The sequence below is a fragment of the Akebia trifoliata genome, chromosome 6, assembly GCF_017979445.1.
Source record: "Akebia trifoliata isolate Shusen 1 chromosome 6, ASM1797944v1, whole genome shotgun sequence".
Taxonomy (NCBI): Eukaryota; Viridiplantae; Streptophyta; class Magnoliopsida; order Ranunculales; family Lardizabalaceae; genus Akebia; species Akebia trifoliata.
This window is the reverse complement of record NC_141380.1, coordinates 2814099-2885408: the sequence shown is the minus strand read 5'-3', so window position 1 is coordinate 2885408 and position 71310 is coordinate 2814099. Positions and strand designations below refer to the sequence as shown.

The window sequence follows — 71310 nt, the reverse complement described above, 5'->3', positions numbered from 1 at the left end:
TCGAGGTCCTTTTAAAAACTTTTATTCTGGCAAAAGAAAAGATCTGTGAGAATCTCTCTCTCATCAAAGTAGAGTTCTCATGTTATAGCTTTACCCTAATTTTAAAAATAAATTAAAAAATTAAAAAATAATAACAAAGTCTAGGACTCACCTAGTAAAGTATGCCTTGGAAGTTGAAATCCCTATCCAACCAAAATTTACATGGTTATTGTAGATGTAAAAAATTTGCACTACCTCGTGATTCTCGTTAATAGAGTTATTCTAGTTTTTCTGTACTCCTAGGTGAGCCTACAACAACACCACTTCGACGCTCAAGTCAGAATTTTTAGTATAAGAAATAGTATAGGGTATTTTTAGAGAAAATTGCATATCTTTAGTATCTCGCACTTACGTATTTATAGGAATTTCCTCCCTTAGATCTTCCCAGATTTTTTCCTTAATTTCTGTTTGAATGGTTACATCCTTTTAGGGATTCGTTTTGATTTCCGTAAATACAATTATACTCCTAATTTTATGGGATTTGTGACTCCCGAACTTCAATTACACACCTTTAGAGATCGATTAAAGACAAAACTGGCCTTTCTCCTTCTTTGTTATTTTGGGCGTTCGGCTAAATCGTCTTGTAATTTGGAATTTCCTCGAGATTGCCATGTGTCACCTTGTCCAGAAAAATATCCTCCACAGCTATCTAACATTTATGACTCCAAAAATTCTATCTCTCGCAATACAAAATTAATTTTTATATAATTTTAAAATAATATTTAACATATTTTCTTCTGTGGACTTTAGATAAAAGCCCAAATCTTTTTTCTTTTTTTTTGGATATAAAAAGGGCTAGTTAGCAGGCCAACCAACCCAATTGACAGACCCAAACATAATTTCCTCTCCCTTCCCCTCCCTCTCTCCAACCACCAAAGAGGTTTTCCAAAATTAAATTATTCAGGAAATTAAGTTTTTATATAACGAAAAACGTTACATAAACCAAGGTCCTCATTTGGGCCACATGATACCTAAACTCTACTGGATTCATGATTTAGATTATGTTTTAAAATATATTTTAAAAAAAGATATTGTTTAGCTTTGATCGAAGGATTCGAAAATGGACAGCTACACAACTCTCAAAATTTAAAATGTGTTTAACAAAGACAAAAACGTATCCTTTTTTAATTTTTCTTTTAGAATTCTTAAATTTTATAGTGGTCGTCTTTTTTGGTGCCACGGGTACGTGCAATCCATAGGACGGCTTGTTTTAGATTTTTCTTCTATTTTAATATCATCTATCATCATCGACAAACCCTTAACCCAACGATTCAGATCACATTAACTAATCATGTTCTCACATTTCACTTTGTCGCGATTCATTTTCTTTATATAAATACTACATATATGATAATAAATTCTTACACTAATATAAACAAATAAAAATCACAACGATTTCGGGTGTAAACGGTTCAGTTTTTATCCACCCATAGGGCCATCAAGGAATAATTGGATCAAGTCCAATCCAAGAACAGTACATCTCATTGATCTGTAATTTGGGCCACATGATATGGGCCCCGACTGGCGCATTTTATATCAACAAAGAGCCTTCAATGAAAGTAATCTTAGACCCACACTAAATTCAATGGCCTTGCCCATAAAATATATCATTTATTTGGGCTTTAGTTAAAAACATTTAGCTTACAGGTTGAACACGATGAATTTTTGAAAAAAAAAAAATTAATAATCAAGGGTTTTTGTCATGAAATTGAAGAGGAGTTCTTTTTATCTATATAAATTAATTTTTTGTACAAAATTGAAGTCAAATTATCCAAGTGGGACAAGTAACTCCTGTAATTACACTTTGACGATCAAATTAGTGTCAATTGTTGCAGTATAATGGAATAGTTCTTGAAAAAGTTGTCAATCTTTTTTTCATTGCACCTTTTATTTATCAAGTTTTGGATCTCTTAGTTGTATCTATGATTATAAAGTTGAGAGGTTTACCCGACACATCTAACTGTTGCATTTTTATTACAAAAACTCCCTTTGGAGTTCTTACAACTCTACGAAAACCGTACTTAATGATGTTTGTTACCCACCAAACCTTATTTTACCAAGTTTGTTACCCAACAAACTTTGCAATGGGATCAACGTCATAAAATTCAAATTTATGAGGTTAATTTGTTACTTAACATATCTTGGAGTAGATCATAACCACATTAATTTGAAGCATCCAAAAACATGATTTGAATCCACGTGATTATAAATTACATGAACTTTGAACAAAAAAAATTAATTAATTTTCATCTTTAAATTTTAATTTTAAATGTGGGAGTTTGGTAATCATTCATTTCAACATTTTCGATCAAGCTCAAAAAAGATTATTTTTTAATTTTGTTCTTTTGGATATGAGTTTTTCCATGAAATCTAAAAGACTATGGTGTTAGATTTGTCAATTTGATAATCTATGTCGGCCCAACGATCCTTATTAAGTTAGTCATGCAAGTCTAATTCATAAAGTAAGATTTTTTTTCAAGATATAAACTTTTAACTCGATAAAATAAAGAAGTTTTTGTAATAAAATTATAACAAATAAGTCGTCTGCATTGTAAATCTCTCTATAAAGTTCTTTGAAATTTTTTTAAAATTTTGTCAAATTTTTTAAAATTTTTTATTTTAATTGATATTTGTCAATTAATCCTTGAATTTTTATATTTTTTTACGAAATTTATTCATTATCTATTTGAATTGAACAAATTGAACCCAGCCTACAAATTACTAATTTATCGAATCCGAATTTTATTATAAGGTTGTAGCTTCCCTTTTCTTGCGATAAACCTCCTTACTTGTCTAGTCAAATTTGTCTTCTTCACTCCCTCCAAACCAACACTGTTCAAAGCATGTCCTAGCACGTGTTAACTGCATATGATGGGATTCCTCCAAGATAAGACAAGACAAGACAAAGAATCCTTGACACGTGTTGCTCTGAACTTGGATCATCTCATAATTGTCCAATCAAACGATGTTGAACATTTGCGTGCAATATTGAAGTGGTGTTGGAGAATTTCGTTCGTACCATCAATGCACTGGATCATATTCATCAATGAATAAAACGAAACTCAATAAATCCAAACAGAGAGAGTTACTCTTCTCTTGTTAAAATAACGACATATCATACTGTACTTACGTGGCTTCACCCCACTACAGTTGCCAGTTGTTTGTTTCTCATGCATGTGGATTGTCTGGGAATTCATAGTGTCCTCCCTAAGAGATTATTACATAATGTCTGATATGCGTTTTAGACCGATAGATGATCCTCGAAGTTTAAATTACTCAAAAGGAATTGACTCTCTAGTTATAGGGACGACGTGCGACACTGTTACCCTAAGGAGGACGCTAAGCTTTCGGTAAAAGATCGTCATCGGGATGCTTTTTTAGCTTTAACGACTTACATTTATTAAGTTTTGTACTGGGGACCGTTAAGTACCTATTCAAACAAATTACAGTGAGTAAAAAAATAAAAACTAAAAAACAAAACAAAAAGATTAAAAAAATTACATTGTTTAACCATGCGCCAGTCCTGAGCTGTAAATATATCAAATTAGACTCGAAATCTCATCTAGTGGATCAAGGATTCGGGTTCCATAAAAATTCAATTTGAATAGGCCTCTCAAAAGATAACGGAGGCGTGCAAAGATTTCTTTGGGCCGAACAAAAAGTTTTTTTACTACGAGACCCACTCATCGAATAGGGACAAAAATCAGCATTAGTGATCTGACGGTGTCGAGTGAAAGAAACATCGTTCAACGGATAAAAGTTATTTTCGGAATAACAAGCTAATCTTCCCCAAGAGTTCACATCCACGAGAAAATTTTAACTTACAAACTCGATTCGGATCAATAGTATCCTGAACCAATTGAATAATGCATATGAAAACATATATACAATTTGGGTTCGGAGAAGAATCCAACGTAATAATTTTTTCAATAATACCTTTGTTCTTCCATCGCGTGTTAGGTGACATTCGTTTATGAAAAGTAGTCGTTGCATGATTTAATATTAGTTATGTTCAATCCGTGAAAGTGATAGTTTACTTTAGAAATATGATTACAATGCCTGGGGAACTTTTAGTTGAGAATAGTTGGCCACGTAACGGTGAATTTTGACGAACAGAATATGTTATTTTTATAATAAATAAAATATATTCCTTGATCCACAAAAAGAGAAAAAAAAAAAATTAAGAAAGAAAGATATCATTGATCATCTTATTCTTTTCACATTTGAACAAATAAGAAAAAGTGACTTTTTTTTTTGGGTTCAAAATTGAGCACCAAATCCTTGTATATTTCATCCGAACCCTCACGAGTCACAATCTTTTATCCCTAAAATACTAGGCCTGGGGAATCATTTTATTAAGCAAATTTCATGAAATTGATTCCTCTATCAAAGTGATTGTGTCTGATTTTTTTTTATATTTATTATCGAATAAAAGTTCACAAATGTGCTTTTCAAATATTTTTATATTCGCTGATCAAGTGTTACAGCACATGTTGCCACAATTTAAGCCGGATTCTAAGGTGAATCAGAGATTCAAAAGTGAACATAGCTCACTGGTTTGGACTTTGGACTTTGGACTTTGGACATTGGGCTTTGGACTATCCAATATAATGTGGTCCATCCACCTAGACCAAAAATCATCAACCTCTCCATGACATTCCATAAATGGTCAAAATGTAACAAAAGTCAATTTTATTGGGAAGATAATATCATCCAATGAAAATTATTATTTATTTTGAATTAATTAAAATTTTACCACATGGCCCTCCGTTGACTGGGTCCTATTTGACCAGCATGTGCTGCACCACTTGCATGAAAGAGACTTCTTGGTTCAGTGGTTCATATTTATTATGTTAAGCGTAGAAGCATTGGAGAACGTGTGAGCACGAATTGCCTTCTTCGAATTGTTAGTTGTCAAGGTCAAATTTGTAATTTAATGTTCAATGTACGGACCTTCCATAGGACCAACAAGTGGACATCATCGACTCCTCGTCACGTTCAGAAGCCGCCTTGACCGTTCCTTGTCTAGAGTCTCCACAACAAGAAGTCCCACGTGGCATTTTTTTTGAACCACTAACCATGTGGTCTTGATTATGTGGTGCATCTATTGATTAAACATTGTCTCAAGGGGTGATTTCTAATTGTTGGATTTAAACTATTTTTCGAGAACTTATATATAATGGAAACAAGTTATCAAATTTTATGTTGATTCACCAAGGGATGGATCCTGGTGAATCTCAAAAATGTCAGGTGGCATATAATGAGATGCCACTTGACCTTGTTGGGAATAGGACACTGTCCTGGATCCCAACTCTATAATATATAAAAAAGGCATGATGAATGTTCTTGATTTTTGATACATGGTTTGTACACGACTGATGTGACAAGGGTACATAATCTTAGATCTTTTTCTTTAGGATACATAAGAAAAAAATATGTGGTTCTATGCCCTTTTACCATGTCAGCCGTGTACTAAATACTATGTGCATTCATCATTTTTTAAGAAAAATGAGAAAGAAAGAGATTTGTAGATAACCCTTGACCTTTGACTTTATTAACTACCCAAATAAGGACGTACCAACGATCGAGTGATCGAAATATCTTCAATTGTCGACCCTTATTCATTGGAAATTTTTTGTATGATGTACATTATATTTTGTTATAATACATACATCTCAACGTTCCAAGATTAGAATACAAAAAAAAATTAAGTTAGTTGTGTGTGCTAGATCTTTTATCCCCTCCCTTAGATATAAGTTACCAAACTCTTATCCACCTTTACAATCAAATCAATTGGTAATCTAGTGGAGTAATAACATACATAAATCTAAAGAAATCCTTTTGTAGAAAAAAAAAAATGCACAAAATACAAGGATTTATAAGGTTTGACAGTGTGCCTATGATCAAATCAAGAACAATTATTATTTTCTCTCAAGTTTTATAGTCTCCGAGATATTTATTTATAAAAGAGGGAGTTGCTAAAATCCAAATGTTTAACATGAAAATCTAATTTAATTCAATTTAAAATAATAAAAATCACAATTTATTTTACCAACACCAAGTCTCAATAGACTAAATTAAAAAAAAAAAAAATCAAAATGTTTCAATAGGACACTAACTATTATTAAAATTAAAAAACAACACTCATTTTTTTATATAATTAAAAAATAGAAAATAACAACGTATATGCTAACACCAAGTTTTAAAAAATTAAATCCCAATTTTTATTTAATCTAAAGAAATAGAAACAACAACCTATTTACAAACATCAAGTTTTTTAAAAAAAGCCCAATTTTTATTTAATTAAAAAAAAAAAAAACAAAGTATTCACTAACACCGATTTTCAATAGGATTCTCTGATTTTCTTTAATTTAAAAAATTAAAATATCAACTTATTTAACAACACCATATTGCAAGGATTCTCTATTTTTTATTTAAATTAAAAAGAACCCAAAATTTCCAATAGGACTCGATTCATTATTTAAATTAAAAACAACACCCAACTTTTTTTTAATTGTAAAAACAAATAATTATCATATAAGACTCTAAAATTTTTATATTTGAAATCATTTTGAAGAGGCAATGTTTGTAAATAATAACAATGTGGAGGTGATTTACAATAGGAAGAGAAAGTGTGAGAGAGAGAGAAATGAATTGTACGTAACTACGCATGATTGAAGCCATAAAAGTGGGAAGGGTACGATTTGTAAATAAATTCAATTTTAGTGGTTTGTTTGTTCTACGAGGAGAATCTTGCCAATTTGTAATGCCTTTGGAAAGAATCCTAATTGGCAACGTTTGAAGGGTGAGAGGAGGATTTCTAGCCTCACGTAGGTGCATAGGATATTTATTTGGAAAATATGAGATGCTTACACTCTCCATTCCACGTGGCCCACTGTACTTCAATTGATCTAGACTTTCCATTTCGTCGGCAAAGACGGCTTGATCGAGTCAATTGGTCCAATTCTTCGATTATGGCCCACCAATTTAACTTGCATGATCACAATGTCAACAATCCACGCGTGCATGATTCATCATCACAAACGTTTTCTTTTTCAAAATTTACCCTAAAAAAATCTCCTCTTTTGCAACTCTTTAATGAACTCGACAATTCTGGCTGGAGAGAGAGGTCTCCGGTAATTATTTTAAAAAAAAAACCTAAAAAATCTACTTTTCGCAGCTCTTCAATGAACTCGACAATTCTAGTTGGAGGAACTTCATTTGATAGTAGGACTGTCATGGTGGATTGGATTTGGATTGGATCAAAGTCAATTTGGTATCAAATCGGCAATGATTGAATTGGATCTCGAACTTATTCGATGAGCTTTGACTCTTGTCGGATGGGATATTTAACGGATCTATATATTGGAATCCAATAACAATTGGATTTGGCCTAGATTGGGTCAAACCTAAATTGGTATAGAAAATCTAAATAAATTCATATATTTAAATAAAATATATTGGTAATTTATATGCTTTTCCCATTTGATGATCTCTAATAAATCGGGTCATGTGTGATTGATCCAATAAGATATTAGATTGAAATTTTATCGAATCAAATCTTTATCATAATCCAAATTCTCAATCTAGACCCGAAGTTATTAGATCGAAACACATCAAATCTAACATATGATTTAATTCATTAACAATCATACTAGAAAATAAATTTTAAAACATCATGAGCATACTTTGTCACTCAAGTTGTAGAGGTCAACTCCCAGAACCTTGGGCCAAAAATCTAAATGGAAATTCATAGTTTTGATTTTAAAGGTATTGGGTGTCAAATATTTTCTATCTTAAAAAAAATCATTGAACTTTGTAAATTTTAATTAATACTATTAGTTTTGTTGACCCAATGATTATACTTTGACGTTCAAGTTGTAGAGGTATTTATATGAACGTACCTTAAACACTAGTTTTAATAGTGAAATTGTTTGCTTCTATTGAGTAGGGCCACCGGTGTGGTATCTATCAAATACTCTTTGATGCTTAAGTCACTATAAAATTGAAGAAAGTAATGGATATAAAATTGAACCATCAGTCGAAAAATCCTTTCTAATATGGTCTCCACCTTTATTTATAGGCTAATCCATTTCCTTAACTATCTTTCTTGACATGTCACTCATTTCCTTATGTAAGGGGAAGGGGATTCTTGCCTAATCCTATTGGGAACATGGTTGAGTTCGTCCCAACCATTTGTTTTCTTACTCCGAAAAGTAATCAATTGAACTCAACTGAGCTAAGTTGATCTAGATCACAAGTACCACAAGGTTGAATTGTGATGGAGTATAATGCTCATGTCCTTCCAAACCCCCTTGAATCTTGTGATGTGTTGAACTAGATTGTTAGTCCATACAAGTTTTAATATGGTTCGATTCTCAATTCAAGTCTTGTATAAAACGTGCAAAGGAATGAGATAATTAGAATGTATATCAACTTTTTTTTTTAATTTTTTATGACGATGGTTCCGGACCCACAAGCCCAACTAACAGGTAAGGGCGTAACTTAGTTCGGTTCAAACTGAGAACATAGCCAAATCGATAGCTTTGAGTTTGATTATGGGTTAAGAAAATGGAGAATTGGTCAATTTGGTTCGATTCTCAATTCAAGTCTTGTATAGAACCGAACCAAATTGAGAATCGAACCCTTATATAATAAATAAATATATTAATTCATTATGAGTTATTTTCATATTCAGGCATAGATTAAGGACTTTTTTTTTATAGATAAATTAATGATTTCTTATGAATAGATCAATGATTTATTATATGAAATTTTATATTTATTATTTGTTAAAAATATGTTGTTTACAACTAGGTTTATAGGATATTGGCAATCCTTGGAACCAAATCAAACCAAACTAACCTTAGTATGATTTGGGTTGGTTTAGTTTTATTGGTATTGTGGTTCGGTTCTTATTTAGTGGAACTGACCTATGTGGGTTTAATTTTGATTTAGATACAAACTGAACCAAGTTGCACCCCTACTAGTAGGGGCGAGTCAACTAGCATCTCAAAGCACCATTTCGTCCAAATCCCTCCCCCCTCGTACATGCAATACCCCACAAAAAACACATACCAAGTAATAATAAATCTATGTAGGTGGCCTACATAAAATATGATCAACACAAAATTCTTGGATATGAAACTCTCGCATTAACATAAAATATGATTTTAGACAATTAAATAGAATAAAATGATTCGTTCATCTAACTCCAAAATTTGGGATAAGACTTTGATGATGACAACGATTGGGTTGTTCATGTCAACTTATGGGTTTTGAAACTTAGATTCATATCTCGTGTTGTTGTTCCCTATGTGTACTTTCAATCGCATGGATATGACATTCAACATTTAATCAGTTATTATTCCCACGTTATCGTAATCAATAACTCTTTAAAAAAAAAAAAATCTAAAATAATCATTTGATCGATAAATTTTTATTAGAACATAAAATTGAACTTATAGATTTATAGTATTCTTCTCACATTTCTTAATTGTAATAAATACACTTTGGAAAATTGGATTTTATATCGAAAATGTTTGAATGCTTATTCTCGAGGTGTATTTATTGCACTTTTACGTGTGCCATTAGTGCACAAGTTCGTTAACAATACCCACTCGTTAAGAGTTGTATCGTATCCAGTATCCACCACGAATAAAACACATAAGAATTTGCTCACCATTGGAATTCTCGTGAGAAAGAACGTGTTTGATTATATATCCGGATTTGCAGGCGAAGGCCGGAGAACTCGTGAGCGTTAATAGCTTCGCAGATCCACTAATTCAACCAACCCCAAATACAAATTTCTGTCCTTCTTGAATATCAATTTTTGATACACCACTCTTTTAAAAAACCACGTGGCATCTTTTTTTTAATGATCTCATCAGTCCACGTGGCATACAAATCAAACAAATAAAAGTTACCAATAAGGCAAAAAGATATTTTTGAGGTGTATCGAAATTGTTCTTCTGTTTCGTTAGCAAACTTTTGTTCTAGCCCACTCTAGGAGAATATTTGCCCTTTCTTGATTTCTTCTCATTTTCTTAATAATAATAATATTATTTAAATAATAAATAATAAATAATAAATAATAATATATATAATCTTCTTAATTTCTCACTTTTCGACTCTTACTTCCTCTTCGTTTCCTACGGGTCGCGTAGCGGCGATCTATCTCTTTTTAAATTCTTTCGTCTCAAAGTCTCAACTGTCGATCCGTGTTCAACCCGCGTAATAGCAGACAAAGAGAGAGAAGAAAAGATTCTACTTTTATTGAAAGCTACCTTTTGATTTTATAAAAATCAATTTTCTTTGGTTTATAACTAGTGTTCTTGGGGATTTTTGTATTTTGGATTGGAGAAAATCGATCGAAGGATACGATTTTTATTGAGATCTTGAAAATTTTCGAGTTTGAGTTACATTTCGCGGTTTTATTCGTTGAAAATTGTTTGGAGGAGTGGTTTCTTGGTTGATTTATGTGGCTGTTTTGCGATTAGAGGCGATCTGAGGGTTTTGATTTACATAGATTCATTGAAGGAGGAGGAGTCGCCATCTGGAGGTGATTGGGGGATTCGATTTTGTGGAAAAAGTTTTGAAAGAAAGGTTTTTTTTTTCTGGAGATTCTGAGAGTTTGGTATGAGATTCCTTGGAAATGATGTCGATCTTAACCGTTGGATTTTGAAGTAATATGGCACTGGTTGCCAGAATCAGGGATGGCGTTTTACATTGCTCGCGAGGCTTCAAAGGTTTCATTTCTGCAAATCTTTTTCTCCTTTTTTTTCCCTTCTCTTTTGCTTTCTGTTATCTGTTTGTTAACTTTACTTCCATTCATAATTGTTCTTTCGAGCAGTTATGGAAGAGGATTTGCATCGAGACTACGATAGAAATTCTTCTCCTTGTCGAGAAGTGGAAGCTTCTTCTTGCCGGATTGATTTTTCAGGTATTTCTTTAAAATTCTGTTTTTTTTTTTAATGTGTAATATGTCATGTTTTATCCCCCAAATTGAGGAAAACCCACACGCCCACATCGTATAAAAATTCCCAAAATTCAAATAAATTTTGGTTTTTTCTTGGACCAACTTAAACCAGAAGAGATAGCAGAATAACTATGTGGCTGCACATTGATGGTCCTCATTTTGATGCTGTATATAATTTGGAGGTCTACTTTCCATTAATGACATTTTGTTAGTCAAGAACTTTCATGGTGTCTTGTATTTGCTTGTCCATTGGGGCATTATTACATTATATTAGCCTCAATTACAATCAAGACTATAAACAGGGAAATTATGTTTCCATTGATCCATTCGACATAATTTTAACAGCGTGAAACTTTTATTTCGGTAAAAGAATGCTATTCATGGTAAAATGCTTGACATTTCTGCTTCCATGGTTCATTTATATGTCAAATTTGGTTATTTGGGTTCAAAAAATTTAATCATGGTTGCTTTCTTTTAGTTTTAGCTTTTGGGTTTTTTCTAGATGTAAATGGTTGAAATTATTTGGAGGTTTATATTATAAATCTGTTTCTATCTACAGTACATTCATGGATTGGCTGCTCGAGGAGTTCATTATTTTCATAGACCAGGACCAATACTTCAGGATGCTGGGTTCTTTCTTCTTCCGGTATGTGTTATATTGTTTGAATGCAAGTATGATCATTATGTGATATTTATATTCTTTGGGATTTGGCTTCGACGGTGAATGAAAATATGATCATAAAGGGTTTTTTTGTTTTCCCTTTCACTCATTTTAGGAGCTTGGACAAGACAAAGCCTACATCAGTGAGACTGTATTCTCTATCATCTTTTTCTCCTTTGTCATGGTGAGATTCTTCCTAAAATCATTTTTTTAATACTATTATATGGTTAACAAGCAAGCACAACACCTTTTGCTTTAGTTTTAAGTTTTTTATAATGTATGCAACTTTCATCACCACAATGGACCTTTCTATTTTATTCCAGCTGTAATGAACTATCCCAATTTTTGTTATTTCATTTTATTTCTGCATAAGCATTCTTGATGAATAATCAAATTTAGTTTGCTACCGGTGGGATGAAAGACAAAATGGTAGGCAATACTATAATTTTCACCAGTAATATTTGTCCTATTTTCCAATACTTGGAAATTTGATCTTTCCACTTGACTATTTTTTGACAAATTTCCGAGATGTTTAACCTTATTTACCGATCCAGCAGAGTTTGGGTTTGCATCTTTGTCAATTTATTGCTCAAGCTAGTATAGAACACTACTTGCCATTAACCACGATCCATCATTTTCATCATTTCCTCTGCATCCAAACATTGTGATCAACGTCATGAATCTTTTTCACCATTCAACTCTATCTTGAGCCAATCTGCTATTGCATACAAGTACCTATCCAATTAAAGGTGTAGTTAATTTTATTTACAAAAAAAGAAAGCATTTGGGAGAATCTCTATGGAGGATAAAAAATTCCATAATTGTTACTGTTTTGTCCTCTCTTTGGGCAGATTTTGATATGATTTATTTTCATGAATTAGTAATTGCTCTTTTGACCTAGTCAAATTTATATTCATATGTAGAAAACAGAAGGGAAAAGAATATTAATTATCTAGAAATATTTCACAGGTATTCATGCACATGATTTAAAAACATTTAATAACTAAAATTTTCTCAGTTTTCTTGTGGTACCCATTTAGTCATAGTTCAATGATTTTATTTTGATTAACTTTTTTGTTATTTGTGAAATATTTCAGTGGGATATATCATTATTTTTGAGATATTGGTGTTTCTTTTCATGGCATCTTATTTCGGTATACTCTTATTGGTTGTATGTTGCATGTTAAAATGGCAGACATTTAATAACTAAAATTTTCTCAATTTGTGGTACTCATTTTGTTATAGTTCAATGATTTTATTTTTATTAACTTTTTTGGTTATTTGTCAAATATTCTAGTGGGATATATCATTATTTATGAGATATTGGTGTTTCTTTTCATGGCTTCTTATTCCGGTATACTCTTAATTGGTTGTCTAGCACATGTTAAAATGGCATCATCATGGGTCAAGTACTTGAACTGCAGCATTAGTTAACTACAATGCTTTGAACTTTTTTCATAAAAAACTGTTCTTGTAAAAGACGGGAGGTTGTGAGACAAGCTAAGTAAATAGTCCCTCTTGACTAAAGAGAGAAAAGTTAGATAGCAAGATTTGAACGGGAGAGGGAATACAATTTAAAGTAAAGTTGAATTCTGCTTTCCAAAAAAGTTAAATATAAAAGCTTTTCCTTTGTTGTGACCCAAGAAACAATATTTTATTTTATTTTTATTTTCTTATTGGTAGACCAAACAAACTATTCATATGTATAATATAGAAAAGAATGCAAGGACTATCTGATTCAAGGTTCATAGGAGACTAGGTGAACTGTTACGTTTGTGTGACTTGTCAATGTGAAAACTATGAAGAATTTTATCCCTATGTTACCAGCACAAACATCCGTGAGATATTTGTAGTTTATATGCTATGAGTATATTCTTTCCCAATCCTTCTGCTTAATAAATTTTTTTCAAAGAAAGACAATAATATGTAATGAGGAAAGGGAAAGAAAATGTAAAACAACACAAAAACAAGGGATTAAGTAACTATTTTATTCTGACCAGATGAGGAGAGTAGCAAGTTTGGACTAAACATAGTTTTTTTCCATTATTATGTCATCCCAGTACTTTCGTTGTGGTGGTTATGGAAAGCAGACAAGAGTTGTTGGATATGAGTTATGGATTTAAGTCATTAACTCATTTTGAAGTCACCTAACTTGGAAGTCTTATTTATTTATTTTAATGACTTGTTTTTGGAAGTTTTTGATTCAATCAGCATTCTCCCTTAATTTTCCTTGGAGTGAAAATAACCTCGTGTCATTTCCCATAAGTATGATCCACTCTACTCAGTCCAATGATTTGCTATGCATATTAACATCATAACATGGATTGGAACACCGTTATTTTATTATCTAGAAACTGTGCTTGAGCCAAGTGGTGTCGATTTTTTTTTTTCTTTTTAACTCTATGAGGTTGTTATGTGTAGCCATTTAATGTAAGTGATATTCTTGTTTGAAAGACTGGGAGGTTGTTATGTTAAGCTATGGCAATGTGTCTACATGATTCATTTATTTAAGCTGAGAATAACGGAAGTATATTTTAAGTTTGCCCTGTAGTCACATGTAGAATGTTGTTCCCACATACTAGGTTCAAATCCTCCCTTGCCCCCTTGAACCAACTTCACCTTTACCTATCCAAAAAAGTAAAATAAAAAATGCTCATCTTCTTTAGAATATGTACTTATTCTAATATGGTTTATGTTATGTTACAGTGGACCTTTCACCCATTTATTCTTCAAAGCAAAAAAATCTACACAGTTCTAGTGTGGCGCAGGACCCTGGCATTTCTAGTAGTAAGTGCGGTTTATGGTATTACTGCTGCTCTTTGTTTGTGGAGTTGGTTATAATCTGAGTTACATTTTAGACATTTCAGTGCATTCTTAACTTGCACAAGAGGAACAATAAACACGTGAAGAATCACTTGCCTGTTCTTTCTTGAACTCATGTTTCTATCCAACCTGTTAAGTTTTTGTGATAATCAGAAATATAGTGGGACAAATGCCTATATTTGAAGGTTGCTTTTGCAGCCTAAATTCTTGGGTGCAATCCACCAAATAGTTGGTCAAGGGGCTCCCAAGCCTGCTAGGGAAAGGTGGATTTGTTCAATCTAGACATCATTATTCCTCTGGGAAGTGCTATGGTCGAGGACATGAAAGGCATGCAGACCATTTCAGCCAAATATAATCATTGAAATGAATTTAATGTCTTTGGCCCTCATCCATAGTGATCAATCTATCTGGTTGTGTTATTTGTAGGATAGATTTTGAGAATGGTATTGTAAATATATGCTCCCACCTTTTTCTTCAACGTCAGTCTAACAGGCCCTTTTATGCTAATTGTGTTTCCTGCAGGCTTCTCAAATTCTCCGAATTATCACATTTTATTCTACTCAGCTTCCTGGCCCAAACTATCACTGCCGTGAGGTAAAACTTGTTTAATGTTCATGGTTTTGCTGTGTAATCCATGACTTGTAGTTAAGGTTATCATTTTTTTGTCATCTAGATTTCCCAGATGCTGTCCTGTTTAGCTATTTGTTTATTCTGTTTTCCATGTAAATCTTTGTTCAAAGCGAATTTTAACAATCGAGTACTTGTTGCTCCTTGCAGGGTTCGAAACTTGCCACACTGCCTCCTCCAGAGACGGTACTGGAAGTGTTTATAATTAATTGTAAGTGACTATTTTTATTTGTTTGGCTTTGGCGCAGTATTCAAAAAATTACTTTTTTTTTTTTTTGACATTCATTGTTTTGTTTTTTACGTGCAGTACCCAAGGGTGTGAATTATGGTTGTGGTGATTTGATTTTCTCATCACATATGATCTTTACTCTAGTATTTGTGCGCACATATCAGAAATATGGCACACGAAGGTAAGAGTTGTCTATGCAATTACTTCTATCTACAGTTATAAATCTGATTTATTCTATATGCTTGTAAGTGTGCATGGGGTTCCTAAGTCCCAGAGCCCAAAACGCTGTAGGTGCAATCTTCTTATGCCGACTAACTGTGTTTTTGAAAATTCATGCATTTAGAAGGTGCCCCTTTTGGCATCTTGTAATCCGTGCCAGCTGCACAAGGATGGATGGAAAACAATTTTTATTCAAATTTAGCAGAGAAGAGTTTCTGTTTTTTCTCCATCAATGTTTTCCGACATTCCAACTCTTCTGCCATTCAGATCTCATGACATTTCAAATTGTATGTAATATTTTTACTAATTATGCTAGTACGGGTCATCTATGTGTTTGAAGGTTTATCAAGATGCTTGGTTGGTTGGTTGCTGTTATTCAGAGCCTCCTGATTCTAGCTTCCCGCAAGCATTACAGCGTTGATGTTGTCGTTGCATGGTAAGATAGGGTTCATCATCCCGTCAGTTTTAGAATACTTGTTTCTATGTTGACACTAATGAATCTATTTGATCCATTTTGCAGGTACACCGTAAACCTGGTTGTATTCTTTGTGGATAAGAAATTGCCAGGTTAGCCTTTGATGCTCTAATATTATTTTGGACTCTTTGTTTTTGGACTGTCCTGGTGACTGAATTATTTTGTAATGCAGAACTCCCTGACCGAACCAGCACAACCCTGCCTCCATTGCTACCATTGAGTTCCAAAGATAAAGATAGCAGAACCAAAGAAGAACATCACAAACTCCTCAATGGAAACTCAGGGGATACAACTGATTGGGTATATAGTGCATTGATGAGTACTCTCTATTTTCTAATCTCCAATGTCATTTGACGTATTCTCCAACGTGCACAACTGAGATGGTTGGAAACACACTGGTTTTCCCTAGGGATCCATTTTTCTCAGGAATCGGTCCTTGGGAATATTTTCTCAACTCAGCCAATGAAATGTAGTTGGAGACTAGAATTTTCCTTTCAGTTTATTTTGGTTTTGTTCTTTTATGTTGGGCATTAACATGTGATGTTGTTCTCCAGAGACCAAGAGCACAGAAGATTCTAGAAAATGGGAGCAACGGCCATGCAGATACAGCGATGAATGGTGGTACTTAGACAATGGTAGATATGTGGGGAATAGCTGCGCTCCGTGGTGCGGCAAGAATTGCTCTTTGAACAAATATCACGTCATTTGCTCCATCACCATGTGGTAAACCTGATTTGTAATTTATTCGAAATGGAAATTTTGGTTTTTTTTCTTTTTTTCTTTTTACCATTTTGTTCCCTCCTTTCATGGTAAAGATACATTCCAACATCATCATCATATATCACGGAGTTCCTAATGCTTCTAATTGCATTTCTTCACCATGGACGCAATGCACCCCATTCGATTTTTAGTAAATTACAGTTACTCTCTTGTACTCATGGGTTGAAATTTCATCCAAGGGTCATTAATGATACTTCATAATGCAGTAGTGGAGTACATGACAAAACTTCAGCTATAATATTTTTTTCAATCCTCATTCCATTGCATTTAGTGTCATGCAAGTGATCTCAATAGGGACCCCAATTTAGACAAACTATATTGAGAGAGTTTAGCCTTGTTTGAATGGGAAAAGAGGGTTGGTTACATGGGAAAGAGGGGGCGAGAGAGCATAAAATGCCTCCTGTCTGATGGCCCTCGTGTCCCCCCACCTTTGTTGTTTATAGATTTTTCAGTGCACATGCGTTTATCATCTTCTCTACTAGTCAAAGTAGAGAGCGTGGAGACAACCTTTCCCTGATCACGATCACATGCCTTTCTCCCCAATCGATGAGACTACAGACGTGACATCCCCACCTATATAAATGGGAACCAGACCTTTATTTAGATTAGTAGCCACGTGTGTTTCACATGCCATCATCAGGTAGAGAATGTGGGGGCCAACAGAGAGACATTTAGGGTAATTTGGTAAAAGGCTTGGATCTCCCTCTCTCTCTCAATTTTTTATTTTTTATTTTTTAAAAAGTTTATTGTAGGCATGGATGGTAGTAATTGGTCGGCTTGAAGGACTGCAATCCTCGCTGTTCCCAGATTGGGCCAATCTTCAAAGATGAGGTGGTTTCAACTCTACTTAGAAAATTTTCTATCTGTCAAGAAACAACAGATTGGAAAAGAGCATTAAAAAATTTATGGGACCGGTGATTCCTGTAAATAATAAAAATGTGCTTTATACAGCTAATCTTAGCTTGCTCATGTGCTATTTTTTGCATCTAATAATGTTGTGGTAAGGTGTGGTCAGGAATATGGAAGAGTGGGTTTATGCATCAAGATGGGAGCATGGTTTCAAAACTAGACCGAGACGTATCGCCTGAGTTGTCTTAGTATCAGGCATGGGCAAGATGGATGGTCAAGTCAATTTTTTGGAGGAGATTTAAAATTTCACATTCATTTTTCAAAATTTTGAACAAGATATATCAAAAAACTTGTCTGAGACAACTCGGTATCTGGCATGGATGAGCGTTCATGCGAACCCGAGTTTTAAAACTAAGGATGGGAGGTCCCTAACTTAAGTGACATATTTGTTGGGGTTAGCACCTAATGGGCCATCTTTTAGACCATATAAAACAAGTGGGGCTGGCGCAAGTTAAGGTGGAAAAGTAAGTCAAACATGGAAAGGGTGAAGCAACTATGTCAGATCTCCCTGATAAGAAGAGTGCTTTATCATCATTGACGCATGGCTAACGTCCTCAGTCCCCTTTCCATGCTATTTTCGTTTTAAAGAGGGATCATACGTTACGTGACCCACGTCTCCATGACATGAGAAGTGGTGGGGTGAGGCTCATTATCACCACATATGCTATCAAAGTGTTTCTTCCCTCACTGATTTTAAAAACTAACACATGGCCACTCAATTTCTTTCCAAACGAAAATAACGAAACAAAATTTAGGGCTTAGAAGAGATAGGGGGGGTTTAACTTTCTACACACATTTATGTGTTTTTGGTGTATTAGTCGAGTTCGTATCATTTATATATTATATTAGATTCTGTACCGTTTCTACACTGGGGTTTACAGTGGGGGCAATGGTAGATTTATCTGCATCCACAACACTTAAGTTGCCCCCACGTAGGTAAAATCCTGGCTCCGTCCCTGTCTATACCACAAAGTGGCTATCGAGGGCATTGGTGGAATACCTACATTTGATAAGGATATATAAATTTTAAAAGAACTTTATTTTACTTCTAAATAAGGTGAAAAAAAATAATTCATGAATAACAATGATATTAAAGTAGAGAAGAACTAAGTTGTATTAATAGAAGAGCTGGATAACTCTTAACACCACATATATGAGATGAAAAAGAGGCACAAAAAGGAAAAGAAAATGCTGGAATGACACAAACGAAGAAACAAAGGTGACAAGCACATAACTGTAGATGCTTTTTACTCGTTTCTCACGGAAAAGCATCTATGTTTATGTGCACGCCACCATGAGTTTTTGTCACCCTTGTGTCTCCCTTTGTGTCACCCCAGCACGACTCAAAAGGAAAATTAAGTCAAACTTAGGAAGAGTGACGTCTATAAGGGAAAAAAAATGTGTCTTAACAAAATTGACATATTGGCTTCACTTGGTCATTGAGATTGTTGTCCCTCCCTTCCAAGTGTCCCAAACATAAAGTATTTTAGGTCCTACCCAAGAAAATGGTTAAATTACGACAACTCTTTCCTGTCAAATGGAAGATGTGGTCTACCTCTCATATAATGTCAAATGTCTTTATTTATTTTTATTTTTTGATGATGAAGGGCTCTGGACCCATAGGCCCGACTAGTAGGGGTGAGGTAACTAACCTCTTTAGACCACCATATCTAGTCCAAATCCCCTGGTACATACAGTACCCCACAAATCACACATATTAGGTAAGTGGGGATAATGTCACTCTTTGTTGCTTTAATTTTTTTTTTCGGAAGTAATATTTTCTTTGTTTTATTACAAAAGATCATTATTACATATTTTTTTTTAAACATCTTTGAAAATGAATATATGTATCTTATATATATATCTTATCCCATCAAGATCAACGTGGCACAATATACTGTATACAGAACGAATTCCTATAGATAGAAATAGTGTCTACATGATCGTGACTCCAATTTAATCTTCATTCCATCAAATGTTTATATTTTTCTCGACTTTTTTCTTTCCTTCTTAAAGATGCATCTCATTCATTCGTTCCTTCCATCAGGGCCCCACCAAGTCAAACGAACTCTTTTTTTTTTGCTTTATAATTAATAAAGATAGTGTAAATAAAAGGGTGAAAAGGGCATTTATGCAGAGAACAAAATCCAAAACATCATCAAGGATGTTGACCTCTCATCTCATTTCCACAACAATTGTGCATAAATGGAAACGCAGATACATGAGAGTTGATCCGTTCACACGCAACACTATCTAATTGTGGAGGCAAAATCGCTCTTACCATCTCTCTCTTTCATCAAAATAATCAAGACCAACTAAATATCGCACATTTTCATTATTAATTAAAAAGTATAATTTTCGGATCATTTATACCTACCCCTCCTTTTTTGCGTAAATATTTGGGTATCCTTTATTTTCAAAATGATCATGTACTCCTTTGACTATGGTCTTCTAGACTTAATACAAAATGATTGAACGCCCTCAATTTAAAACCTCTTATCAAAGACCCTTATTTATTTATTTGCAAAATTTTTTGTCATCAACAACTCATTTGTTCTCTACACATTTTTTTTCTATTGCCCCATCTTCTCGATAATAAGAATAAAATTAAAAAAAAAAAAAAACCTTGAACGGATGGCTTAATGGAAATTCCAAATCCAATAAGTGGTGAGAGCCTATAAATTGTGTTTGATAAAGTTATTTCCTCGAGGTCACTCGCAAGGGCATTCTCTCACTTACTTGGTGTGTGTGATGTGCGGGCGTTGCATGTTCCTGGGGGAGAGTCCCATATACCTTAGTTTTGGCCCTGACTTATCCAACCTCACTAATCATACGTGAGTCTGGACACCCACGTTATAAAAAAAATTATCTTAGAAGCTTTGTCAAATAAATCAAAGGTTAAAGATGGTAGTTTGTTAGAAAAAAAATCTAAGATTTTTCAATAAATGAAATATACATATGTACATATATATATATTCTTAAGATTTGGCGACGATGGAAGACTGGGGGGTGGTAAGGGTTTCAAACAAACTGTTGAATATGAGGGTATTTTGATAATTTTGTTAGAGTTTCAAAGACGGTCAAGACACTATACCATCAACTTGAAAATATAGGGGTATCCCACATATTCACCTAAACCTATATAGTCTATTTATCATAAAATTTTATATAAATAAAATGGTTTTCGTGTCATTTATCCACACTGAGAAATTATCAACCATCAATGATTTTAAATCTCGTCGAACACTGAGACAACTGTCATTGTATCATCCACCAATTAGATGAGTTGACAAATCGGCTCAAAGACATGATTTGTTCTATTTTAAGGATTTTTTTTTTTGTTAAATCTTGTTCGAGATGACTTACATAAATCAAATATCTCGTCTGAAACGACTTTGTCTCATTCATCGACGACGAGACTAGACGTGGAAATGAGTTTGAAAACCATGCTACCATCAACTTTTCATATGGATGGATAATAGCCTAATGGCCCTATGATCATACTTGTCTGATGAGTTAGTCATTTTAAGACAGCAAAAAGACAAAAAAAATATAAAAATTGTTGACCTTCCAAGGTCTGGTTCTATCCATTGGTGGGACTGACCATTGTAATGAAGTGGCAAAAACATTTTACCTGATTTATACAAAAAGATAAATTACAAAAATGTACACTTATGATTCTAAGTTTATTGGTCAAACACATTTAAAAAAATATTTATTAAAATTGATATATACCATTATTTTTTAATGATCTTTTATTTGAGATTCATAATAATATATAAAAGTAAAATCATGAGTACCCATTTCAGTAAAAATAAATAAATGTCAACATAGATAATACCCTTTTTAATAAATATTTTAAAAATGTATCTAAATCAGTAATTCCAGAAAAATACTCATCCTTTTTGGTAGAACACCCATGCATGGATTTGAGGGGAACCATATGGATGGTCTCACATTAACATGACAAGATTATCACAACCCATGTTTCAATCTTTTTGGTTGGTTTTTAAAGAATCTAATTGAAAAATCACACGTTGAAAAAGTCCACAAACCTGATGGATGTAATCATCCCATCATGTTTTTCATCATCAGAAAAAAATAAAAGAAAAGATCTTCATCATCAGAAAAAAATAAAAAAAAAAGATCTTGATGAGGATGATGACCCCCCAACAGACCAACATTATCCTTTTTTTTTCAGAGTTGGTATTTCCACATCAACTTTTACTAATGCCACACCAATTCCCATGTAAATCACCAAAGAAGTAAAAGTTAGTGTGGCAATAGTAACTCTCTTTCTCTATACAGACGAGATAATATATATTATTGGTTTGGTACACAAAGATAACAGAGAAAACTCACATTTCGTTGTAAATAAATTGAAAAAAAATAAAAATAAAAAAATACAATCACAATGGCCCCTCTAAAGTTGAAGTATAAGCAACTTTACTACCCGATTTTAAGGAAATAAAGCTAAACAACTTTCTTTAGTCAAACCTACACATTCTTTAATTCATTCAAAAGATAGATAGTGCTCTATTATGCTGACCCATTCCATCATGTTTGATCCACCCTTGGAGGATATATTAAAATCAAAATACATTCTGATTGGTGATCTTGAGTCATTAATTTGAATATTTATCGTCACGGGTCAAATCCAACGGCTAGACGTCACAATAGAACTGATTTTTAAAGTAGAATAGACTAAAATGTTATCGGCACCCCAACTTTTATTTATTACATCCTAATTTCTTAAATTATTTATCATATCCCAATTGAAACTTAAAACACTCTTCAAACATTACAAAAGCTTGGTACAAATCATAATCTCAACATTACAAAATATTACTACACTCAGTTAAAATAATTTTAACTTCAGAAGTTGTTTACAATTGTCATTAGACTTATATAAAATCCTAAATCCCAAAAATAGAAATCTAACCAAAAAGTAAAAAAAATGGGAGTTTCTATGGGCACCTTAATTTTTACTTATTCTTCACAAATCTTTTATTTTCTTTATTTTTATTGGGGTGTTATAAGTAAAAGTTGGGATGCTAATAACAACTCTTTTTTTTTTTTTTTTTGGGAGGGGGGGTTAAATCTTCATTCCATGCCTTGAATATGATGAAATCCTGTGTTTGGTATATTGTTGATTTTAATTCTGAAAACATGCATTCGTCATTTTTATAAAAAACTCAAGAGTTCGCCACTTTTAATATCTATGAATGTGAATTTGTAGATATGCTAGTGAATCTATTGATTATAAAAGTGATGAATTCACTCGAAATGCATGTTTTGAAAATTAAAATGAATAATGTACCGAAATCAAAATTTGGACATAAGTTGCGCACGATTTGAAAATAATCCCTTATTTTTTATCATTTGGATTTGGATCATCTTTAGTTGGTCTCTTTCATGGAAGACATATATCTTCAATTTGAAAATCCAATGGCATCTATAATTTTCATGAAAAGCAGGGGTATACTCCAAAACGACCTTTTGAAAATGAGAAAAACAAAAAAGAGAGCTTCTATTGCCACACCAACTTTTACTAATGACAGACCAATTCCTATGTAAAAGAAATGTATAGAGTTGGTGTGGCAATAATAACTCTAAAAAAAAATATCGTCATTTTCATAGGTATATTAGTAGAAAAAGACTTCCAACTTTAAGATACACTTTACTTAAAATACAACCATGATATGTAATCACACTATCACCATGTTGACCCATGACCATCCCATCCTTTCTTACAAGACGGCAAATATACAGAGTGGTCCAACTAATAATACAAGAAAAAATTAAAAATTAAAAATAAATTTGTGTGAGAGAGGAGAGAGAGAGAGAGTGATGATGATGTAAGGAACTCTGCAGTCAAGGAGAAAGAAATAGAGAGAGAGAGAGGACCCTTGGATCCACAAACTCTCTCCCTCTCTCTCTCTCTCTCTAGTACAAATCCTCTCTCGCTGTCATTCCTTTTCCCTTCAACCCATAGTCGCATAGTTTCTTTCTACATATATCTTCTGATCTCCACTACCCATCTCTCTCTCTCTCTCTCTGTAGATCTCCATCAATGGGAGCTCGGTGTTCCAAATTCTCACTCTGTTGGTGGCAATCTCATCTCAAACCTACAGACCTCGCTTCATCTGATCTAGGTAAGTTCCACAAACCTAATTCAAGCTCTGTTTGATAATTCTTACCAACCCAATCCATTATTTATTGCAGAAAATGGAGATAAAAACGATCCCGATTCGTTGCCTATGTTCAGCGAGTACAACTTCGAACAGCTTAGGGTTGCAACTTCTGGCTTTTCTGTCGATAACATTGTTTCTGAACATGGAGAAAAAGCTCCAAATGTTGTTTATAAAGGAAAGCTTGATAACGACCGTTTAATCGCTGTTAAGCGGTTTAATAAGTCTGCTTGGCCTGATCCTCGCCAATTTCTTGTTCGTTTTCTCTCTTTGATTTGCCTGTTTTTGTGTTTCTAAATCTCCCAATTTTTTTTTTTTTTTTTTAATTAAAGGGTTTCGTAATTTCGTTTCTGTTGTAGGAAGAAGCAAGATCAGTAGGTCAACTTCGGAACGAACGATTGGCGAATTTAATCGGGTGTTGCTACCAAGGGGATGAGAGATTGCTTGTGGCCGAGTTCATGCCGAATGAAACCCTCGCGAAACATCTCTTCCATTGTAAGTTCTTTAGTGATTATGAAAGTTTAGGTTTTTTTTATCCAATGTAGTTTATTATGTACATTATAATGTGAATTATCTGGGTACACAGATTCGATTAGGGATCTCTTTAATTCAATTAATATAAAAGGAGAATTGTTTGAGCTTCTTTGGTTGAAATGGTTTAGGGGAATCTCAACCGATGAAATGGGCGATGAGGTTGAGAGTAGCATTGTATTTGGCACAAGCTTTAGAGCATTGCAGCAATAAAGGGCGAGCATTATATCACGATCTTAATGCCTATAGAGTCTTGTTTGATCAGGTAAAAATTATGTTTTTTTTTCCCCTTAAAAACCCTTTGTTTTGATGCCTTTATGGGAGAGACAAATTAATTTTCGTAATCCAGCACTTACTTGAGTCATCGATTGACAGGATGGTAATCCTAGGCTCTCATGCTTTGGCCTTATGAAGAATAGTAGAGATGGGAAGAGTTACAGTACAAACTTGGCTTTCACTCCTCCAGAGTACATGAGGACTGGTAAATACTTCTTTACAAATTGAATCTTAGGTTTTATAATGCTTATTAATAAAATTAGGATCTGATATCCATTATGATCGTTTCGTGACTTCAAAGTTTCAACTGTGATGGTTGGTTGAATTGATGGCTTATGTTGAAGATCTGAATAAAAGTTTGATTTTGGTTGTTCTCACAGCTGCAGTAATACCTTTCAACGTAGTGCCACCTTAAACTAGTAAAAAAGGCCATATATAATTCCTAGGATATTGAATTTTTCCTTAAATTACTCATTGGGTTCTCTTCACTTCTTTGTGTGGACTTCTAGTACTTGAGAAAGTTTTACCTCCCATATCAGCTGTATTAGGTCTCAACTCTTCTATCTTGGAGAGCTAATAGACTGTACTGTAGGATTTTTTGAATACCTGTCAATGCACATGCTATTTTCCATTCAAGCTAACCTAATTGTTCATTGCTTTTGCTTGACAGGAAGAGTAACACCAGAAAGTGTTGTTTACAGCTTTGGTACCCTATTGCTTGATCTTCTTAGTGGAAAACATATTCCCCCAAGCCATGTAAGTTTTCTTTTCTTTTTAAGTTCTGTTGGACATGGACACTTGTACAACTTCTTCGCCTGATGTTTTGTGGAAGTTTCTCAGTTGTGAGAGTAATACCTGTAAGCATCTGACCATTGATCCGATCCCACCAAAACTGTTAGTGTATAGTTATCACCTTGAAAGACAAATCTTCTTAGTTTTGTACATGTTAGTGGGAGAGAATATTCATACTAGGCATTTTTTCCATTGAGCTTCTACCCACTTTAGGACTCCCTCCAATCCCCACCGTGGCAAAGAATATTCTGTAATTATTTTTTATTTAATATGTCCTCTTTTATATAATCCTATTTCTTTACAATTCCCCCCTTTAGGGTGGTTAATGGCAGACCCCCTAGATGGGTTCATTATCGAGTGTGGATGATATCCCTAGTTGCTTATTGCAGGTAATAATTCATCTTGTTATCTGGTTCTGTGGTTCTGCCTAATTTGCAGCCATGAGTGTGGGGGTTCACTTTTAATGTTAAGTGTCAGAAACTAGCTTGATTACAAAGTTCTGATGCGAACTATTGATCTCATTATGGTTGATATATTATTTTTGAGATTGACACTGCCAGTAAATCTTTTTGCAGGCACTTGACTTGATACGTGGCAAGAATTTTTTGATGCTGATGGATTCTTGTTTGGAGGGTAATTTCTCAAATGATGATGGACCTGAGTTGGTGCGATTAGCTTCTCGTTGTTTACAATATGAAGCTCGTGAGAGGCCAAATGCAAAGTCACTCGTGACTGCTCTTACTTCTCTTCAGAAAGAAACAGAGGTGAATTCGATTGTTCCTAGAAATGATCGTTTTCTTTTGTTTGCATAAAAAGTAATCTTGTTAGATTGATAATCTTATAATCTTTATACACTCATAAATCCATACATAATTATTGTAAAATTCAAAAATGCATGGGACGACGCCATGCTTTAGAATATATACTATTTCATTAAGGAATCAAAATTGTGGTTATTATACAAGGCTCTTATTAATATCACTTTTTTGTTTAATTGAAATAATAATCTTCCAATATATGTGGTGGATGATTGTTGGATGCTATGTTTTACATTTTTTTGATGTTAGATGTGAAATGCTGAGGTTGATTTTCTGGATATTTATTCTTGTTAAATTATAACACTATATTCAGTGCATTCATTTGGCTAAACATTGGTCCAAATGACGGTGTTCTACTTGTTAAAAGCTAGGTTTGCATTCCACAAAATGCATATGTTCTAATTTTTTGTTCTTTGTTGTAGGTTCCATCATATGTTTTGATGGGTATTTCACATGGAACTGCATCCTCAACACAGCCATTGTCGTTAACACCACTAGGTGAAGCTTGCTCTAGAATGGATCTCACTGCCATACATGAAATGTTGGAAAAGGTTGGATACAAGGATGATGAGGGTATTGCCAATGAGGTTTGTAGCTTCTTTTAGCCTAGAGTCTATTTTAATCTCTGCTAGACCTAAGCTCTATATTTATCACATTGCACAATCAGACAGGTATAACTCTTTCATGTCTCCATGTCTGTGCGTGGAGACATGTCCGCATTTGCAAGGTATACAGCTCCAAGAAACAGAAAAGGGGAAATAAGGAAATGAGTGAAATAGTATCAGCTTTACTAAGAAATACCAGTACTGTTTGGCTTAGCTTAGTTCCTAATTTCCCAAAATAAAAGAACCCAAATTCATGGCGATCTTACTTTTGACCGGGGAAAAAAGGTGCTTTCCTAAGCCAAATCAAAAAAATAAATAAAATAAGTACTAAAAAACAACTCATCCAGAAGTTCTAAACATGAGCATTTGCAAGTGGTATGAAGTACCAGAAAAGGAAGGAGAGATTAATCAATGACACAGAATGAGGACAGTTATAAATGGATAATATCAGACGAACTAGCTGATCCTGAGCCAAGATAAATCTTCTTCCATTGTGGCTCTGGCTCATTGAACTTAACCTAAGGTGAGGCTCAGGCTTGGGTCATGATGTCCTGAGATGAAACTTTATGACTGGATCGGTTAGTGTAGACCCCCTAATTGAAAGTTACAACTGTATGGACATGAGCCTCACATTTGTTCACAATGTACCACATAAGGACCATCTGAATCTTCTGTTTCACTTACTGAATTTTTGTTTTTTTTCCTCCCACTTATTAATTGTCATGCATGAGTGCATGTGATTGATTGCATTGATTTTGTCCTCAGTAATGCATTGATTGCATCATGTTAGAATCAACAAATCTTGCTGTCCGTGAAGTCTCTTTGGTAAGGCCATAGTTATCTGTAACTGCAAATGCAATTGGTTCCACTTCCGCCTTCTTGGACTAGAATAATTTTTTATAAGCACGTCATGAAGTAGTGTTTCTTCTCGATGTTTTCGCTAATAAGACTCTGCCTTCCAACTAAAATACTGTATGTTTGAATGCATTAGAGTCAGGCTGGAAAATGTCAAGGATGACAAACTAAACCGCAATTTTTTTTTCTTGTTCAAGAGGTCCATTTGTGTGCATGTATCAAGTGTTATTTTCAATCCTATCTGAAAATGGCATCTTTTATAATAAAAAATCATAAAATGTCTACTACCAAAGAATTTTGGCTTTCCACAAGTCATCGTATATGTCTATTCCTAAGGTTCAATTTCCCTTGAATACCAAGTCAAATATTGTTCCATTCCTAATATTGTTAATTATTGCTTGCCTGCAGCTTTCTTTTCAAATGTGGACAAACCAAATGCAGGAGACCTTGAATTCTAAGAAACATGGAGACACCGCTTTTCGAGCCAAGGATTTTGCAACCGCTGTTGATTGCTACACACAGGTGAGTGACTCAGCATTAAACCTGGTATAACTGATCATTATTTAGATTTTTTTTTTGCCTAGGATAGTGACATTAGTGGTTAGTAATTAGTAGATGAAAGTGAGTTTTTAACCTGATATGCACATTCACAGACTTTAACCAACTAGCAAGCTGGCTCAACTTATTATTATTTATATATACAACCGAGAAATGGATGCCTATGTTGGTGTCAATAGACATGGTCGATCTTGGAAAACATGACACCTAACATTTATACAGTTGTATGGTAATGTAGAAAGTTGCATCTTGTGTGGATATTACTCACGAAGAACTACTTAGGAAATATGCATCTAGAGCCTAAATCTAATAGTAATACATTCTCAACAATATAACATCCATCACATGCCAAATGACAAGAAAAAAAATGTGTTTTTTGTCAAGTGGGCAGGTGAGTTATGGTATATTTGGCCATAGTGACAGTCAGGGTTTGGGAAAAATTCAGCTAGGGAAAATTTTGAAAAAAATAAAATAAATGGCAAAAGTTGGGGAAATCAGGAAAAAAATTATATATTTCACGTATTAAACAAAATTACAATTTCTATATTATCAAAAATTTCTTTTTCAAAACTTTGTGAACAAGTCAAAATTAAATCATGGATTGAAAAGAGTCGTGGATTAACTAACCGCGACTTTTTAAAAAATCATCGATTTTTATCGGTTAGTATCTGACTTGAAAAGCCTAAACAATTTTCTAGTTGCTAGGAAGTAAGCACAACCTTGAATCTATTTGGTTTTGGTAATGCTAGTTAGTTTTATAAGACATGCTTGTTATTCACTAGTAATGCTAGGTTTGCTTTCGGTGCTCATTATGTAGTTCATTGATGGTGGGACGATGGTATCACCAACTGTGTTTGCCCGGCGCTGTTTGTCATACATGATGAATGACATGCCACAGGAGGCCCTTGGGGATGCTATGCAAGCCCAAGTGGTGTCTCCTGAGTGGCCCACTGCGTTCTATCTTCAAGCTGCTGCCCTCTTCAGCCTTGGGATGGATACTGATGCCCAAGAGACACTCAAAGATGGGACAACCTTGGAGGCCAAAAAGAGCAGGAGAAGCTAATTATTGTGTATAGGTTTTTTACCTTTTCCCTTACTTTCTTGTATCTATTTTCTTCCATTTTTATAGCCTTAAAACCATTTGGATTCTCGTCCACACTGAGGATTCTTTTGAAAATCTTTTGTTGATTTTTTATGTTTCTGTTGTCACTCTATCTAGGAAGGAGCTGTGTTTGTATTTCTATGTCTGACAATGTCAAAAAAAAAAAAAAGTCACATTTCTGAGCTCTATCTGCTCTCTGAGAGAGAACAAAAAAGAAAAGAAACAGAGAAGTTTGTGAGTTTGCCAATGAAGAAATTATTCTTACAAATTACATTATTTTCTACTGATGTCTTCTTGTGCTTTTGTATGATGTGGGATAAGAACTTTGTGAGTATCATGATTTAGGCATTTAATCTAATGGACTCTTTTACTAAGGTGGAGACATATCCAGAAAACCTTAGAAACTTTCATTTTTAATCGATCAACTTCCCAAGTTTTAAACTCTGGAATCTAGGTCCATTTGGATTAATGAGTTGGTGAGCTGTTTAGTGAGCATCTCTAGTGGCACATAGCAATATCAGAATGGAATTCTCGTCAGCCTGACCGGCAGTAACAGTGAACTAACACTGTTCTAATAGAAAGGGAATGGGCTGTGGGTGAATGTTAACCCATTAGCACCACTATCCAATTCCAATATGTCCCACTTGAGATCTCCCATTCAGTCAACATATGTCTTTTGAACCATTGGATGGTCCATGAAAAGCTCTCAAGCTTTCCATTCCAATGGACTACCAAGCATTGTAACCACTCATCATCTTTCCCTTCTTATTCCAAATTGTTGACATGTTATACACATTTGCCCTTCAATCCCCTATTCAAAGCTACAAATTTTGCTCTTCAACCTCTCAAAGAATTCATTGCAACTCAACTCAGAGGGTCATTTTGAATATGTGAAGAGAGAACTAAGTAACATCAAAATAAAACAAGGTTATAACTAAGACACAGTAGTACGAGGCCATGTATTTGATGACAGCTGTGCATGTTACAGCAAGATGCCTACTACAGCAGTAGCAACATAATGGAGATAACGGTCAATTGGCAAACATGGCTCAAGCAGCAACGCCTCCTCCATAAGAAGAATTGAACAAGTAACCAGATATAGAACTTCAGTGTGAACTACATCACACCTAGAACAGCTCTGGGCTGTGGTGCTACAGACAGCTCTACCCCTTGAGTATCTTGTGTCATGTATTTATTTCGCGCATATAAGATGAAGCAATTGCACAGTTTGTGTCCCTTATATCATGTGACGAAGCACCTTCATTACCATCTTATCAAAATTGGCAGTAAGTATGTGGAGACCATAAATGAGAAACGCTCCAAATAGCTTTAAAAAATCAATATTTTGTATTTTGTATTTTTTGACAAGTAAACTAGACTTGAACCCACGATCTCAAAGCTATATAAGACTACAACCTTTTATTTTCTTTAATTAAATCTTCATTGAAGATTTACCACTAATTGTGTTTCTCGTAAGTCACTGACAAAATAGAGAATGCAAGCAATCATCAGTTTCAGTTTCACCTTTATCCTCCTTGCAGCCCCAACTGGCTAACAAATTGAAAACATGAAAATAATTCCAACAACTTTAAAATAAAAGCAAGCCAAAACATCACATCGGAGGCCGATTGGAACCAAGAAGCTGCCCAACTAGATTAGTCACCTGCAAAATAGTAACCTGATCAAATATACATACAACAATAATTTTCCATATCTATACTCATTTGAACATATAGTAGCAACGTAGCCAATCTTCTAGACCATCACAAGAAGGAAACCAACCAACAAAAAAGCTCTTGTACTTGAAGATAATGGCAACTTGGTGATAAAGGTAATTTTTTTTTTATGCAAAATGAAATGACTAGTGACTCAGAATAATCTTTGAAGGAGGGAGATTATAGATTCGATAAGGCATGATTCCAATAGAAGGGAATAATGATAGGAGAAGAAGGTTTGTACGGGAAATGAACTAAGATTTAAAACACCGTCTTCTTTTCCATTTTCTGCTTTAAATTTTTTGAAGTGTAAAAGTGCAAATAATATCTTAGGCTGACATTGGATGACAAGTGTGATGCATACAAGTGAACCCAATTATCGCTTAAACTAAGTCAATGATTGTTTGGTCACTGTTGCAAAGGAGGAGAACGCTTAGAGATGGTGTTAGAACACAAGGAGCTCGGTGGCAGAGTGATTTCCGGAAGCTCAATAGAAACTAAATTTATTGTAAATGGTGAAGCAGGATCTCATGGTCCTCATCAATCTTTTTTTTGATAAGTTAAAAACTATATAGTAAGGAAAAAAGTGGGGATGAAATGAACCCTAATTACGGAAGAAGATGTTTCACCAGAGAAGTTCTCCACAAGGGGAAGATTTGACTTAGAAGACAAATTGGTGAAGGGAGGTATCGAACCAAGGTTTTCAATATTACCCCCACTCACTGGCTTCACAGACTTACAAAGCTAGCACACTCTTAACTTATAAAATATCTAATCATGTTAACTCCATCAAGCTCCTTTTAAACTACCTATGCATAAACACTTTTGTAATAAAATACTTCAGCTTAGAAAACAAACAAGGCATGATCCATTTTCCAAAAAATTTGTAAAGGAACATATAAGAGACATGTTTCCGTAAGAATATAAAAGTTGGGATTCCAAAATTTGATATTGCTAGAAATTCTAGCTTAAGGTTCATGCAATACCCAGATTAAATGTAATCAATCAAACAATTTACCTGCCAATATTTAGAAACACAGCGATCAATGCAACTATTTTCACCCATATTTAGCTCAGATTCCTTGTACCTGAAGATAAAATAGGAACACTTTAAAAAAAAAAAAAAAAGCTCTCTTAAATTACTTCCCATGAAAGAAATCAAAATGAGATCTGCTTTGGAAAAAATGAACAATTTTTAAACTTTGCATGCTTCAACCATACCTTCATGTTCATTCATACTAAGGGCATTAGAGAATAGAAGCATACCTTTTCTCGATACATTTGTTAAAGCATGTTTGTGTAAGCCTGGATCAAATAATAAAGAATGAATAAAGTCAAAAAGCTCTGTATAACCATGAAACCTAGCATATAATTCACAATCTTTCCTATCCCCACTACACCCAGCACACACGCCACCTATAGAGATGCGTTGAAGGTGTTTTTTTGGTGAGGATGATCTCCACACCATGAAGACCATCCTCACAAAATCAGCTCATTCTGAAAGTACCAATCCAACCAACTAATGGTTCAAGATTTCTTGGGAAATGGACACTCTAGATTGTTCAACTTCTAATCCACTTTTGATAAGGTTAGAAATTTTGGATTTAGTGATTATGGTGAAGAAGATATCCATGATGAAGACATCATATTGACCAAAAGTAAGCCCAAGACTCATCCCCAAGCAAGTCCCACCTACCCATGTAAAAGTTGTGTAAAAATAACCCACCCTGTACGTGGGGAGTGACTTTGCAAAAACATATGAATTGTGATTCTAAACTGAAGCTCACAAGTCACAAATTGGAACGTATTTTGGAAAAGGAACATGTTGAATACATGAAATTCCACAAAATACTTATAGAAATCATAGTTTTAGCCCCAAAGTTCGAAAGACAAGGAGTGTGCAGCAAGTATGTCAAGCACACAGAAATTTGATAGAGGTATTGGTAAGTTCTAATGAAAGGCCAACTTGAGAATCTGTGATGGACTGAAAATGGGTACCATATCCATCCATAATTATTGGTGTATGATGTTCCCCAATCCCAATCCTTACCCCATCATTTGAGTCAACGTGTTCCGCATCCCATAGGAATACCCATTTTTTTTAGGAAACATTGAAACATTAACTGCTTGAGAGAGCAATAGTGAAAGAATTCTCCGATTTTTTGAAAAAGTCACGATTCTTTCAATCAGCGACTTAGTCCAGACTTATTCACAAAGCTTTGAAAAATACCTTTTTTTAATATTTAATTTGAAAATTTATAAATTTGTTTAATATATGAAATATACATTTTTTATATGATCCATAAGTAATAGTATATTTTTATTTTTCCTAATTTTCCCCTACCATTGCTGAATTTTCTTGAATCCTGACTTTGTCACTATGGTTAGGGCACGTCATAGATAACATATAGATGAGAAAGAGATTAAAAAATAATAATAATAATAATAATAATTGAGAAAAAAAACTATGACACAAAACAACAATACAACAATTTCATTGCAGATAGCAAGATTCGCAGTTCAGACACCTACTTGTTGAACAGATCTACCCTATATTCCATTTCTTTTTCCGCCATCCCAAAAATCTGCACGATTTGTAAAACAAATTTAAGAATTAAGAGTATCCCGATGACAAGAAGACAAAAATGCAGAAAAACAAATCAGAATTATAGGAAGACAATGAAAACAAATACATCATCACCAATTCACCATATACCAAATATAAACAATTACTCAAAACACATGTTACAAATCAAATATGAGAACCACTCCAAAAACCTAGAAAACAAATGCAAGATCAGGCTTTTGGGAGATCTGTCAATTTAGTTTTTATCCATAATTTCATGGTGAAAAAGCTCAATTCCTATACTTTGTAATTAAACTTTTCCACAATTTAAGTATTTTGGAGATTAAGCAAAAACAACAATACCTGTTCCTTGTCCAATGCGGTAGGATTTCCAGCAGCCATTGATCCTAAAGGAATTAAAAAATAAATAGGTTAGAACACTAACAAATATGAATCTCAAATACAGTGTTAAATTCTAAGGTCAGTGAGAAAAATCAAATCGAAAAGCTACAAAACCTCAGTTTGTTTGTTGCATTAGTGAAGTGGAGTAAAAATTAAAATCGATAAATCGTTAGAATTTTCCAATAGAATAGTAATCTTACTCTTTGGTTAGAAAACGATTTGGAGAGAAACAGATTGATCGAAATTCCTAAAATGGTGGTTCTTCTTAAGGGCTTGGAGATTCGACAACAAGCGAAGAAGAATGTAAGAGGAACCCTAATAAGGGTTTTAGGGAAATTGCTGTGTGCGTTGATAGACCAGAATGCGATCTATAAACAAGCCAATCAAATAGGTCCCACCAAAATATCAAATAAGGGATTTAGTTACGCGTGTTACGCTTGACTCGAGACTTAAGAGCTGCATATTGAGGTGTAATAAGTAAAAAAAATTGGGGTGCCAATAAAAGCTCTGTTTCTATTTTTTAGGGTTTTAGATACTAGAGAGAGAATCAAGACGAAGCAAATTGAGGTTTCTTGTTGTCTTTCTTTCTCAGTTATATGTTTGCAGAAGAATCCTTCGATTGTTTGTTTTGATTTGTTTGAGATTTAATGTATAATAAGAAAGTGTGGGATATTTTTAAATTTTTAGGGTTTTCGTTTGCGCTTCTGAAATATTTTGATTTATCTGGAAAATTAAAACTCTTCTAACCTCGTTAATTTGATCCCATCAAACAATAACTCAACAAAACCCTTATATTTTACAAAAAAACCACTGAATTTGTGTTGAAGTTTTGTAGTACATTCTTGAAGCTATTTGTGATCTTTTTGTTTGGGAAAAAATTCACTTGGTTTGATTAATCTTTTTTTTATTTGCAGGAGAAATGGAACACGGATCTGTTAAGGATTTGAAAGCGTCGACATTTTCTTTGTCGGACGAAGATCACACCCTTGCGAATTCCGTCAGATACGTGCTAAATCAAGAGTCAGTGCTTTAGTCCTATTAAATCTATGTTTAGTTTGATTGTTTACTTAATTTAATCTCTTTAATATCAGTGTTGGTTTGCGTAAATTTCTTGAATTTGTGGCTTTTCTTCTATTTTGAGTGATAACCCAAGAAACCATTTTGTTCAGATTGTTGGGTTTGTTAAAATTGTGGAATTCTAATTGCCAGTCTTACTAGTATGGCAAGAATAAACGTAAATTGTTGGATTCTTATTTAAAGGGATTCATCGTACATTTAAGATTCAAACAATTTGGTAATTCGTATAATATTTGAATTGAAATGTGGGATTTTAATAACAGATATGTGTTTAATTCGTATAGTATTTGTCTTTTTTTTTTTTTTTGGTGTCTATAAATAATCATTTTGTGATGTTATTTTGCAGTCCGAGGGTAACATTCTGTGGGTGCAGCATACCTCATCCTTCAGATGCCCGAGTTAACATAAGAGTTCAAACAACTGGTATTGCATGATGCACTTCGCTTTTTATAGGAATTTCAATAAATTATATTTAATGGTTGCTCTAGCACCCAGTTCTGGGGAATTTACTATATTTTTCTCAAGTCCGCTTTAAAGTAGACCAACTTCAAGGATGTTTTATTTTAGGTTGAGTGTTGAAGTTAAGTTAGTGGTCCATAATACCAGTGATCTGTATTGTGCTTCCAATTTATTTTCCTATTATTTGGGCTCACTTTCTTTCCCTCTTTCATGTGGATTGGGTGTTTCCTAATATTGTTTTGGTGCTTGTTGTCGAGTGGACCCACCATGTTTTCTCTAGTACAAAAAAATATCTTTGGGTCATCCTTCCATTTTGGGGGATTTGGAAGGAGAGGAACATGAGATATTGGGGTTGGTTCCAAGTTTCTTAGTTTTTGTTTCTATTTTTCCTTTGTGGGGGTGTCATCTTGTCCTCCTGTTCCTTTTTTGGTTTTAATAAATTATACTTATAAAAAAAAATTGTTTGCATGGTACATTGGTACTAGTTTTCACCATGTTGCAAAATTGGGATGGTGATGTGAATGGAAATAGAATCAAGTATGCATGATTGTATAGAAGGAATGGTACACGAGGGGTATTTGACAACAAGAACAAAAGTGTGGAGGATCTGATTCTCCGTATAAAAGCTCACCTGTTATATTGGATTTTGGTCTGGTTGGAGTTTAGGAGAATTCAATTCGAAGTCTTTGTTTTCTTACGGATGGAACTGTTGATTAGATTTAGTGTTCTATATATATATATTGTTGTGCCCTTATTTGATCTAGTAAATACATCTCTCACTAGTTCCTCAGCTTTCTTTTATTATCTCTCTTCTTTGTATAAAATTTGTTCTACCGATAACAAATAAGTATCGTTTATCAGTATTCTGATGATGACAGAGTAATAGCTCTGGCAACCCGTTTTAGTGACCACCACCCCCGTCATACCTTTGAACAAATATGAAAAACTTGTGTGTTGAACACATTGTTATCTCTTTATTAATGATCTCTATTCACACATTCCCATTAACAAACTCATAAGTTCTCTCTAATTCTCACCCTGTACAACACACACTATCCTCACTATCATCGAATTAGCAATGTCAATTTATTTGATATTTAGTATTATTATTCACAGGTGATCCAGCAAATGAGGTATTGAAAGATGCACTCCAAGATCTGATGGTGGTTTCCCAGCATGTGAGGAGCACCTTTGACAAGGCTGTTGCTGATTTTAGAATGAGTGAGCCTGTTAAAGCCATGGATATCAACCAATAGTAGGAAAAATGTAATTCCCATCCTATTTCTATTTTCTTCATGTGTAAGTTGATACTAAAAGCAGGTGGTGACAACATTATAAATCTCTTTTTGATACATATCCGATTTTGTGCTTCACTTTTTTTTTCTTTTTTGGCTTATCGTGGGTATCCCCACCCTTCGTGTGAGACTAGTCGTTCTGTCACATGCACTGCTCCCAAGGAAAGTCCTACCTGCAAGTGGTTGAGTTGAGGGTGGCCCCAAGCTTTGTGGGGTTTCGAACTCTTGACCTACTCTTCCTGAGGAACTTATTAAGGCCCAGCTTTCTACTTGGCCAACCCCTTTGAGGAGCTTATCAAGGCCCGGCTTGCCACTAGGCCAACCCCTTGGGATTGTGCTACACTAATATCAACTGTTATTTATGTAATTTACAGTATGCAAAGCACAGTTTAAGGAAACTTCAGACCTAATTTGTTGGTGGCTCTCATTAAGAAAACCTTCAGGATAAGTTTGTAGGCCAGACTTCACGCAACGTTTCACCACGTATTTCAATTTGATATAGGTGTAATAATACATTCTAGAAAAACACCCAAGTGGCGTTGGAAAACATGATAGGATGCCACATGGATGTAGATCACAATTTTGAGAATTTTGAAGGAAAAAAAATTCTGTTTGCTAGCCGGCCCTTTTCAAAAGGTTTGATCATGTAAAAAAATGTTTTCCTTTATTATATTTGTGAATTTGATGCATGCCATAAAATCTTGAGGAACAGCTGTTATGTTGTTCAGCTGACATAGCTATCCATGCGGGCACGATGACCCTTAGTAAGATTTCAAATCTTACTGATATGGGTTCATTTGAATTAATTTCTAGCCAATCCATTTCATTTTGTGCCAAGCATCACCGTCACCTATACAAGGTGCAAGATTATTTGATCAAACCTTCTTATGTTTTGAGAATTGAGGATTGATATTGGTTCTCTTCATGCACACTTTCGCATTATGTTTAATAATGCCTTGCGTCTGAGGCACCCCCTCGACGCTTACACCTATACTTTTATGAACACTAATGAGAACCATTAAAATGGTAAAGTACAACGAAAATAGAAAGAACCAGTGTCGTCTCCAGCAAGAGACCATCCCCCAAATAACTAACTTCTCATTGAAATTGTGAATCTTGCAGCTTCAATGATCTAGGAAAATTCATTACATTGAAGGAGCTCACAACTCCCGTGGGAGTTGGACACCTAAAATTCTTTCCTATTCAAATTGGCCAATCCTGCTATATCTCACTCCAAGGAAAGAGAAATCAAAACAAGCAAAGACCCAACAAAGTTGCTCTACTTGCTCAAAAACTGAAATGGATCGGGTTGACCCTTGGTTTTCCGTAAACATTCGTGGCTTCTATGGAAGGCCATTCCTCGACTGAAGGGACCAATTAGTGAGTTGGTAAAATCTGTGGGGTAATACCACAGTCCTGGGATCAAAACCCTGTCTTCATCCGGTTATCTATATAAAACAAAATGAAGGAAGAAGAAGAAAAACAGCCTTCTTAGGCAAATTCATTAAACATCCATTCTAAAGCACATTCTGAACACTGCATACAAATACAAATGGAGCAATAGTAGTAAAAGTAACAATATTGTAGATCCGTCCTGGTAAAGAAAACTCAACAATAAATATACCGCAAATACAACCTCCTACCCCACACTCCTACAGAACTGAAGACTACATACAAGTATGACCAACTCTTATGAAAGGAAGGGGTGAGGGTTTAAGGAACCCATATAAACACACAAGGGACTATAGGTTTGCATGGTACTTGTCATATCCATCTAAATCAGATGAATCTTGGAACCCCTTTTACAGGATTTTACGATGGTACATTGAAGTGAAAGAGCCAAGAGATGACAAAGGCGAAGACCATACATGCAAGCAAGAAATTCAGGAAGCGATGGCCATGCCAGAAGCTTCGGGTCTCTGCAACGGGTGCAGTTGCTGCTGCTGCCGCCGCTGCTACTTCTGATGTTACTACTGAGGCATTGCTAGTCTCATTCCATTGCTCGATCAACTCAGTCTCATTTGGGCCAACAACATTGCGGGCAACCGCACTACAAATCTCACACGTCCTGCAATCAAAAATATGTAGATAAATAGAAGACCCTATGAAGGATTAGTTCCTAAGGAGCTCATATATAGTAATATCCTTATAGAGAGGAATGATATCTCTACTAAGAGAGCTCAAAATTAATATAGAAGAATGAATCTCAACCCAAGGCAAAAAATAAATAAAAAAATGAAATCCCTAAATTAAGTGATTCAATATGTTTCATTCTAACTATAACACGTTGCACATTATCTTCAGAACCAAAGTTTTGGGTGAGAGTGAGGACTCAGGAAGAGGTGTATCTACTTTGGGACAGGGAAAAAAAAAAGGAAACTCGAGCAGATCTAGGACTCTAGGGTTTGTTTGAATTTCGTGTAAGAATTTTTGTTGGAATTCAATGTATATATCTTGCAAGTGTGAGTACATTTTCAATCTCAGTGGCGGTTCTTCGAGCTACTTCAGATAGCTATAGGATCCTTAGTTCCTTGTAGATGAGCAAGTTCCACATACAACTTTCTTTCCCCAACCTAGATAAAATTGATCAACTTACCTAAAACATATTATCTTCCCATCTCTTGTTCTTCATCATATTAGAAATCGATGACACTTAATAATAAAGATCAAATGTGATGAAGATGACAATGATGCACAAACAACACGTGGAGAACCATACAAGGTGCCTAGTTTTGAGTTGTGGGTTATAGTAATGACATGATGCACTAGTGATGTGCACAAGTATTGTTATCTCAGATTGTACAATGTTACAAGGGGTGCAAAGAGATATGTGTCCCATGTTCATCTAGAATTATTGCAGTCTTTCTTTTTTTTATAGCAAAGACACCTCATTAAAGGTGCAAGAAACTCGATTGTTTAAAAGATAAACTTGGATCCAAGAGGTGGCCCATCAAATGCACTGATTTGAATTAATTATAAGTCATATAGGGGATGGTGGATGTGAGGAAACTAAGGAGTCTCCAGTGATGAAATACTGCCTCACACTCACTGTTTCAAAGCTCATCCGAACTGAGATGTATTGTCCGAGTCGTCTCGGTATCAGGCATGGACGGGAAGAGATTATGTATCGGACAAGATTTAAAACCCCACATTCATTTTTCTCATTGTTAAATGAGATGTCTCAAAAATATTGGAAAACTCAGCCGAGACAACTCGGTCTCGTTCACAGACGAAACGAGACAACAAAACGAGTTTCAACACCATGCCCACAATAGTTTTACTAACATAGCATTTCGAATCAGCACTAAGTGATGATCAAAATAGCACTTCGCAAGTATCTATTATTAGTCAATCTTTCATCTGGATTGTTACGGGCCAATGGCCACTAAAAAAGAAAAGCAGAAACATGAAAAAAAGAGGCAGAGGTGCTTATGTTACTTTAATCGAATCTAAGAACAAAGACACTAGAGAAGAATCAACATTACAATTATACACACAACAAGGAATTCCTAATGCTTGTTTCCTTGACATATTCATTGATGCTCTTTATTTAGTATATTATCTGCTTTTGCTTTTACTTTTACTTTCTCTAACATAGTAGAAATTTGTTTCCTATTTTTAGTTTTTATATTGAGCTTAGATCCTCTCTACTAAAATACAATCTTCTGCATTATGCTTTATAGAGCTAAGAAATTAAACAAAACTTAAAACCCACATAAACCCAAATAAACTTTCTTTGATGATTTCTTCCTCAATGGACATCAAATCGAAAAAAAAAAAATTAAGAACCAACAAAAGGGTATGAAGCATTTTTCATAAAACATCATAGTCGAACAAAAAAATCGATTTTTTATCACTCAGAAAAGAAGAAAAAGTTAGGGTTTTTACTGACTTGTTGCCCCTTATCTTGAACCAAGTCTCTGCACACTGCTTGTGCGCCGCAGCCAAATCACCCTTACAAGAACAACCCAATTCAATAGGAATCCCAGATTCCTGATTACTGCTCTCCAACGTAAGATGGCAAATCCTGCAATCCTTCTCTACTTTCGCCAAATGCACCTTTATCTCTCGAACCCCATTTTCCAAATCCACCTCTACAGAACAATTTGACATTGAAGAGTGTCTGTGTGGATCCGAAACCCTTCCAATCTCGAGATCAGACACACTAGAGAATCTATACTCATCGTAAGACCTACCATTGGAATCAAGTTGAGAATGCCAGGATCGATCTTCCGTGTCAGAGAAACAGAGGCTTACATCACTTACTCCATCGCTTTCTGCTACATCAATATGGGATCTCTCTATGGTTGCCATTCGAATAAACCAGAACTAGAAACTTCATGTAAGGGTGAGAGAGAAAGCATGAAACCTCTCAAGATTCAATCTTTAATGACTAACAGTGCCAAAGCAGAGATTTTTAAAGAGTGGGTATTGGAGTAGGTGATCTCCTGTGTGTGTCAGTCGATAACAGGAGTAAAACAAGAAGAAGAAAAAAAAAAGGATCAAACAATTAGAGTTTCTGCAGAGAAAAAGATTAAGATCAGACAAGGAAAACTACAGTGGTTTTTGCTAAATTTCATGAATAAATGATTCCTCCATTTTAATTCTTAACTATGAAATATTGGTTCCAGAGAACCCATTGAACCAGATGAGATTGAAAGAAGAGAGAGGAGGGATAGAAAAAGTGATTATTATCTAGAAATATATATAGGAAAAGAGAGAGAGAAAAAAAAATATCTCAGAAACATTTCTTGATTTTTGTTTGGGTGAGGGAGAGAGTTTAGAAAAATAAAATTAGAATATTTATCAGATATGAAAAACAAAAAATTTGGTTTGTCGTCTTCTTCCCTGCTATATTCTATTAATAATACATAAGCAGAGAATTATTTAAAGTTTTATTTAATGACTGATTTACCCCTATTTAATAAGTAAAGGTTAGGGAAAACTTGCTTGAAGGGCAAAATATATTATGGTGAAAACAGACAATTGTTTCCTTATTAAAGTCAAACTAATACAGCTCTTTTGTAGATGCGTTTTTTTTTTCTTTTATGAAAATTACCAAGAAAGTTTCAGATTCTTAATTAATTATAAAATTAAAATTAAAAATTACCAAAACAACGTAAATCCTTAGATATACCAAAGTTTTCGTAACTCATTTTACAGTCCAAAGTGTAATGTTATTTTATTGACGAAAACGACCACTAAAAACTGTAATAGTGAGGGATATTTTTCATATTTAATGTAAAAAATAAAATAAAATAAAACCTTGGATTATCCAAAGAGTTACTAAAACTTTGGACAGCCCAACGTTTTTTTATTATTTTTTAGTAAATTTTAAAAATATTATCTGATAATTAATAAAATATTTGATAATTTTCACTTTTTTTTTTACTTTATATTTGTTTGTTTGAAGGTTGCCTTAAGACAATGGTTCAGTTTCTCCAAATATTACATAACCCAATTATAAAGTTTTAATATTTATAAAATAAATTCAATATTTAATTAGATAAAAAGATGGAGAACGATTTTTTTTTTATATATTTACAGAAATTTATTTATCTATTTAAAAAAATAAATCATGAATAATTTGATAAAAGTAAAAAACTTGTGACTTTTTCTAAGAAATTGAATTTGATGGAAATTTTGATTATTTTTCCTATAATTCAAATTGTCTGTCAATGTATTATAAATAAGATCAATTATCAAATAATTATTGAAGTTTTTGGCATTTTTGAAATACTAATGCTGATCAAATGTTATCAAATTATCAATATTACGTGATAATTTTGTCAATATTAACAACATTTGTAAATTTACCTTTATAAATATTTATTTTTGTAAAAAAATTATAATTACATGATCTGATATATAATAAATCTCGTAAATATAAATTAAGAAAAAAATTGATTCTGTAATTTTTTGCAAAATTCATGACTACTTGAGTAATTTCCGCTCTGTTAGATTTAAAGTCAGCTTAAAAGAAAGAAAAGAAATGACAGTTAAACTAATACACCACTGAATTGCAGTAATACGTCCATTTCAGTCATTATAATCGAATGTCATGCGAGAGTCACTTTATTGAGGAATCTCACATGTTTTGTTACTGTTTCTTTTCTGACACGGCGTGTTTATCACAGTCGGTGACGAAATATACTGTGTTTGAACATTATGATCCAACTCATCAACATTCAAATATATTAATTTGGTAGTTTAAGAAGTACAGTATCACACCTCAGCCTATTAAAAAGTAAAACCCTAGGAAGTTTTTTATTTCATAGCCATAGGGTTTGACAAAAAGATTTTGATTCAACAAATATATTATGTAATATAAATATTATTTGGTAGAATCCATATCAATAAAATTTCAAGGTTAACTCCAAGAGAAAACTCCATAATGGACCACCATTTTTACATAGAATAATGATTTTCTATTTAAAAAGTCTTCATTCGGTCAATAAAAGATGTGCATTTGTATAACTCGAAGAAATATATCTATGATTTTGTGTCCATAACAAGTCAGCTGAGTATTGATTGAGTGAAAGCTTTCTAGTTAGAATATCAGCACTCTTTTACATATTAAAGGGTTTGCACTCTAATCATGTCTTCCATAATATTTTTTTATAAATATGTTTTTTAGTTCAACTCAAAATGGAGTTGAGATAGTTGAGTGCGTTGAAGACCCTGGAATCCAAAATGATTATTGAACATGGTAGTTAGGGATGAAATTTTTTGGAGCAAAAAAAAAAAAAAAAAAATGGAACAACTCTACCTATCTTCCATTTTGGAGTTTGAAATTTTGAAATTACAAAATGGAAGAGATTTTGGAAGACTGCATTGGAGACCCCTCACTTTTATACCATTGATCCGTTCACTTTTTTTTTCATATTTATCGTAGGCTTGGGAAGAAGACCATAGCATGGATTAAATTAATTAATATTCATGGATCAATAAATTATGACATACAATCATAATAAGTTGAGTGTACTTAGGTTTGATTCCACTTAAGGCAACTTAGGTGATTGCCTAAGGACTCGATTGATTGAGAGAAGTACTCTTTTTCGTCCTACATTTTTTTTTCTTAAGATTATTCAAGTTAAAAATAAAAAATTCTTAAGAGGTTTCCATGTTGGAACTTAGAAGTTCAAAAAAAAGATTCCTTGTTGGACTATTGGAAGTTTTCCAAAAAAACAAAAAATTCAAGGCCTCATTTAAAACTTTTGCCTTAACCTCAACTAGTATCAAGTTGGCGCTAATTATACTTAATTATCTATTTCTAGGTGTATATATATACCCAATCTTTGTAGATGAATAAAGAATTTGATTATGTTCTCTTTTCTTTTTTGTTTGTCAATATTGAAAGACTTAATATACGATGGTTCCAAGACAAGAATATATACGATGTATTTGACATCCAATACAAATCCCTTCGATTTTTTTTTTTTTTCTTTCTAATTTCCAATGTTCTCACCAAATGAAATTTCACACTTTCCTACATTATTTTTTGGGACCCATCTAAGTGTGTGCTCGGTTCAAAATACATGATTCTCCACTCATTTATCCATCAAAGCCTTAGAGTGAATAACACAAAAGATGAGTAATGGGATGTTTATTTATTTATTTTTATTATTTTTAAATTGATATCTCTATGTGATCTTTGGAGATGCTTGGATTTTATTCTAAATTTACAATCAAAGCAACAAATTAAGTAAAGAGTCTTGATAATATGACTCATTAGAGCATACTCAATCGATTACCTGATGTGACAAGTTTGGGAATCGTAGATTGCACTTTCAGATATAAAAAAAGATATCTTGATGCATACAAATCTACGGTTCGCAATCTTATCCACGTCTGGAAGTCAATTGAATATGCCACTTGGCGAGTCATTTTATCAGGACTCTTAAGTAAAGGTTGGTCTCCCATCACTTTATTTCACTTTTGTATTTTCCATTCTTTTGGTATTGGTTTTTTTTTTTTTTTTAGGAATCCAATAACACTCGACAGTAACAACTAACACTTTTTATTAATTTATTATAAGTACGTGGTCTTGCATGATCTAGTGAGGTAGTTCATCAAGAGGAGCAAGTACAGTCTTCTTTCTCAATCATTAATGATGTAAGTTGTTGTAGTGGGACAAGTTTAGAATAGACTCTTCTATTAGTCATAAACAAATATTTTTCTTCGTCAATGAAGTCAGTATATATTGATTTTTAGTCCTCAATTCTGATTATGATATTAAATTTTGATTTTGATGTTTATTATGATCAGTCTGTAAATAAATTTATTTCAATTAGTATGAAAATTAAAATAATTTTTTTGAAATTGTAGGAATTATATAGGCTTACCTATTATATGCAACGAAAAGGTATCGAACTATTGTCATGTTGTTGTCAGATATTAGTGATATTAAATCACTTATTCACGTCGATGCTACTAGAACAATTACGATGACACCCATAAATCCCTAAGATGCAGAGGAGGTGGACCTACTTCATAACACAACCCAATTAGAAAAAGCTCGACGACATGGAGAGAACCTTGGATCGTTAAAACTTATACATCATCATGGATAGGTCTGTCAATCAATGGGTTCAGGCCGGGTTTGGATGAGCTCTAACCTATAGCCTTAATGAGGTGGGTTGTAACTAGATCAGCCCTAACTCTCATTGGGTGTAAGTCAGCAACACCCTAGCTCGACCTTAATAATGGGCTCAAGCCAGTTTCAAATTGATTTTTGTGCTTTTTAAGATATGTAAATTCATACAACTTTTGAAGCCATTTGATACTATTTTTCATCAAAGTAAGGGTACAATCTACACCCTAGTCGTAAAAAACGGGAGGTCGCAAGTGCAAAAGCACATGTATCAATTGGGCTTATTTGTATTTCAAAATATTGGTTTTTGGACATAACATAGTAAAAAAGATACTTTCGGAATTTTGAAATTTAAGCAACGGACGCAGTTGGAGGTTGCAATTTTCTTGGTTTTTTTACCAAAATGTCCCTGAATATATTAAATTTAAATATAAAAGTGGGGGTATTTAAGGCCACTCAAAATTTGAAGTCGAACCACTTCTACACTGCCTTCCCTCATTATAATAGTAAATAAATAACTTAATTATTTTTATTACAAAATTACCATATACACATGCAATATAGTAGCGATATAGTCTAAGCACTGTTAAGCAGTAATATTTTTTGAACCGAACCCTAGTTTTGCGGGTAAAAAAAACAAAGCCCAACACCTTGATTTTTCATCCAGACCAGATAAGTGGGCTAGCAGGGCCAAATTGACAGGGACATGTTCCTTAAATTATGTAGATATGCATCAAGGTTTAAAATCTCGTTTCCATATATTGTATAAAAACCTGATAAAATCTCGACTGAAACATTCTAAAACAATCCGAAACACTCGGTGTTTCAAGATCAATATTCTGTTTCGATCTTGGCCGAAACTCAAACATTCCGAAATGAAGTGATATGCATCTCCTTTTTGGTCAAATCTTACAAGAAAATGGGTACATGTCTTGTGACCATATTAATTGAATCACAAACCTTGTGTACATGTGTATAGTTGTCGTCGCCATCATCAAGACTGGACGAAATGAATGGTCGGCATTCAATGTCAAGTAGTGGCAAAGTATTCAACACCAGCTGCCAACCTGATGTTAACCCTCTACTTTATAAGGGATTGGGACCGATACCATAAAAGTTAACACTTCACAGGCACAGAATTATGAATTTGGGTGTCAGATGAAAATGGAAATTGACATTAATTTTTCCTTATATAACAAATGTCAAGAGAACACCATTCATAAATAAACAAATAAAACATAGAAAAGTTCTTGAAACTACCATTTTTGTTTGTTGCATCCTCCCAGTATGAGTCTCAGCCATTGCATCAACCAAAGCTTGATCCTTTCTTTGTATGTAAGTGAATTCCATTCCCCTGAAACTACCCATGTTTATATAAATTATTTAAAATGATTTTCAAACACCCATGCCGATTGAAATTCATATTCACGAGTCTCTTATGATTTGATCCATCCATGGCGAATGCTGGCCTACCTTGTCATGAAATCAATTTAAACTTGAAAGCATCCAAACACAATTTCTAGTATAGTTTTTGTGAGACTTTCACATTTTCCTAGCATGTATTTCCTCTTCGCAGGACCCACTGAAACATGGAAATCCTGGATTTTTTTCTTTTCTTTCTCAAGTCCTCATTTTTTAGCTGGTTGTGCAAAAGGTTGTTTAGCCATCTAAGTCAATAATGCTTCTGACATCATGCCCATTAACTTGCTCCTTCCCTCTTCAAACCGTAATTGGTCATGCTTTCTACCCTCTTCACGATGCCGCATTTGGCCTTGAGGCCCTTGAGACATTACATGGCCAGCAGAACCATCCGAAATTATGGTGCCAGTATTCTCCAAACCACTCCTAAGCCAAGCAATAGTACTCAAATCAGTAGCTATTGATGCCAATTCATGACTTGAGATGGGTGGAAGCTCCACAAATTCAACGAACTCGGGTCCCAACAGAGAACTTAGAGGATTTCCCCCTATTTGAGTGCCACAACAACCATAACCACATCGGGAAGGTATCGGGGGGTCACCACGAACACCTTCAAGCAATTTGTAGATCCCACCATCTGGATTTGGGGTATGAATCAAAGGCCCAGTCAGTGGGACTACCTTTGAAAGCTGAGAGCCAGCCTTAGGACCATAAGGATTATAACTGCTAAATGTACCAACCCGTGCTTCTGGACGGAAAAGGGTAGGTGGGTCTTCGGTTTCAGTATAATAGTGGTCCTCCTTTCTTTGAGCCACCTCTTCGTACTGGTTAGATATGTGATTCTCCATAGAATTGACATCTTTTCCATCCAAGGACTTGAAGGAATTGACGTCCCCACATGACAGTGTTTCTTCAGAGGATGCCTTGGTTTTGTCCTGGCTAACATCTTCCAACATCTCCCCCGAGGTCACCTTATACCTATCATGCTCCACGCACCTGCGCCTCAGAGTAGAATTCCAGTGGTTCTTTATGGCATTGTCAGTTCTCCCTTGTAGCAGCCTTGCAATTGACGCCCATTTATTTCCATGGATAGCATGTGCAGCAACTATAATCCGGTCCTCTTCCTCTGCAACAATTTCTATACTGTTAGCCTTTCTTGTGAAGAAGCATGATATAAGCAACATTTTGAATTGAAGCACTAGACACTCGCAGACATAAGTGTATAAATATATGTGTGTGTGTGTGTGCATATGTCCATGTTGTAAACCTTGTCCTACTATTGAGGGGAACTAATGCATCCTATCATAAACAAGTTAGATCTCATTTTCCTATCACATGCAAATCTCATGGAAAACCACGAGTAGACCCATAAAGGACAGCTCCACTAGATTCAAGGAACCTAAATTGAATCTCCATTAAGAACAAATGTTTCATTCTTCATTTTCTTTTAATATAACCTGTATCTTCCTAATTATGGGGAGATATAACCTCTCTCTTTTATGAGCCGGCATTCCCCGAAATTTCATTCTCATTCTTCATTAAAAAAATGTCAAACACATTAAATGCCTCTCACTTCATATTAATACCTAAAATACCACTCTCCTAATACAAATTTATAAAACCATAAGTTATCTCTTAACATAAGAAGAATAAAAAAAGTAAGAGAAAAGACACATAACAGTGCCCATAAATCTTTCTCAGTGAAAATATCATCATAAGCATGAAAATATGTCAGAAATGTGTCAATGAAGGAATATAACATATCATCCTGATGCACATCAGTTGACTTTGCTATAAATTTTGTAGTCCTCCAGAAAGATCTATAATTTTGGAATACTTGTCCGAGACATAGAGGCTAAGGGAGTATGTGGTGAATGATTTAATTTGAAACCATGGGAAAATGTATCCTTAGTGATCACTGTGAAAGGATCCTACTTTGGCAGAAAATTCCCCTGACAACAATGAAGCTAATGAAAGGTTTGATGGAGTCACATTATCGAAAAGTCACCCCTCAAGTAGCAAAATCCAATAACACAAAGCAAACAAACAGCAATGCTACCAATTACGAAAATTACTCAAACACCTCCATTACACAGGTTACCTGGGATTTTTCAGAAATACTAAACATCCAAAATTTTCCACAAAAACTCACTCAAAATGGAATGTCTAGCCACATTCTACACAAGAAAACAAAAGTAAAAATAAATGTATGCCCCACTCCAAATTTATGAGTACAAATAACTAAGAAACAGCGGGAGAATTTATGATCTAAGGTAATAATCATAATAAAGTAATAAACATTTGCAAAAGGATACAATAATAAATCATAATAAATGTTGTCCAATGAGTAAGTGAGGAATTTTGTGAGAAACTGATTTCTATCCTCCCTATAATATTTTCTCTTGTTTATAAATCCACAGTTCTTCACTTTTTCTTAAAATTGTTCCTCACTTCATTCTTTGTGAGAGTAATAGCAGCTAGAAAGGTAACCCTGAATGGAGTAACTTTAAAACACACATAACAGAATCAGGAAAAAAAAAAAACTAAACTACATATTGTGGTTTTTCCTAATACGATGGCATATGTTAGACATGATGTATCATGACAATCTTTTCTGAATCAATGTCTTTGTTGCACCAGTGTTTGCTGGATGACAAGACCCCGAGATATTCAATCTTCTGATTGATGGCAGACATAATTGCTTAAGCGTATCTAGAGTCAAAGGACCTGACTCAAAATGAACAACAAAAGAAAGTGCAGTGCAAAAACAGAAAAATGCATGAAGTATGAATTTTAAGTATGCGATTTAGAATTTAGGTGAAGGTTTTTAAAACATTTGAAAACTTAAATTTTAAAATTATATTGATTTCTACCAACCAACTCTTTCTTGAGAGGTTCATTCAATTAATTATGTTACAGGCCATGAGCAAAGTACCATGTGAAAGGTGAATGGTGAATGCCAATCAAACTAAATGGAAAAATTGTATAAGAGACCACATAAGACTGGCTGTGCATTGTAGAATGAATTGTTGAGCAACCGAACATCGAAATAGAATGGGTGTAGCCAATCTGGATTGATGGAAAAAAAATATAGGAAAAAAATTCAAATTTGGGCCGACCTAGCGATAGACAGGTGAGACAATAAAGTCACGTAGATTGATACATTTCATTCAGGTGGAGTAAAGATCATTGATGGCATGATCCAGATTAGGTTCTATCTATTCCACTTACTTAATAGTATCGAAATGCATTCATTTCCTTTGCATTGATTCCGATTTATCATACTATCGGAGTGAAACAAAGGATATAAAGAAGAACACAGGCTAGACTATAGTAGATAAGAATTCACAAAGTTTTTTGTGTCCTATCCTCCTTGTCACAGGCACATGGATTTTAGAAATTATCACAAAATCAAGTTATCAACAGGTATCATGATGAGAAGCAATGTAATTAACAGGTATCACGATGAGAATTTGTGTCGAGTACATATTAAAGGCTCTAAAAGGGAAATAGGAAGGATGGCGAGGATATGATTTGAGGTAGACAAGAAAGGATTTAGAGGGTATTTCATTTGAGGAAATGACCCTGGTAGAACTGAATCATGGAACGGGACTCATGCAGCCAAGCCAAATAGTGGGGATAAATCTCAATTGACGATTATGAATAGGCTATTAGATTATGCTATATTATTTGTCTATATATGTGTCCAACCTACACAATGTACAAGGATTTAGGATTTAGGATTTAGGATTTAGAATTAAGTATAATTTAAATTCTCTGATAATTGAATATAACACGTATGAGAAGAAAGAAATTAAGTAGAATTTAAATGCTTTACTAATTAAATGTAACATTTAGTAAAAAAAGAAACTATGTACAAGCTGAATCTCATTAAGGATCAAAGCCCAAATCAATAATTTCAAGTTACATGCGTAAAACCAAGATCTTGATGAAGCACAACATAAAAAAAATCTTTTTCATTAATTAAAATAAAAAAAATGTTAACGTATTTTTTTTCAAATGATTCATGTTATTTCTCTCTTGCAAAATTGACCATATTAAGAAAGATCAACTATTGTAGATGCAATCTAGCTTAGTTAATAAAGTCAATGGGTGATGATACCATAGAACTAGATTCAATTCTTGTCGACACTGAGTTACTGATCAGTGATCTCATTAAAAACAGGTTTATGGATATATAAAGAAAAAAGACCAACTATTATGTTACTTAGCAAATAAATGGACTTTTTTTTTTTTAAATCAATGTTATCTCCTTGCTAGTGGTTGGCATCTCTGGGTAGTGATACCAAAGTGGTACGGACACATGAGAAACATAAATTATGCTAATACGGAAGTAATGTTGTAAATTCTACATAGGCAATGTTCTTTCTCTAATCCTCTCAAAAGCATCTGAGCTTTCAGAGGAGCTCCCGTATGGTATCTATGTATGCATTGAATTATATTTAATCTAGGCAATACATGTGGCATTGTAGATAATGCATATCTCAAGGTTGGTTCATGGGGCTGGCCCTATACAAATATTGATATCATATTGACACATATCCCAATGTTGACTCACCATGCATCCCGGGATCACGATATGCACAATCTCATTTGGTATACCATGAGACACAATTGATATGGTAAGATTTACATTAGAACCTATTGATCCACAAAAAGAATTGTGTCCTAAAATAGAAAGTGCGCTGAATAAAGATTCATTTACTTTATTAATGGGGGTTTATGATGATTATGAAGAGTTATTATTTCTCAATTGGCGGAAGAAATTACTATTTCAGCCCAGTAGTTTTGTTTATTCCTTGATTCATGGAAGAAATTACTATTTTCAGCCTAGTTGTTTTGTTGGTTTAAATGACCCTTCTAGGGGAGAAAGGGAGAAGAGGAGGCCTAAAAGGCCACTCTTTGTATAGAGAAAGCCTTGTAATGTTCTTAAGAATAGTGAATCAACTCTTCAGACCCCAGGGACATCGTTGCAGAATTTGGTGATGAACCCAGTCAACAAAAACCTGGTCTACTTGTTATCTTCCTTTCCCCTTCGGATTCTTTGACTGTGCATGCATGTGGAATAGTGTGTTCCTAGTTGAGAGTCGTGTTTATTAGAGGGAATCACGAGGAATCATAGATTTCCCCCTACAATATCTGAATGCAAACAAATTAGGTCTGCTTGCACGAGGACAGTGCATGTCCAACCTCAACAGTTGTTCTTATCACCCTTTACTCAACTAAGATATAGCTCCTAGACAAAGAAACCAAGCCATCAACTAATAAACTAGGAACAAAGAGAACAATAGATCCAACTGTGAAATAAAACAGAAAGAAAAATTCCATGCCCCTACCAAAACACTTCCCTCCCCATTATCCAATACACACACACGCACACAAAAAAAAAAAGACAAAGCATCAAATGTTTACTGAAAATAAAGAACTGTTGTGATCAAGAAAACTGATAACTAAAGAAAAAAGAGTAAGCTTAAAGTGTCCAAGAAAAATAGTGTGATGGATGTCAAAGAATTTGACAACTAATTCTTTGACATCCTTTCCTAAATAATGTGAAAACCATCCAAAAAACTTTATATATTTTTCGGATGAATCATGTTATTTCTCTCGTAAAATTGGTCCTGTCTAGAAATTAAAATGTCACTTCGCAAATAAATGAACTTCCAATCCATGTTATCTCCCTGTTGGAGATTGACATAAATAGATAATTGTAACAAAGCGCTGCCCACACATGGGAAACATAAATTAAGCAAATATAAAACTAATAATGTAATTTTTAAATACGCAATGTCTCTTCTTTGTCCCTATCAATAAGAACCCGAGCTTTCCAAGAAGTTCTCATATAGTAGCTCTGTGTGCGTCAAATTACATTTAATCAAGGCTAGACACGTGGCATTGCAAATAATGAGTCTCGAGGCTTTGTCATGAAGTTGGCCCAATACGAATATCGAGATCATATTAACACATATCACAACTAGTGTTGGTCCAACATGCATCCCTAGGTCGGGATATGCACAATCCCGTTCTGTATACCACTTGGCATATTTGATATCATAATATTAAATTAAAAACCATCAATCTGACAAATGAATCATATCTTAAAATTGAAAATGGTTTTGATAAAGATCCAACTCCTTGATTAATGAGGTTTTACTATTTATTGATAAAGCACAATTAGTATTCCTTGAAAGATAGAAGAAACTACAATTTTAATCCAATTTGTTGTTTGCATAAATGACCATTTTCCTACAGGAGAAAGGGGGAAGAAGAGGCCTAAAAGGCCATTGTTTCTACGAAAAGCTCTGTAACGTTCTTAATAGTGGTGAGTCGGCTCTTCAAAACCTAGGGTCACAGTCACCAGATTTGGCGTTGAACCCAGTCAACAAACCCCGTTTCCAATAGTTCGCTTCCTTTCCCATCTAGATTTCTCTGCATACGCATGTATGCGCGAGCTATGTTTGTTAGGGGAATCCTGAGGAATTTACTGTCTAGATTACCCCCTACTGCATCCGAACACAAAGTAGGTCAAGTTCCACGGGGCAATGCAGGCGCAACCAGAATAGCTGTTCTTCTTATCACCCTTTACTCATCCAAGATATAGCTCTCAACCGAGAAACCTAACCATCGACTAGTAAACTAAGAACAAAGAGAATGATAGATCCTACCCCAGATGTCCAATACACATCTACGATATTTCAAAAAACAAAACAGACCAAAAGCACAACAGAGTTCAAATGATCACTAATAAAGAACAGTTAAGATCAAGAAAAGCGATATCCAAAGAAGAAAAAAAAAAAACTAACTTTAAAGTGTCCACAAAACATAGAACACAACCTGCAACAACAAATCAACCTCTCTACAATTATTAACAGGAACGAACTTAAAGAAACCTAATTAAATAAAAAAAATTCACAACTACTAATTAGATTCTTCTCAATCGCAATATGGCAATGCGAAGGCAATCACAAATTCACTGTGATTTAATAATCATAACCTGCAAAACAAATTCTACAAAAAAAATTAACTTCTAAAACCCTAGATTTACGATCAGAATTAGAACCTCAGAAATATCCAAAAAAAAAAAAGTAAAGTAGGGTGATTTGATCAGTAATGGCGGCTACCAGAGAAGGGCTTGCGTTTGACGCCAGGGTCAAGCTGATTACACCAGCGAAGGCGACACGATTTTCCAGACCTCCCTGGAATTCCTCGGGCGATCAGACTCCAATTCCTCGCTCCAAACTTGCTTACGAGTCGATTCAGTACCATGTCTTCTTCAAGAGACCAGGGTCCCTTAACTCGGTCCTCCGATCCACCTCCAACTCGAACGACCCCTCCGCTTCCGCTTCCGCTTCCCACTTCGACCACATTTCCGCCACTACCAGCAACACTGTCTCCGCCACCATCGCCAACTAAAACCATCTCCTCCTCCATCCTTCACTCTCCAGTCTCCGCCAACTGAACCTACCCGCCTAAATACCAATTGTTTTTTACGACAGCGAAATTGATTCAAGAATCGAGAAGTGGGCCCCACCCTCCTTACATTTTTTTTACATACCCCTCCTTATTTCCGTTAGTATTTGAGATACCCACTGAATTTTCAAACTAATGACAAACCCCTTGACCATGGTCTTCTTCATACAATTTAATGAAAATTTACTGAATTAATCTCATCTTCATCCTCTTGTAAGTTGGATATATATATCATCATGTGCAAACTATTCGATATTTATATTTTGATTAAAAATCTTGAATTTTCCTACAAAATTCTGATTTTCTTCCACAAATCAACATCTTCAGTTATCCTTTATTTGTTTTAGGAAAGTCATTTTATGTACTTATCATCAATTGAGAAGGTGAAATAATAATGAAAATTAATTATTTAATTTAAGGGGAATGCTAACGTCCAAGACGTCATGGGATATTAGTATTGTTCAACACTTAATTTTTCTAATAATACCCTTCCTCGTTTTGTCTTTTAGTGAAAAAGACAATGGTATGTTTGTCTTTTACACAATAAATACATTATTATACCATTAATAAATGCATTTCTTATGTTGATATTGATTGTCAAAGCATTTATTACTATATATATATATATATATATATATATATATATATTTCAAAATTCTTAAATGCTCATAACATTTGTTATGTAAACAAGCATTTATTGTGTAAAAAACTAATATACTCTTGTCTTTTCATTAAAAATAAAACAAGGGAGTTATTACTGGAAAAAAAAATGGTTGAAAATGCTAACGTCCCCATGAAGTATTGGACATTAGCATTCCCCTTAATTTAATATATATGAACAAATGTGATAAGCTTGTCATCAAAATCCAAGGTTGAAGACCAATATTTATTGAGAAAAGATTGTGTTTTTTGATAAAAAAAATTATATTCTTTTAATAGAAAGTCAAATGTGAGGGGTTTTTTTTAGTCATTTTAATAGTTTTATATAGAAGACGATAGTCAAGGGATGCATGATTAGTTTGAAAAATATAAGGGGAGATCTCAAAAATTAATCAAAACCTCAAGTTTTGTCTCATACACATGAAAATATTATATTGCATGTGTTTCAAATACTATTTTTGATTTATTTATTTATTTTTATTTGTTTTTTAAATATGTCAAATAGACCAAAGTGTCTCTCCTATTATCTTAACTTCTTATGGCATCGGACTAATCCTCAGGTCACATGTAGTCATCTCCCCCCAAGTACTAAGTAATTTTTGAGATAAATCCCCGAGAGTGACTCTTAACAAGGATTTGAACTCAAGACCCCTGTTTCCTTAGATGTGATCTTAGCCATCTTACCAATCTGTTGAGGTTATCTTTCCCTTTCACCTTGATGAATCCATAATTTCTCATGGTATTTTTGGGTAGATACATAAATCCTCAAAAATGAAAAAGAGAGATTTACCGAGCAGACTTATCTGTTACAATTTTAATACAAAAACTCCCTTACTTTATCAAGTTTGTTACTAAGCAAACCATTATTTTATGAATCAGGCTAGTCTTACTAGCTTAGTAAGACTTAAAATCTTACTAAGGGTCTTTGGGCTCATGTGGATTATAAATTTGACAATCCCACACTATATACCTCTAGATTTCATGGAAATAATCAAATTGAAAAGACAAAAAATAAAAATAAAAAAATATTTTTTGAACTTTATCAAAGATGTAGAAAATGAATAACTACTAAACTCCCAAATTTAAATATAAAATTTAACAGTGATTTTTTTTTTTTTTCAAAATTCTTAGAATTCTGCCCTTTATAACCTTTGTCACATCAGATTGTGTTTTTGGACACTACAAAGTGATGAGGTTAAGAACCACTCCAAGGTATGTTGAGTTACAAATTAACCCATCAATTTGAAATTTATGATGTGAATCCCTACTCTAGGATTTGTTGGATAACAAACTCGACAAAGTTAAGTTTGGTGGATAAAAAAGTTGATAAAGTAAGATTTCCTTAGAGTTGTCACAATAAGGGAGTTTTTATAATAAAAATGCAACAGTTGGGTCGAATAAAAAGGGTATAGATGTTAGTTTGTTTTAGCAGAACACCCCAAAATAAGACTTAAATGTTCTTTCCCTAAATATCAAATAATTGTTTCCATACCCAAAAGTTTCAACTTCACTGCAATTTATCCCCTCAAACGAATCCAACAGTTTCATTACTTTTAAACACCATAAATATCATATTTAATGTTTGAGTCGTCTTTTAGATGGTTTGAGTGGTACAACAGATGGGCTATTTTTACTGTCTAGTAAAAATGGAAGTTTGATGTTCACTCCACTGAAAATGCATCGTGAGTGCATTATTTTAAAGACTAATGATAACCGTAGATCTTTATACTTGTGTATCCCAAAGAAAACTGTGTACAGAACACGTGTTAAACGTTAAAGTGGGTGGCCAATATTATTCAGGCCCGCCCAATCAGCCGCTTTGAAATGGGCAGCCTCATCAAATTTTTGAAGTAACCATCTTCGCATTGTGACACGTGGTTTGATTATTCTTAAAGGGCTATGTGTAATAAAAGGAAGAGGTTCCTCTCACATGCAACTGCAAGTACGGGTGTCAATGGATACCTAATTATCCGATGTAGAAGTATTGAAACCGATTTATTGGTTTTGAGTCCATTATAAGAGATTTGATTAATTTTCGGATCGGTTATGGATAGTAATTTCAAGGATCCATTCAAAATGGGGTACACATTGGGTAAATGGGCAAATTGGGTGTTTTTTTAAATATATTTAAGAGGATGTTTATATTTATTATTTAATAGTATTATTAATTAATAATAATTAATAATTATGGATAAATATTTCAATATTTAATATCTTCTTAAACAAATAATTTAATTCTCAAGTCTCAATCCTTTTTATTTTCTAAACTTATATCCATATTCATTTCTTTCCTTCTCAAGTTTCAACTTCAAAGAAGAACATAATTTCCTCACAAGCTTACCGGTTAAATTTTTTTCATCTTAAATATTTTTTAAAGATTAAAATACACTATTCGAACTTCAAAAGTACAAACAAATAGAAAGTCTGACTAGCCTTATGAGGTTAGTAAGGATTTCACCCTTACTTACTAAGGCTCCTTGGTCTCGTGATATAAAAAAAAAATTGATCTGATTATTTAGGGTTGTAGATGACAAAATTCTATGAACTCTAAAGAAAAAAACATTCAAAAAAAGTTTTTTTTCACTATTAAATTTTTTTAAAATGAGGTGGAAGTTCGATAACCGTCCATTCTCAAAACCTTGGATCAAGTCCAAAATAAATAGTTTTTTGATTTTTTTTATATATGAGTTTTTTGATGAAATTCGGAGGGATGTGGTGTTTGATTGCTAATGTGGTAATCCATTTGAGCAAAACAACTTATAAAAATTAAGTCAAATTTTTTTTTTTAATATTAACAAATACCTAATGGGTATCAAGTATTTGTTGGGTCAGTTTTGGTTCCAAGGGTCTCATATGCATAACCGAAACTGATGTTCAATTTCGGGTTCGGTTCTTGGTAGACATGGAATCGACCCAAACCCGCATTGACACCCCTGCCCACAAGTGATGGTCTAATACACATTTTACCGCCTCAATTAGGGCTGTCAGTGGATCGGGTCGGGATCAGGGTCCAATCATGTATTCCCGTGTGAGGCAACTAGGGGTGTTAACCGGGCTTGGTTGAGTCCTAACTTGCCCCTATACAAGTATCAGGCCTAAGCTTTACCCCAGGCCTAACGGGCTTGGACTTGATTTGGGCCTAATAAAATGACTAAAATTCAATATTTTGACTGAAAAAAAAATTCAAAATTTTTCTTTCAGCACATGCTTAAAGAATATCCAATTAAAGATGAAATTGATGTCTTATTAATCGCTAAAAGTTATAGATGAGAGTTAAATTGTAATTAGACAATAAATCGTACTTTTATTAGAATTTTTTTCTAATTAAATATATTATAAATAATTTTATAAGATTAAGTAGTGGGCTGGGTTGGGCACTATAAGGTCCTAGCCCAACCGGGATTTAATGGGCTGAAAAATCATTTAGCCCAGACCTACCTTCACGAGCTCAATATGAAGGCCATGGCCCTTGTTTCGTTGGCAAGGGTCAAACATGATTGAATAGAAATGGCCCGATCCAAGAGGCCCACCTCTGACTTCCTCCACAAGTGTAGGTCCAGCCAGAATATATTGGACCTGATATATTTTGGGCCAAACTAGGCCTAGCTGAAATTGGGACTTGTGCCTTTCATGGCATTAATTAGAAGGGCCCATCTCTGAATGCCCACTTTTAGATAATGATCCTAATTAACCCCAACTCCCCAATGGGTTGGCCTAGCGGTAAGCTGAGCCTTCATAAGCTCCTCAAGAAGCGTAGGTCAACCAAGACTCAACCAATTGCACGTAGGAATTTTCAAGGGGGTGGTACGTGTGATCAGGGGATTAGTCTCGCCCGAAGGGTGGGCTAACCAAAACAAGCCAAAAAAAAAAAAAAAAAAATGATCATAATTAAATTTAATCAAATCTAATATCATCAAATTTATCCTAATCTTTATAGATAGAACTTGGTGTATGTTAGTACACTTTATCACATTGCTTTATATCTAATACTCTAACCTTGAGAAGGTCTAGAACTAATTCTCAAATCTAATTGAGATTTCTTGGCATTTTTTTCTTCTAATTTTTAATTTTTATTAGTTTCTCGTATTAATTACATTATTTATATTTACATTAATAGAAAAAGGTAAATATTTATATTTTTAATCCCTAATTGAAAATCATAATTATATTTTTAATGCCTAATCGAAGTAAAATATTACTATTTTTAAATAGAGAAACAATTTAAATACATCATGCTCGTGCACTTTCTCTAGTAGTCGACCAATTCAAACATGAAAGTTGATAGATTGTAGTTGTCAAAACACTACCTAATTTTTTATTTATTTTTAAATATTATTTTTTGAATAATAGAATCTTAAAATGAAGCTCGTGCACTTCCTCTAGCCATTGATTTACTACCAATAAAAATGATCGTTAAGCTTCAACAATCATTGATTCGAAATCTAAACCAGAAAATTCCATTAATCTTATAATGCCAGGTTTAACTTTGAACAATATATGAAACATGTGAGTTTCGAATATTCATTATGTGCCCGTATATGGTAAGTAAATTGTTTTCAAGGAAAATGAATTCTTCAAGAAAATGGTAATGGATAAATGAATTCATCAAGAAAATGAATATAGTGTTTTATTGCACTTGGGAAAATGTCAAAAAGAAATTTGATTTTCAATTTTCGGATGTGGGGTGATCGTGAGAGAATAACAGCAAGAGACAAGGAAATCGTATTCTTAGGGATTTGTAGCAAAATATTTTTTTGTCAAAGGGAAAATTGCTTTTCTAAAGAAAATGATTTCCCTCCAAACATGCTAAACGCTTAATTATATACTTGCAAATCATATTTTACCATAGATATCATTTTACAATAATGATTTTCTGACTCCCCCACCCAACATACTGCCCATACTCTCCTAACGTGGCATGTGCTAGAATCATAAATTTTTCCTTGAGATACACAATTACACATATTTATGAGGATGTAGTTGTGTATCCCAAGAAAAAAAATCTATGATTCTTGCACATGACACATTAGGAGAGTAAGGGGGAGCATGTCAAAGGGGGAGAGTCGAAAAACCACGATTCATCATTTTAATACTTAATCCCAACCATGAAGATTTCCATCGGAGGTCCATGGATAGATTTGAAGCCCATGATGATAGATGTTCGAATCAATGACTATAAATCACCAATCATGGAAAATTTTGATATGTAGGCCCACCAATCTATGTGGCCAATGGGTGTGAAAGGTTGTGGTGGATAAATCAAACTTTTTTGTTTGACCCATATATTTTCATGGGTGATTGCGATGGAAAATGGATTATTTCTAACATAGCCGTCCAAGCGGATCGGGTAGGGGACTTACCCTCACCTAAGCTCTCTTGTCCTTATAAGAATTTTTGTTTTCCAACTTCTTTGTTCTTCACCTAAACTAAGCTTAAACCACCAACCTATCAGCTTAAACCACCAACCCATCACAAAGGGGAAATTGTAACAAAAAGAGACTTCTAGAAACTTCCAAGTCAAAGTCAATTTAATTAGTTTATAAACACCTTTTTGTCTACTTGTCCACGTGGACGCCTACCCTTCCTCCAAATGGCAAAACTATGTGTCATATTTATCGATGGAGCTTATGAGAAAGAATAATGATTTTTTGATTCCCCCTCTGACATGCATAGATCATTTACCTTGGGATACATAGAATTATAAATCTTTTTCTTGTGTATCCCGAGGGAAATGATTTATGGTTCTATGATAGGGGACGTATGTCAGAGGGGGGCGTCAGACTCTATAAGGAAACAATAATGATAAAATGACTTCCTCCCTTTGACAAATTCTCCCAAAATTCTCGTGAGATGATTGTGCATAATTGCGTATCCTAAGAATAAAAAAGCTATCACTCCATGCGTAGCCACGCCAGGAGAGTTAGAAAATCACGACCCGAGAGAAAAAAAATTGTCTCGAAAAAGTTTCACTTATAAAAAGTCAATTCAGAATTTAATAAAATCACGGATCGATCAATCACATGAACCCACATACATTGAGGGTGTCCCCATTTTACAAAACTAACCTGATGAGATTTCGTGCGACTAGTTATCCGGGATTTTGTGAAATCCAAAATTGACTTTCTTTTGCGTAAAAATCTCTTCCCTCTATCTATCTATGTGTACATGTTCGCGTGATTAAGTGGCCATTTAAGTGGTTTACCAATTCTTAGAGGTTTTTTTTAATTAACACTAATCATAATTTTCATATATAAGTGATAAGGACTTCTTGATACAATATTGACCTTTTGATTTATGACGTTTCAACTGTGTTGTGACCCATTTGATATTATTAGATTCTTGTTGCAACAAGAGCATCCATCAACAATCACCGATAAATAATATTAGCTAAAACGAACTTACTGAGTTAATTTAAATATAAAATTGAGATTTTCTGTAAACTAAAGATGTAATTCAGGACATCTAGGGCTATGAGATGAGAGATATAACTTCTTGTTTAGTAATGGTTGATAACTCGCCCTAGAGCTATTCCACCAAGGCCAAGCACAATCTAAATGGACAAAGTATTTGGATTGCAATTATTTGTAACTCCGGCCTTACTTAACACACTACAAATGATTTTCAATGCAAATGATTACGATGAAAGATTTATTATTACTTGATAATCATTGGAAAATCTCTCACTATTTACAATTTGTTTAATTTTGTTACCATCCAAGCCTACAATGCTTTGCCAAAAAGAAAAAAAAAAAAAACAAACTCCAAACCTCGCACTGATGTTCTTCGTGGGTTAATGAATTATCTTTGAGCCCAAGGCAAGTTAGTGGTCAAGTCCATGAGTCAAAGTCAAAGGCTCGAAACATTACGAGCCACCAAACTCATAACGACCAAAACAACTCTAAAACGCCATCCTTATTAAGAAATAAAAATGATTAAATTATTGAAGGAGATATTAAACAAAAATAACAAACTAGTGGGACTTTACATCAACAACATTATTTAAGAATAGTTCATATGTGTTAAACACAAGAAAGTACACAATGCCTTTTCTTAATTGGTAGGGTTTTCCATGATTGGCTCATATGCACAGGTCAAACCTTGAAATGGTCCATCGACCGAGGATATCTCATATCTGTGGAAATTCTTAAGGGCTATAAAACAGCTGGTTTTCATGATTGAATCTATGAGATTAAACCATTTTTAATTTATTTATTATTTATTGATTTAATATGATCGAAACGATGAGCTCATAGTAACAGTGCAATACATATTTAAATTTAGAATATTTGATTGGTGACTTTTACAAATGTTTAAAAGTATAAGGGCATAATATAACAATATTATAAATCCTGAGAAGGGGTGGAGCCACGATTTTGTTCATCCGGGGGCAAGTGGGCAATTAAGAGTAGAAAAAAATTTGTGAAGGCAATAGTGACGGATGTTTTTATCCATCAATAATATTTATCGTAATAGCTCATTAATCTATAGACTTTGAAAATTCTTGTGGGGCAAGTATTTGTGCTCCCATTGTAAATCAGCCTTTGAATTGGTGCAAGTTCATGATATATGACATAAACAAAAGAAATGGTCAAGTGAAATGCTCTTTAAAATTTAAAATTTTCAAATAAAAATAAATAAATAATCTATCCAATAATATGGTAAATCTTTTCATTTGGACGAAACTTTTCTTTCCTCATTGAGTGGGAAGTACTCATTCGTTACAAAATCTTAGGTGAGAGAACTAAAGAGAGAGTCAAAGAAACTATCTTAAAAAAGAGGGAGTCCAAGAATCTCGAAAATTATTTACTTCTTGTTTCGGTATGAGATATCGTAATTGAAACTATAGAATCCAATTATATTTTGATCATGGTTTTAAATCTCGTATGATATGACTCAGTATCGTCCACCAACGAGACGGATAGACAAGTCAACCGTATCGGACGAGATTTAAAATCATGATTTATTTGTCTCTTTGTTGAACGAGATGACTCAGACATATAGGAAAACTCGTCTGAGACAAGTCGGTCTTGTTCATGGACAAGACGAGCGTCAAAACAAGTTTTAAAACCATAATTTTGATTCCTTAAACCATAACTTTCACCTCAACACTCAGTTAACCTGATGGAATTTGAAGGTGATTCAATATACAAACTCATAATGGATGATTTTAGTGAGTTTAGCGCAAACATGAATACCGCATCAGGTTAGAAATTTGACTGAGTTACACGTATGTATCTAACATTTTCTACAAAATAGATAACATATAAGTTTTAAAATTCAAAACTAATAATAATTTTACTATGTAGTTAATGGGCTCATCGAGTCGACTCAAAAGTCATTGAGTTGGATATTCGAGTCAACTTTTCCAGTTTTAAAACATTATCTTAAACAAAATCCAACTAGGTTAAGAATTAAGATAAAACAAGTTGAGACTTTAGACAATAAAGGTCAAAATTACCAAACCAACTGTGAGATGCGCATGTTTGTTTGAACAACTGGATTTCCATGACTTAGCTTACCAACCTCAGCCGTTAGATAACGAAGGCCCTGCTAACGCATTGAATGAGAAGATCTCATTAACTAAGTTGTCACGCAAACGTGAGGAAAGCTAAGGTCTAGCTTACATTATTCTATATATATTACACACGAAGGAGTCTATCTATATCATCTTCTTCTCTGTTAAGATTTTCAAATACTCAACTAGAGAAATTAATATCTATAGTATAAGCACCCCCAAAGACCAGAAAACTTTAGTATATAAGGGGTGTGCTTCTCTTTCTCTCTTCATCTCTTGGCCATCTCTCTTCAACATGGCACGTACGGTCTTCTTGCTTGTGTGTGCCATGGCTCTTCTTGCTTCTATAGCATCGGCCGCAGTCATCGAACACACGCTTAATGTAATACAACTTTACCCATATTTTTGTTCTTCTTCAGTTTTTTTTTTTAATTTTCATGTATTTTCAGTTAAATTCTTATGTGAAGATCGAGTGTCTTTAGAACATAGGTGCAATATTAGAAGGGCAAAATGGTCATTATATTCCCAGTAGTTCCATTGGTTCTGAAAATATTTTCTCCTTTCTAGCTTAGAGTTTCCAGCATTGTATGGGCTACTTAGTGTTCAACATGTAAGGAGGAGAAACAGGAGAACCTAAGCAACCAGTTTCTCCTTCTTAATTTCCCCTCTCAGTTCTTCAAAAAGGGGTACTGACTTTGTAGGTAGACTTCATGTTTTCTTCCCACGTGGTACTAACTCATTTGTCATTGGACACAAAAGCGTCCAACAAAATTGAAACCTGAAAAAATAGGTCCACCACAGCCCATGGTTTTATGGTTAAATGTAAAACCTATGTGAAATATGTTGGAATCAATCAGCTACAAATCACCAATTATGATGAATAGTGGTGCATGGTGAACCAAACATTAATCATGGACCTTTGGGCCCAAAAGAATGTGCTATTCAAAGAGACACCACCAGTAGCCACCCAACTCGTAGAAACACAGGTTCCCCATTTCTTATCAATAATAGTGCTACAACACCCTTTCCTAACCATATTTTTCAAAATTACTAAAACACCCCTCTTGTTCTTCTCAATTAGTATGTTCAATGGATTGGGTTCGGGTTGGATTTGGGGATCCAGTCGAGATTTGATCAAATCAAATCCGACTGTATATCATGTGTATATAATATAATTTACACACTTTCTCACATTTAGCAGATTGGGATATGATTGATCCAGAACCGATCCAATAGGTTGTCAAATTGGATCCTTATTGGAACCCAACTCCTTGATTCAGATCCAAAGTTATCATGTGAAAATGGGTCGGAATTTGCGTCTGATCTGATCCATTGACCGACCTATACCCAACATTTATAATTTCTAAGCATCTAATTAGTTTTTTTCAAAGAATGTTCTAAGGTCCTCAATCAAATTCTTCTTTCTTTTGTTTGGTTGAATAAAAGATACTTCCTATATCTCAGTGTATATAAATATTTGAAACAAAGCGCGTGGAATAATCTAAGTATTAAAAAATTTAGAAATGGAAATAATTAATATCTAATAATTTAAAAAGTCTTCTTTTCATGTTTTCAAATTTCAGCCACCTAACCTGATTATTTTTTTTTCTTTTCAGGTGGGGAACATGAGTGTCCGGCGACTATGTCAAGATCAAGTAATAACAGCGGTGAACGAAAGTTTACCTGGTCCGACCATACGAGTCCAGGAAGGCGACACCCTTGTTGTTCATGTCTTTAATAAATCACCATATAACCTCACCATTCATTGGTAATTTATTTTTACTTTTAAGAAGCTAAGTGAGGAGGGAAAAACACACACACACACACACACAGATATATATATAAATTCTCAACTAATATTAATTTGGAAAAAATTTGTGCTATTTTAAACAAATTGTCAAACTATTGGATGGTTGGTGCAGGCATGGGGTGTTTCAGAAACTGAGTGGTTGGGCTGATGGGCCTGTTTATGTGACCCAGTGTCCTATACTTCCTGGGAACAGCTACACTTACAAATTCACCATCACTGGACAAGAAGGAACCCTTTGGTGGCATGCCCATGTGGCGTGGCTCCGTGGCACGGTGTATGGTGCACTCATCATACGTCCGAGATCCGGCCGATCATATCCCTTCCCTAAACCCCAGAAGGAGATTCCCATTTTATTAGGTATAAAACCTCTTCTTAATGTATTACATGTGTTTAATACTATATTTGAGATATGGGTGAATTACCATTTTGTGAGCTGAAAATGAGTTATTTATGATTCCAGTTAATTGTTCATTTTAACTACCAAAACATGAATGATCTCATTTTTGTTATATAAAAAAAATCGGAATGACAACAAATTCTGCTGTTTAAAGTGACTATTACCAATTAGTTACATTAAACCTATGAAATAGTCACTTTAAAAACCTCCGAATTTGTCATCATTCACATTTGGTAATTAAAATGAATAGTGAGCCAGAATCATAAATTTGTCAAAAATTTATCACTTTTTCGTAACTATCCCGAAGGGATATGGCCGTCATCATAGCTAAACTATTATTAAATGAAGAATTATGAAATTTAAAGTGTTTAATCTTCTCAATGGACATCTACCCATCACAATATAAGATTATTTTCTGTTTTTTTTTTTTTTCTAAGGTGTCGACTTTCTAAATTGGTTAAAGTATGTGAATGTTAATACCCACGACCAGGTTCAAAACCTGCCTTCATCTATTAAGTACTCATTAGTGGTATTGTATTTTTTTTGTCTGGTATTAAAAAAATTCAGACCATGATATCTTTTTAGGCATAGTAAATTGTTCTCATCTCTACTATCAACATAGTAAATGCCCGAAAACTATGACTCGTTCTATAAAATAAATAGTTAAAGGACAGAAAGAAGGCCGGCCGTTATGGCCAATTAAGCAAACCACGAGCAATTCGTCTACTTTGACTTACCGCACGACACCACTTTCTTCTTTCATATAGAAAGAGAAAGAAAGGATCCGCCAAAGAAAGATAGAGAAGAGATAGGCTCAGCCTCACCCTTATCGTTCTTTTTACATTATGTTTATGTTTTGTTGCTTTTGAGAGTTGATGATCTAGGCTTTCAGCTTTCACAAGAATTTTATTGAAATAGCCTAAATTAACGTTCCATGGTGCATTAGGGGAGTGGTACAATGCCAATGTCATCGATGTCGAGAACGAGGCTCTTGCCAATGGTAATACACCAAATAATTCCGATGCTTACACTATTAATGGCCTGCCCGGCGATCTCTACCCTTGTTCAAGCAGTCGTAAGTAAAGAATTAAACCATCAACACATGTTAGTCCAATTTCTTAATCATTAGCTTATGTGTTTTCTATTACTATACCAGAGATATATAAGCTCAATGTGGTCCAAGGCAAAACCTATCTTCTTCGAATTATCAATGCTGCACTCAATAACCAGCTTTTCTTCAAGATCGCTCGACACAGGTTCACGGTCGTTGCCATCGACGCCACCTACACCGAACCCTACAACACCGATGTTTTGGTCATTGCGCCTGGCCAGACCACCGACATACTTCTCACAACCAATAAACCTCTCGGCGATTACTACATGGCGGCCCACCCATACGCTAGTGCACCGGGTGCACCATTCGATAATACAACCACGAGAGGCATCATCCACTACGATGGTGCCACGTCATCAGTACCTTTGATGCCGGTCCTACCAGCCTTCAATGACACCCCAACTGCTCACAAATTCTACAGCAATCTAACAAGTTTAAAATCCAGGCCACACTTGGTTCCAGTGCCACAACATGTAGACGAACGGATGTTTATGACCTTTGGATTGGGTCTCGCTGATTGCGGTTCCAATGCCACGTGTACGAATCCTTTTGGATCTCAGTTTCGTTCGCTGCAAGCATGAACAACGTGTCATTCCAATTGCCTTCCACGTTGTCGATGTTGCAAGCGTTCCATTTTGGTGTAAATGGGATTTATACCGAAGATTTTCCTGATCAACCTCCTATTACGTTTGACTACACCAGTAGCAACTTAAGTTCGTCGCTGTTGATGACTGAGAAAGGGACACGTGTGAAGAAATTGAAGTATAATTCAACGGTAGAGATAGTGCTACAGAACACAGCGTTGGTTGTGATTGAGAACCACCCGATACACATACATGGATTTAATTTCTTTGTTTTGGCTCAAGGGTTCGGGAACTATGACTCGAAGACGGATAAGAAAAAGTTCAATTTGGATAACCCGCAAGAACGTAACACCATTGCCGTGCCCGTTGGAGGATGGGCTGTCATCAGATTCGTGGCTAATAATCCAGGTTAGACTCACGAAAATGCCCCTAATTCTTTTTTAAATGCCAATTTACCACAAGTCAAATATATTCAGATAAAAAATCTAAGACGACTATGTTAGTCTAGCTCTCACCCTGGCTAACCCTTCTCCAACGTCTAACGTTGCAGAAGTGTTAGTCAGGTTAAGAGCCCAAAGGGGGAGGGACCAATTTTTTATATATATTATTTATGACAATTGGTATCCCTATAGAAAGGAGACTGGGCCCGTATTTGGGCTTTGCCCAATCCATAGTCTTGTCCAAGGACTAGTCTCGAGGAACATGCAATGCCTGCATATAATGTCCCCGTTGACCTTAATTAGTCTTCTCTTATGGATTAATGAAAATGAATTAAATACCCTCAAATTCACCTTCTAGCAAAAATAAGTCTTGATGTTTCTCCGAAAAATCTATAATCTTCAATGCATCGTCTCAAACCCTTTAGAAAACCCTTCTGTTTTAATTCCATAAAAATCCTATTTAGTTCTTGAGCATTGAAAGTTGAAGTAGATAAATATTAAGGTTGAACGTGAGGTAAAAAAATTGTATCTAAGAGGTTGAAAATGATTGATTTGGTGGAGAAAAATAAAAGTATTTTTAATTATGGTCGAAGATAGGGTATTTAAATCATTTTCAATAGTCTATTAGAGTAGATAACATAGTTGAATAAATCAAATTTTCTCCAAAATGTGTAGGGGTATGCCTAAATCATCCTTTTTTTCAACAAAGAATTTTTTTAGAAATTGAGCAGCGTTTGCAATAATTTAACCAATTTCTCAAATAATCATTATGTAAATCTAAATATACAGGAATATGGTTAATGCACTGCCACCTGGACGTCCACTTGCCGTGGGGCTTAGCTACCGCCTTTGCTATTGAGAACGGGCCAACGCCTTCATCTACGCTTCCTCCACCACCACACGATCTTCCTCGTTGTTAGAAGTTGTTACTTCCATCTCACTCTCTATTATCGTTGTTATGTAATTTTTTCGGGTGCAATTTAGTTTGGCTTTCTTTTTCATTTGTTTACTTATAACGTTTGATAAACAACTTAATAAAGTAGTCAATATTGTGTGTCAACAATCACTGTTATTTCCTAGCATCTCAAAATGTTCCGATAAAAAATATCAGTTCCGACTGAGATCAAAGCAAAAGATTGATGTTGAAACATTCAACATTTAAGAATATTTAATTTTATCATATCCGTAGTAATTTTTTTAATACCTCAAGACTAAATTATGTAGAAATCAGTTTCTTTGATGACCAAGTTACTATTCTTTGATTATCTTAAACAACATGGCAATAAAGATTCTCTTTAAAACTACTACTAAAGTGATTGATGGGAACTTTGTCCATTTGTTTAAATGTATAAAATGGGTACTTAGATTGGCAAACCAAAAGTCAAATTATTAGCTAATTGCTTGTGTTGATATCCCATCCAAAATCCATCCACTACTCATGAGCCAGAACTGAAAGACGTCATATTAGATGCAATGTCATTGGTTTAACCTGGTATTTCGGGCATTAAGTTAAGAAAAGATTAGGTCTTTTAGGATCTAACATCATGAGATGCTTATGTGTCAATGAGAGTGATACTTGTGAATTGATACATAAGCTATTTGAAAGAGTCCAACGAGCCTTTAAACCTCTAAATTAATGATAAATCAATGCATCAACATCGAGATTATTTATTTATTTTCTAAATAAATAAGTCATGATAATCTGACGCTCTTTTTCCACATGCCCCTATCATAGAAACGTATATCCTTTACTTCGGGATACACAAGAAAAAGATTTATGGTTCTATAACTACCAGGTCAAGAAGCATATGTAAGGCGTCTGGAAAAAAAATACGTCAACTTATCATTAGTCTAAATAAATTTAATTTGATTTCATATTGAATAAATGAATGAACAACATTCATTTAGGGACTCCAAATTTGGGATAAGATTTGTTTGTCATTGTTGTATAATTCGCTTTTTATCCACAACTTTCAACCATTTCTAACTGGCCAGTAGTGCATGCATGTCTGAACCCAAGGTCTATCTCAAAATTTAAAGTCGGTCCACACATCTCTTTAAAAATAGCAATAACCCCTTGTTTTCATAGTAGATAACAAAAAAGGTCTTCAATGACTACTAATGGGACCTATACCTCTAAATTGGTCCTATTTGTTAAAATTAGTCTTTTTTTGCTTGGAATTTAATTTTTGAAGATTAAATCCAATGTTCTATTGTGTCCAAGTAAGAGATATTAGGTGATGGGCCTACACATCCATAAGTTGGATTAATTTGTGATCAAAAGCATTCAAAACCTATCAAATGGGTTGTTTACCTGATTCTATAAATTTTAAATACCGAAGATTAGGCATTCAAGAAGGCCTAGACCATTTCTCTCTAAGAAGAGAGACAAGATCATTTTCTTCCAAAGAAGATAAACAAATCATTTTCTTTCAAAAGAAAAGTTCCTTCTTGAGAGAAGAAGAACCTCACCAGCCCTCTTATCAAGGTCGTATTCTTTCGAAGCGAGGTCGTGTAGCGCAATGGGGTCAAATCCACTTGCAAGCTTGTAAAATGATAGTACACCACACACACGTAGCTAACAAACAAGTAAATAAGGCAATACGAGACAAAGTCCGGAGGTAACTTTGTTGATATAATATTGATTACACGGGATAACGCTTTACAAAAGCAATAAGGTGCGTTACAAAGCAATAGATGATCCTATGACACGCGGGACTTCCACAGAGTTGGGCTTGAGGGCTTCAACAACGTGGGTGTAGGTCGGGGATTGGAAAGCACTAGACACCCTTCCTACAAAGAGTACGCTAGGTCTTTCCTATGTTTTCAGAAGGAAACATCAAAAGTGGAGGCCGATCATACTCCCTTATTACAGAAATGCCACTAAGCTAACAAGTATGCCCTGGCATGGGACTGACATGTACCTCTAAACTAACAGATATGCCTTGGTACGAGGACTGACATGACCTCATATTGAGCCTTACATACTGTTACATGGGTGCTCCCGGGTAGCTCCGGGGCGAGCTTACACCTAACTCTAGGTGACATATGTTATGACCGTTACACCTCCTCTAAAGAAATAATAAAGATCTACAACACTTGGACTCCAATATTCATAGAAGATTAAGCTTAAAGTCATTTTTCAAAGACAAAATCATCATTCTCAATTGATAAAACGCAAAACCCAGAGAAAAGAAAATCACACATCATCTTCTTCAAAGATCCGATCGTTAATAAGAAGAGAATGCTCACTAGTGTACTAAGAATTGTATCACCATTATTTTCTTCAAAATCAATAAAATCATTTG

General features: G+C 34.3%; 7 protein-coding genes across 9 annotated transcripts; 4 read left to right on the top strand and 3 right to left on the bottom strand.

Annotated features, from left to right (window-relative positions):
- The first annotated feature begins 10167 nt into the window (after nt 1–10167).
- Nucleotides 10168–16929, top strand: ATIPCS3 (Inositol phosphorylceramide synthase 3). Its single transcript, XM_086445033.1, has 12 exons — nt 10168–10787; nt 10892–10981; nt 11577–11663; nt 11794–11862; nt 14385–14465; nt 15024–15095; nt 15279–15339; nt 15436–15538; nt 15917–16012; nt 16097–16143; nt 16224–16351; nt 16606–16929. The coding sequence occupies exons 1-12, from the start codon at nt 10755–10757 to the stop codon at nt 16678–16680; spliced, it is 942 nt and encodes a 313-aa protein (XP_086301159.1). The 5' UTR covers nt 10168–10754; the 3' UTR covers nt 16681–16929.
- A 6620-nt stretch (nt 16930–23549) lies between these two features.
- On the top strand, nt 23550–29739 carry LOC147399603 (serine/threonine-protein kinase BSK5-like). The gene is made up of 10 exons (XM_086445026.1): nt 23550–23895; nt 23966–24186; nt 24291–24426; nt 24594–24727; nt 24838–24943; nt 25409–25494; nt 26106–26294; nt 26771–26935; nt 28217–28330; nt 29184–29739. The coding sequence occupies exons 1-10, from the start codon at nt 23814–23816 to the stop codon at nt 29427–29429; spliced, it is 1479 nt and encodes a 492-aa protein (XP_086301152.1). The 5' UTR covers nt 23550–23813; the 3' UTR covers nt 29430–29739.
- Nucleotides 29740–30872: 1133 nt separating this feature from the next.
- Nucleotides 30873–34514, bottom strand: TIM10 (Tim10/DDP family zinc finger protein). Its single transcript, XM_086445032.1, has 6 exons — nt 34352–34514; nt 34113–34156; nt 33716–33768; nt 32450–32488; nt 32202–32271; nt 30873–31131 (listed from the first exon to the last, which is right to left on the bottom strand). The coding sequence occupies exons 2-6, from the start codon at nt 34149–34151 to the stop codon at nt 31081–31083; spliced, it is 252 nt and encodes an 83-aa protein (XP_086301158.1). The 5' UTR covers nt 34152–34156; nt 34352–34514; the 3' UTR covers nt 30873–31080.
- A 56-nt stretch (nt 34515–34570) lies between these two features.
- Nucleotides 34571–37041, top strand: RPC14 (RNApolymerase 14 kDa subunit). Of its 3 annotated transcripts, none has more exons than XM_086445029.1 (4): nt 34571–34718; nt 35066–35171; nt 35575–35651; nt 36804–37041. In XM_086445029.1, the coding sequence occupies exons 2-4, from the start codon at nt 35071–35073 to the stop codon at nt 36941–36943; spliced, it is 318 nt and encodes a 105-aa protein (XP_086301155.1). In that variant the 5' UTR covers nt 34571–34718; nt 35066–35070; the 3' UTR covers nt 36944–37041. The 3 variants fall into 3 exon arrangements, with proteins under 3 accessions (XP_086301155.1, XP_086301157.1, XP_086301156.1); XM_086445031.1 differs by lacking the exon at nt 34571–34718 and adding an exon at nt 34721–34800; XM_086445030.1 differs by lacking the exon at nt 34571–34718 and having other exon boundaries at nt 34807–35171.
- A 1404-nt stretch (nt 37042–38445) lies between these two features.
- Nucleotides 38446–41754, bottom strand: LOC147399600 (uncharacterized). Its single transcript, XM_086445028.1, has 2 exons — nt 40875–41754; nt 38446–39050 (listed from the first exon to the last, which is right to left on the bottom strand). The coding sequence occupies exons 1-2, from the start codon at nt 41294–41296 to the stop codon at nt 38795–38797; spliced, it is 678 nt and encodes a 225-aa protein (XP_086301154.1). The 5' UTR covers nt 41297–41754; the 3' UTR covers nt 38446–38794.
- A 5291-nt stretch (nt 41755–47045) lies between these two features.
- LOC147399599 (transcription factor MYB1-like) lies at nt 47046–54476 on the bottom strand. Its single transcript, XM_086445025.1, has 2 exons — nt 54134–54476; nt 47046–48120 (listed from the first exon to the last, which is right to left on the bottom strand). The coding sequence occupies exons 1-2, from the start codon at nt 54441–54443 to the stop codon at nt 47243–47245; spliced, it is 1188 nt and encodes a 395-aa protein (XP_086301151.1). The 5' UTR covers nt 54444–54476; the 3' UTR covers nt 47046–47242.
- A 9350-nt stretch (nt 54477–63826) lies between these two features.
- LOC147399598 (laccase-7-like) lies at nt 63827–69095 on the top strand. Its single transcript, XM_086445024.1, is given in 7 exon segments — nt 63827–64039; nt 65274–65425; nt 65580–65824; nt 66811–66939; nt 67021–67541; nt 67544–67970; nt 68792–69095. Coding segments are annotated over 7 exon segments (1692 nt in total). The 5' UTR covers nt 63827–63952; the 3' UTR covers nt 68923–69095.
- The last annotated feature ends 2215 nt before the right edge of the window (nt 69096–71310 follow it).

Excerpts from the sequence above, each read along its gene's own strand:
- LOC147399599 (XM_086445025.1), bottom strand. The coding sequence starts at position 54,443 with ATGGAGGAGGAGATGGTTTTAGTTGGCGATGGTGGCGGAGACAGTGTT. Across the intron at positions 48,121-54,133 it reads CAAACGCAAGCCCTTCTCTG|AGGAAGAGGACCGGATTATA; the intron begins GTAGCCGCCATT and ends AAATTGTTGCAG.
- LOC147399603 (XM_086445026.1), top strand. The coding sequence starts at position 23,814 with ATGGGAGCTCGGTGTTCCAAATTCTCACTCTGTTGGTGGCAATCTCAT. Across the intron at positions 25,495-26,105 it reads AACATATTCCCCCAAGCCAT|GCACTTGACTTGATACGTGG; the intron begins GTAAGTTTTCTT and ends ATCTTTTTGCAG. Across the intron at positions 26,295-26,770 it reads CTCTTCAGAAAGAAACAGAG|GTTCCATCATATGTTTTGAT; the intron begins GTGAATTCGATT and ends TCTTTGTTGTAG.
- ATIPCS3 (XM_086445033.1), top strand. The coding sequence starts at position 10,755 with ATGGCGTTTTACATTGCTCGCGAGGCTTCAAAG. Across the intron at positions 11,863-14,384 it reads TCTTTTTCTCCTTTGTCATG|TGGACCTTTCACCCATTTAT; the intron begins GTGAGATTCTTC and ends GTTATGTTACAG. Across the intron at positions 16,144-16,223 it reads TGTGGATAAGAAATTGCCAG|AACTCCCTGACCGAACCAGC; the intron begins GTTAGCCTTTGA and ends TTTGTAATGCAG.
- TIM10 (XM_086445032.1), bottom strand. The coding sequence starts at position 34,151 with ATGGCTGCTGGAAATCCTACCGCATTGGACAAGGAACAG. Across the intron at positions 33,769-34,112 it reads CCGCATTGGACAAGGAACAG|ATTTTTGGGATGGCGGAAAA; the intron begins GTATTGTTGTTT and ends CAAATCGTGCAG. Across the intron at positions 32,489-33,715 it reads AGGGTAGATCTGTTCAACAA|GCTTACACAAACATGCTTTA; the intron begins GTAGGTGTCTGA and ends TATTTGATCCAG.
- LOC147399600 (XM_086445028.1), bottom strand. The coding sequence starts at position 41,296 with ATGGCAACCATAGAGAGATCCCATATTGATGTAGCAGAAAGCGATGGA. Across the intron at positions 39,051-40,874 it reads TTCAAGATAAGGGGCAACAA|GACGTGTGAGATTTGTAGTG; the intron begins GTCAGTAAAAAC and ends TTTTGATTGCAG.
- RPC14 (XM_086445029.1), top strand. The coding sequence starts at position 35,071 with ATGGAACACGGATCTGTTAAGGATTTGAAAGCGTCGACATTTTCTTTG. Across the intron at positions 35,172-35,574 it reads AGATACGTGCTAAATCAAGA|TCCGAGGGTAACATTCTGTG; the intron begins GTCAGTGCTTTA and ends GTTATTTTGCAG. Across the intron at positions 35,652-36,803 it reads CATAAGAGTTCAAACAACTG|GTGATCCAGCAAATGAGGTA; the intron begins GTATTGCATGAT and ends TATTATTCACAG.